The following is a 72089-nucleotide window of genomic DNA, read 5'->3' on the forward strand; positions in this document are numbered from 1 at the left end:
TGTTGTGTGTACTTGCAAATACATCTTTGTTAGGACCAGAAAAATAATGAATTAAACCACAGAAGTGAGGACTTTTGTCCAAGTGAGGACATTATGGCAGGTCCTCACCACTGAAGACTTTAGGTTTAAGTGTCAGGTTTAGAACTGAGTTTAAGTTAATTTTGTAATGTTGTACAACAATATATAACTGGCTTGTGGCGGCCAAGCGTTCATAGCAACATCGCTTTTTGATCCTTTGATGTCGGCTCTTCCTATCATTGTGAAGCAGAATTCACCAAGCGCTGGATTGTTCACCCAGGGAACGTGAGCTGGGTTTAGACCGTCGTAAGACAGGTTAGTTTTACCCTACTGATGATGTTGTTGCAATAGTAATCTATTGTATTTACACAGTCACATTACACAGCAGTGATTGTGACTTGGTTTTGAAACATTGTAAATGGGCTGTATTTGTATAAAGATGCTTTACATCTCTATGTGCATTGATGCTACTCATTTTTGCAGCACAGTTCCATTGACAGCATCTCATCTGAAATACATTTGAACCTCCGCTACTGTCACTTACAGTTACAGTTCATTACAGCCACAACATTAAAACACATGTTTTATGTCATGATAGACCACTATTGGGGTGCACACCCCCGTCCCTTTCGCCTGGAGCCCTCAATCTCCATTGCAACGCCTCTGCAAGTAGATCATCGACTCTGTGTGTGTGTGTGAGTGTGTGTGTGTGTGTGTGTGTGTGTGTGAGCACTCGCTGGAAATCAGTCCCTCTCCCTTTAAGTGGGAGGTGATCAGCAGCTGCAGCAGATAGAAAGTCACCGGGAATGAATAAGTGAGTAGGTGAGAGTAGAGTTCCGCTCCCAAAACATTCACGCACCGCAGCAGCGCTCGTTCCGCCTCTCTCTCTCTCTCTCTCCCTCTCTCTGTCCCTCTCTCCCTCTCTGTGTGTGTGTGTGTGTGTGTGTGTGTGTGTGTGAAGCAGCAGCAGCAGCAGGATCAGAAGAGAACAGTCGCGCGCGCAGAGCAGCACTTACCCTTATCCCACCGCGTTTTGGTTGCGGTGAGAAATCAAAGTGGGACAGGAAGAGAACGAGAGGACACAAGTTTGTGTTCGTTTATTTTTTTCTTTTCTTTTTCTTTTTCCCCCCACCACAAATACCTTTATTTCATTTATTGCTTGACTCGTGGAGAGCGCAGAGCGCACGAGGACTGGTGAGTGCAGACTTGATTACTCTTTCACTGTCTTGACGCTCAGAAAGTCCCTGACATTCACTGTGGATCAGAGCAGCTTTTGTCTTTTCAAACAAACAACAAAACAAAACAACTTTGTAAAGTGTGGTATGACGGGAGGAGGAGGAGGAGGAGGAGTGGAGGTGCCGTGTGTGACTCAAACTGTCAAAGTAAATGGGACAGAACAGCATGAACTTCCATGTTGTTTCCCTGATCCACATGAGTCCACTCAACATCTCGCCTTCTTCTCCACCAACACCTCCATTTCTTCTGACAACTTCATTTTCACTCTTGTTGCTCTGAATGTAGCTGCTGTTGTTCTGTATGTGAGGGTGATGATGATGATGGTGGTGGTGAGGAGGAGGAGGAGGATGATGATGATGATGTCAGCTCTGTTGGCAGGTGCAAATGAGCAGCTATCAGCAGGTTCACTGAGAATAGGTACAGATGTCAACAGCTTCAGTGATGTGAGGTTGTCCTGTGGTTGTCAGACTTCAGAAATGAAGTAACTTCCCTGTGGTGTCGATCATATTTATACATGTCCAAGACTGAAGAAAGTGGCATTTATTCTGAAGGAGTTGTGTACTGTACCATTCTTCATCGATGCGATCCTCATCAGCTGTCACTAAGTTACTACAGCTGCTCTCTGTGGTGTCTACACACTCACCCAACATCACCATCGTCACCACCAACACAAACATCACCAACATCACCACCAACATTACCAACACTAACACCACCAACAACACAAACATCACCAACATCACCACCAACATTACCAACACTAACACCACCAACAACACAAACATCACCAACATCACCACCAACAACACAACATCTACCAACATCACCACCAATTACCAACACTAACACCACCAACAACACAAACATCACCAACACTAACACCACCAACACTAACACCACCAACATCACCACCAACACTAACACCACCAACAACACAAACATCACCAACATTACCAGCACTAACACCACCACAACACAAACATCACCAACACTAACACCACCAACATCACCACCAACACTAAGCACCACCAACAACACAAACATCACCAACATCACCACCAACATTACCAACACTAACACCACCAACAACACAAACATCACCAACATCACCACCAACATTACCAACACTAACACCACCAACAACACAAACATCACCAACATCACCACCAACGTACCAACACTAACACCACCAACAACACAAACATCACCAACCAACATCACCAACACCACATCACCAACACCAACATCACCAACACCACCAGCATCACCAACACTACTACCAGCATCACCAACACTAACATCAACATCACCAACATCACCAACAACATCACCACCAACATCACCAACAACATCACCAACGCTACCAGCATCACCAACACTAACACCAACATCACCAACATCACCAACAACATCCAACAACATCACCAACACCAACAAGACCAACACCAACATCACCAACACTAACACCAACAACACCAACACTGAGTAGATCAATAACTCCTGTGTGCTGTGATGTAAAATCACTGATTTTCTCTCTGGACTTTGGTTCAGGGAGTGAGTGGTTTACTGTCTTCTCTTAGAGACTTTCATTAGATGACACTTTTAGCTGAAAGCTGTTGTAAGCGTCTGTGTCTCCTTGGACAGCAGCCACTCACAGTGCAGTCACTGACACCGAGTGTGTGTCAGTACCTCATACAAACACACACATCACAACTGTCCCTATAATGTAAGTCAACAGTGAGACAGTGTGTGTGGACGGACACAGACAGCAGGTCTGGGACCAGTTCTCAGGTGACATGTCTGCCTCAGAGCAGAGGACTGAGTGAAGCAACGCCTGTGGGCATTCTGCCACGGCGGGGGTCGTACGTGTGTGTGTGTGTGTGTGTGTGTCTTTACAGTGGCTGGCTGAACACAAAGCTGTTCATCAGTGGGGAGTCCCTGACCTTTCTCCACGTCAATCTCCTTTCTTTCCTTATTCCTTATTCTTCGCTCCCATCTTCACACCCCCTACCACTGCCACCACTCATGTTCGTTCTTTCTTTCTTTCTTTCTTTCTTTCTTTCTTTCATTCTTTCTTTCTTTCAGGCTCTATATCCAGCAACCACTGGTTATCTGACTCACACACACACACACACACCTTAACTATAACCTCATCCTAAACATGCAACATGTCTTCACCTTATGAAATAATTGACATTATGGAGACTTGACTTTTGTCCCCATAGGGAAGACAAGTCCCCCCCCCACACACACACGGAGGACAGTCTCAAGGAGTGGTTTGGCATTTCACCTTTCACCTCTACCCCCCCACCCATGCTTTGTTTCTCCAGGTGAATGGGTTCATTCAGGAAAGGTGACCTGGGGTGCTCTCTCTCTCCCTCTGTCACTCTCTCTCTCTCTCTCTCTCGCTCTCTCTCTGTCTCCCCCCACTCTCTCTGTCGGGTGGCTTCATTGTGACATCACTGGCTGCATACTGTATATATATACATATATATGTATATATAGAAGTTTTACATATATGTATATATAGAAGTTGTACATATATATGTGTATATATATACATATAAATGGTTTTATTATATTATATTATGTGGAGCAACCAGAAAATATTCATAATTAAGAAATGTAATGACTAAAAAAACACAGATTATGAATAGAGTTTATTAATAGTATGGATTAATTGTTGCTGCCCTAACTTTGTTATTCCAAAACATATATGTTATTATGACATCATATCATACATTGATATGATGCAACTGATTTTCTTTTTCAAACATGTTTCTTCAAACAACATTTCTTTCATGTGTTTTTTTTTTCTACTGCTGAAAACACTTTGAAATCAACTTACATGTTTTCATAAATATTAGTTTATGCTTTGGAAAAAGCATATTTATGCATATGTCGTCTCCAGTGACATGCACACTTTGTTGTTGTTTAGTTGATACTGGCTCGAGACTTTCCAGTGTGGTACATTTGTGTAGTCTCTGCTCGTGTACATGTGCATCAGTGGGCATGTGTGTGTGTGTGTGTGTGTGTGTGCGCGTTTGTGTGTACTATTTCCCACACGTTGAATGTCTCCATAAGAGCAACAGTGCAGACAAAGGTTTTTTTCCCCATCTCTCCTACTTGACCTCCTATATCCTCTGGACATTGTTCTCAGAATCCTATTGAACCCAGTATCCACAGAGAAACACTACAATGGAGAATAATGTGTGTGTGTGTGTGTGTGTGTGTGTGTGTGTGTGTGTGCACGTCCCTCAGCTTCTTCTTCACTGCAGTGTGAGGCCAGGCCAATCACACAGAACAATGCTGGAGGCAGGGAAGCCGTGTGATCTCTTTAAATAAAACCCTCTGGCTGCTTTGTGTCCTCAGGAAGAAAATCACAAGAACTGTGAAGCTGACTGACTGACGGATGGACTGACTGACTGACTGACTGACTGACGGACTGACTGACTGACTGACTGACTGACAGTGGCGCTTCTAGCTTGACTGACACCCTGGGCGAGAACAATATTTCTCAATCGCACAAGTCCTTCATCAGAACAATGGAAACACACTTAAGAGGAAGTAGTTACACTTTACATATTCCCACTAATAAGAGCGGAGAGCATCAATAACAACATAACACAAACACAATAGAGATGATTTCAGAGAAAGATTCTTAAAAACACACTGAAGATAATCTCATTATTATACAATCGCACACAGAAGAGAAAAATAAGAAAGTGGAGGTGTGGCTGAGTTTAGCCACACCTCCACATTAGAGCAGCTCATTATTTATCCCTCGTCCCCCTCTTGGCCTTTCCAGTGGGCAGACCACTAACTCTCATACTCGTCTGTCAGAAGCTGCTACTGCTGACTGATAGACACGCTGACACCTCACTGACTCTGACTGGACGGCAGTGGATTAGTGGTGGAATGGGTTGTCTTTTTGAAGAAAGGTTGTGGGTTCAATCCCTGGTTCTGCTAGTTTGGGTAACGTGTCGGCAGCGTGTGAATGGGTGAATGACCAGAACAATACTGTAAAAATACTCTTAGTTTTTTTTTAATTTATTTTCATTTTATAACACTAAAAAAGTTGATAAATGAGTTCAGAACAATAATTACAATAATAAAACTGTGTCAAGTTAAGCCATAGGCTACTATGGGGGGGTGTAACGTAATGTGCTATTAACTTGTGAAAACCCGGGTTCTCAGCGACAGGAAAAGGCTGGTCGTCGAGCGCTATGTCGTTAATGGCTTTAGCCTTTTCACTGTCTCCAGAAACGCCTTAGCCTTAGCACCGCTAACTGTTACCGCTAACTGCCGCTTCGTATTCTTTCAGTAGGTGAGCTATAAGATGTGTTGTGTTAAAACTGCAGTGACAGGTCAGGGTCCTGCTAGTAAGGCGCGATAGATGAAGTAACCAGCGCTTCAAAACAATTCCCCCAGTTTCATTAATATATCGGAAGTTTTTATCGGATAAAATGTACGTCATTTTCCCCCAAATTGGACGATATTTTATATTTAAATAATTTAATTTTACATTTATTATGAACAACAATACTAGTAATAATATTAAGAGTAGAAGTAACAAGACGTGTGAGAGACCAAGACAAGAGCAAAACCTTTAACCACAGACTCCAAGTCACAATTAGACTAAAGTGAATTAAAACCACAACCACAGTGAGCTAAGACCAAGACCACGTGTCATGATTAAGACCCCAAGACTAGACCAAGACCGAGTCAGTGTTTGTGCACTAAAGTGCATTTATAGTTTAGTATTTCATGTGTACGTGTGTATTTGAGTGTCTGAAATCAATATAAACTCTAGTAAAATAAAGTCTTATCTGTGTACAGTCGATCCACCTCTGCTGTTGTCTCTTCTTAGATGTTGTTCCACAAATAAACGGTGCGTTTTTTTAATAAGTTAAAAGTTAATTTTTAATAAGTTCCTCCGTGACCTTAAGTTCACTGTGAGTGAAGGCGACGGCGTCAGTGACAGAACATGGGTTCACATGGGAGCGCTTTAGTCCAGTCCTGTATGTGTGGGGTTCTAGCAGCACATCTGTCGAGTTGTAATTATTCTCCACGAATCCACGTGTCTCCTCGGGCTTGCTGTGCGCTTTGAGTGTCTCTCTTCTGTTCTGCACATAAAAGGGAATATAGTTTTATTCAGGCTAATTCTTCACTACTTTGCTGATAAGAGCCCGGGGTCACACACACTTTCTAAGCCTTTCAATGCCCTCTTTCACATTATGTAACAGCCCGTTGTCCCGGTGTAAAGCCGCTATGACCCCTGAACATGTAGTCAGTGCTTCTGTGCATCAATATCACAAAGATTCAAGCCAGTGCATTTACTGCTAAGTGCAAAGAAAGAAAGGAAGAAAGAAATCGTTAGGTGAGAAGATCTTGGTCATCTTTTTTTAAGTGTTGAAAATCTTTAGTGATTTCTTTTTCATCTCTCAGGTAAACAAAGGGAGAAAGAGAGCAATGATTGTGAGCACAGATGTTAAGAGTGCATGTGTCAGGAGAGGCCGTCGCTGTTCATCTCTTTATCAAGCAAACACAAAGGTGGATTCTGCGTCTCTGACGTTCCGCCGCTTCATCACAACACGTCCTCTCTGCATCAGGAGTTCACAGATAACACACAAATCAACACACAAGGACACACACCGTGGCTCACACTGGGCGTGTGATGAAGAGCGAGTGTTACACGGGTGATGTGCCATTCTCTCTCTGACACACACACACACACACACACACACACACACACACAAGGTAAGACTCTGCTTTCAGCACTTATTTCTTTTACAAGCCTGAATGAGACGAGTGACATATGTTTGACTCCATGCTGTGTGTGTGTGTGTGTGTGTGTGTTCACACAGTCGAAATTACGAGGACAAACATCAAGTCCCCACAAATGTGAAGGTGAAGACGTGTTGTGTGTTTGCGGTGAGGTTAGCGTTGGTGATGGTTCAGGTTCGAGGAAGTCTCCAGGACATGAATGTGATTCTGAAGTCAAGGAAACCAGAGAATAAATGAAAATTACAACGTGAAAACATTTAAGCAGCAAATGGCAAAGGCAAACTGTGCCTTTAGTGAATAACACTATTCCAGTGTCATAGTTTATTTTATTATTATTATTATTATTATTATTATTATTCTTGTATCTGTTCTGTAATAGTTTTGAAAGTGTAGTCCATACAAGTACGAAGCGTTTCGTTTCTGTAAGTATTTTACTTTACTATGTTGTGGTGCGAGCTTTGGTACCGTGAGGCTGCACCACTGAATAACCAAAGATACACATCATAGAAAACAAGCCCAAAGTTGCTGATAATAACCTGAGCCGGCAACTATGACAACGACATGTTTATATTTATGTCAGCAGCGTGGTCACTTCTCCACATTATGGACCGCCGTGATTTTCTTTTACAATAGCCATCATTGAACAAACTACACTCAGCAAAAGCTAAGCGTCTTTGGAGCTTTGGTGACTGAAGGTTACACACAGAGAATTCGACTTCTAAAATAGTGATGTTTTCATGACAGGTGGTGGAAAAACTGTTCGGTTCTGCAGGTGAGGGACATTCAGCTGTAACATGCAACCTCACCATTGAGTGACGCAAACTTTTACACACTGTACCTTTAACTGGGGATCCGGCTGATACTGTGAAAAACGTAAAATCGCCTTAATATCACACACCTCACACAGAAACATGTGAATAAAAATCAGCAACCACATTTTAGACGAGAGAGGAAATTCACATTGACGCATAAGATAAATAAGAATAACATAATATAGAATACAAATAAAGACACATTGCTTTTGTGAATACGCTTGCAGAGTTTGTTACCTTTGAGAAAAAGACGCATTTAGACGTTTATAAGTCAACAGTAGTCTGTGTCCTGCGCTCTGGAATGCCGTCATAAGCTCATAATAACGTGTTAATGGCGCAGGAGTGAAGTCTGTGGCAGGCGGATTTATCTGCAGCTGTAAATCAGTCAGAGCAAAGAAAGAGCGGAAGCATCGCGGAACCTTGTGTTTCTCATGCTGTTCTTTAATGGTTTTTAATCCCCGTGTGTTCGCGGAGCACGCAACGCCAGAGAGCAAGCTCCTACAAGACTGAGGTGTGTTACGTTCAGTGAAGGGATGAGAGGGTTAGGCCTTTGTTGGGAAGTATGCATGTGTTTCAACTTTTCTTTTGTCTCTGTGTGTCAGCCCTGTATTGTTCGGCGCACAGGACAGGAATCAGCAAGTCTGCGTGCAAACAATGACATGCTGTAAAGTCTGCCGCATGATTTAGAGAGGGAAAACAATAAAACTACAATGTCAAATCATTTCAATAAATGATATCCAGTTTGATGCTGCAATGATTACATTTAAAACACCGTACGATATCGATTTATGTCACAATATAGATCAAATCAGTATTTCTGTAATTTCACTGCAATACACTGAAAATAAAATAGAATCCACTGTTTATGATCTGTATTACTTGATCTTAAAACACACTTATTATTATTACCTTTCATTTCACATGAAACCTGCTTTATTTCTGTGTTTAAACAATGACATTTACTATCAATATGCTCAAATTCTGTTATTAAAGAGGAACTAAACCCCTGGTCTGAGGCTAACTCCGCCCAGTGCCTGATTTTGAAAATCTACAAAAAGTGGGCGTTATCAGTGAGTGTGTGTGTGTGTGTGTGTGACTGCGCACCGCAGGGGGCGTGATGATCGAGTTGCAGCGGCAACTAGCTGTGGCATTTCCGGTGGCAGCTAATTGCTGATGATCTGTGATGTTCGGCGTGTGCCTCTGGTCGTCATTCAGCGCCATGTTGAGTTAAGTTGAGTGAGCAGAGCTCTCACGTCTCACGCATTCAATGAGCTCACGCGCTCACACGTGACATCTCTCACGCTGATGAGTGATAAAAGTCACCGCACATAAGTGAGTAATCTATGAATCGATGAATCGCTCTGTGTAGTTGAGTTTAGCGACCTATCAGCCAATCAGAAAATCGTATTTATTGTTGTGTCTCACGTCCGTCCACGCAGCTGCACAGCTGGAGTCAAAAGTGTGAGCAGTGTTTCTACTGAGCAAATAAACAGGTAAAGTGATGTACCATGTGGTGTCAACACGGGATCTGCGCGCCCACTCTGACCCCCGCCCCATATTGGGGGTGTGGCCAGAGGAGGACAGCTGGTGACGAAAGCCCGGTAATTCATATGTAATGGGAGGTGTTTATCCAGAGGAGGCAGCACATACACACATTTTAACACAAAACATGTCATTCAAATACTTTTCAAATACACAAAACTACCAACTAACACTCGTTTTAACCTGAAAAAAGTGGTTTAGTTACTCTTTAAGTGACTTTTTTAAATATGTTTTGTGGATTTTATGTATTCTTGTAATCAATATCTGTGATATTTATATTATGTTATTATTATCATGGTATTATTTATTTATGTACATATATATATATATGTACATATATATATATATTATATTTATATATATCATCAAACCTTTTTTTTACCTTTATCGTTCCTCGCTCAGACGGAGCGTTGAGGTGCACAATCGGCTCGTTCTCTCGTGTTCTTTTTTTCTTTTTTTTATTCCCGTGTCGATCGAGAGAATCCACAAACGCTATATTGATAGTGTAGCTGAGCGCTGCACAAACAAATACAGCCACGCACCAGCTTCCTGGTTCATTTACATGACCTCCTCATGGACTGGACAGTGCTGCTCTGTTGTTGTTGCGAAACTTTAACTTTATCTCTTTAAAGCGCACAACTGCTGCTCGACACCTGTCCGTTACTGTTTGTGTGTTTGTGCTCATTTGCAAATCGCCCGAGTCAGTTTCTCTGTGCTCTTTATTTCACCTGTCACAGATTAAAATCTGAACTATCGCACACAACAACTTAATCCTTTTAACGGACATTTTTTTGCTTCATTTAACCATGAAAGGACCAGAGAATGTTAATGTAACTAAGAATACCAGAATAACTTCCAATATCTGGCAATTCTTTACAATTTACTGCATGTTAAATGGTTTATTTAGAAAAACACTGTTGTTAAATATGTAATTGAAACAACTAGAAAACATATTTTTAAAATAGCATTTGTTTGACATGCAGCTTCTCCGCTGGAATCGTTGTGATCGCACACACTTACGACTCGTGATGTTTTTGACCAATTTCCTTTTTTTTTTCTCGGTCTGATGAAAATCGAAGCGTTTCATAATAACAAATGTTGCACAGACACACAAACAGTCATCTGTGTGTTGTGCACTTACACATTTGCAATACGACAAACCTTTGGACGAACAATTGTCTCTGAAACGATTGTCTCTGTCAGCGAAGACAGAAGTAAAACATTAATTGCCACTTGCCTTGAGCTCGGTGACACTCATGACTTCAGTATGTGCAGAATGCTCATGCAAAGGTTTTTTTCCTTGCAGCAGAAACCTGACCTGCTTTTTAGAACTTGATGGCTTGTCTTCACAATTTGACCTTTTTCATTCAATCAGTATCACCTGTGATCAAGTCTCTGTCAGAGGTGCACACACACACACACACATACATGGAGCCGACGCTGTCTGAGCTGTGTTGGTCCTCGAAGCCGAGAAGCACTTTGAGTCACTGACGCTCATTTTGAGTGAAAACGTGGCCGTCAGCCAGGAAAAACAGGTTATAGCCACTTAACAAAAGGCTCACATGATAAAATAAACACCTGCTTAAGTCTCTGAAGGACACGGTCACAGCGAAAGACGGAGCCCGAGGTTTGTCAACCACTCACTCTCCTGCACCAAAGCTCAGAGCCGACGGGGACACAGGAGCTGCTGCTCCTCTGCTGCCTCGTGTGGTCACTTTGAGGTCAATCTGAGCAACAACTCCTGTGTGTGTGATGTTAAAGTCACTGGTTTTCTCTATGGACTTTGGTGCAGAAGGAAATAAATGTCGGGTAACTTCTCTTTTTCATCGTATCACTTCTTTATTATATATGATTATGATTTCATGCTCTCTTTCCTTCTTTCACCTCTTGTTTGGAATATGTTTTAGTCTCCAGTGTTTTCCTTCGCGGCTGTTTGTGAGTTTCGTGACAGCGTTTCCCTCACTTCCTTTCCTCACTTCCTTTCCTCACTTCCGTTCTTCACTTCCCCCGTCACCGTTTTCATCCTCGCTGAGTTGCGTAGCCTCGTATGAAAAGTGTCGTATAAACGAGGCTTGACTGATGTTTGCTTGTGTTCAGTGAAGTCAAACGTCGTTGCTCTGGGACCTGAGAGAGGATGCAGCGGCGTCTTCACGTGAACAGCGATAACCTTCACACTTTCACATCCTGCGCAGGGAGATAACTTATCTCTGTCCCCACTCTTCAATTTACAGAAGTAGAAGTGTTAGTCACGTTAGTACGAGCGCAGCGTGCCGTGCTTTTGTTCTTTAACCTGCTCCTCTGTGGCTCCTCCTCCTCCACATTTCATCATGTGGTATTGGACCACTTTAGCATGTTCATGAGAAGACGGGCGGTTTTTATAGACAGGAGAGAGCGGCGTACAAGTCGGGGAAGAACGTCAGCTTTGACTTCATCCACCATCTGTTTCTGACAGATGTCGCAGTTTGATTTTCAGTATAATTTGAAATAAGTGAAGCTTCACAGTTCAACACTCACAGGTTTGCATTCAATGACGAGTATTACCACGTGACGCGCCGTCAAAGATAAAGATATGAACAAATTACTTGACATAGTGGATAGATACAAATACATTGCAGTGCTTTTAATTCAATAACTACATTGTTCCAAATTAAAATATTCAGCCAGATGATATATAATGGAAAATAGATGGAGGAGACACCAGTAGGTCTTTTCATAATCCATTAATATCTGGATCATTTTCTTGAGTTTCCCAAACCTGTAAATGACGATGTTCTCAAACGTTTTTGAAACCAGAAAATATTCACATTTAAGAAAAAAACACTCAACATCCCATAATCAAAAGAGTTGACGATTAATATAGCAATCGATGAATAATTGACAGCTGCTACCGTCGGGTTATGGCGAATATCGAAGCTTCAAAGCGTGTTTTTGGATTGTTATGTGTGACATCACAACCTAAAAACCAGGGTATTTGTGTCAAAGGAGGATTTTGTACAAAAATACGCACGTTCTATAGCTATGGTAGAAAATATAGAACATGTTCAAATTCATAGAGTCTGTCCCGAACACTTTGTTGGTGTGTTTTTGTTGATATTTGTTTACAAAATCAGAGTTTTCATCTGTAAGATGCTCAGACGGTTCTATTCACAGGCCGTTTCCTCCTCTTGTGTATGGAAGTCAGGTGTTAATTGAACATGATGGTACAAGTACACAAACAATGTAACACGCTTAAGACGAGGCTCTGTCAAGCAAAACTATCAGCCCTGACGGAGGGCGCGTTTGTGTGTATACAGCAGCAGTGCAGGGGTGGACCGGGCAGACTTTTGCAATAGTCTGTGTCCAATAGATGTTGCAGCTGAACGTCTCTGACCTCACTTTTCTCTTCCACGTGTGTTGGAACCCAAACTCTCTCCCTCTCTCTCTCTCTCTCATTGGCTAATGTTTAATGAAGCATTTCTTGACTGAAATGATTTATTCTGCGATCTGTGTTGTACATTGTCAGGGCGTCAGTGTCTGTGGTCGGGGACTCGCTCCGTCTGCAGATTCAAACATGTTCTCCAGCTTATTGGAGCTGGTTAAGACCTTTGATGCTGACTTGTTTGCAACAACAACAACAACACACACACACACACACACACACACACACACGGAGGGACCTCCTGCAGCGTCTCAATGCTAAGACGAAAAGACCCTCAGCAGAATCACCTGTTGTGTTTCCTACTGCTCAAAGCCGTTTCCATAGTAACGCCTCACAGCCATGGCCCTTTGGTCTGCAAGACCCTCAGCAAACACAGACCCACCACCAACACACACACACACACACACACTGTGGACACGTGGGTGCTCTCAAGAAGCAGAAGTGAATGGAGAGAGGATAGAAAGTGTGCCGGACTAAAGGGGAGAGAGTGAGAGAGAGGGAGAGGGAGGGTCGCTCCTCCTTTTGTCTGAGCTCGCCTGAAGGAGCAGGGGGTGGAAAGGGTTGTGGGGTTTGCTTTTTGAAGAAAAAGAAAAAAAAGTGGCCTTCATACACATCCTTTCTTCCCTTTCTCTTGTTCTATCTCTTTATTGAGAGTGTGTTTTGTCTTCACCCTCCTCCTCCTCCTCCTCTCTGATAAATGCCACAGTAACCCTTCACTAGCTGCCACAATAGACGACCTCTTTCAGTAAAAGCTGGAAGGGGGAGTAAGACAGAGAGAGAGAGAGGGGGAGAGAGAGAAAGGGATGAGAGGGAGAGAAGCATGAAAAGAGAAAAATGGCAGCTTTTTAACCTGTGCTTGTGAAAAAAAGTGGCCATGACTAAAGCCAGAGTGTTGTTCTCCTCTCTCGTCAGGCCACAGACTATTTATACGTCTTATTTAGAGAAGCTTTGAGGCAGAGAGAGAGACAGAGAGAGAGAGAGAGAGAGAGAGGATGGAAACACGGCAGACTTTTCTTTAACTTCTGACCATTGACAGGACATGAGCTGCTCACTGAACCGAGCATTGTTAGCTGTCACCTCAACTTTCTCTCTATAGCGTGTCACATAATCATCAAGGACAGGAAAACCATCATATTTACAGGAAATCATGTATTTTTCAGGTTGTTGTTTTTTTTTTTAACTCTGTCGTTGAGCCAGTTTTAAATAAAGTTGCTCATCCAGGACTAACAACTCACCCTGTCCTACTAAACAAGCACCACCAGCTCTCTAATGGGAGTCTGTAAGAGTTATATTTGGTTTGTCCATGAGTGTCTGAGTGCAACTTTGAGAAACACAATTTAATACCACTACTACTACTAATACTACTACTACTACTACTACTACTAATAATAATAAAATAACACAATTAAATCTATGATATGTTTGCTGTTAAACTGAAATAGAGGTGTTTCCATCATAGTACAGTTCAGTACAGAATGGTACAGTCCTGGGTGCCAAAGAACTGCCAAAGAATAGAAAGGGCTGGTTATTTTAAAACAATACGCTCTGTTCTGTGCGGAACCAAACGTTTTTGGATTTTTGTCATCAAATGAATCCACAAGCAGCATGTGTGGAAACACAAGACCTGGCTGAATATAATATGTTATCACTACTATTATCACGTTTATTGAAAGGACAGATCAGCAAACACATCAGGAGATTTTATACGTCAGCACACAACAGTTGTTCACTGTGAAAGTCTAAGTGTGTCATTCCAGCTTTTCCAGATTTACTGAAGTGACAACAACCCTTACAAGTGACCAGCAGCTGGTTATTCTTAACATATCGTCGACTTGAGCATGAGAAGATTTTATTAGCTGAGCCTTAAGTCTTTCATCAGCTGTGGGTTTATGGTGTGAACCGGTGTCTGTTAGTTCTGCAGAAAGTCGACCACAGAGAGAGAAAACAAACAGCGTAACCATTGGCTTTGTCAGTCAGTAGCACACAGGTGTGACGACTGAGTCACAAACAAACACAATCAGGCATGGCAGACGCTTCTCTGGGCTCTTCCACGCTACACAATTATTCTAATGGCAGAAAACATAATAAAAGTTCAATATTTAAAACAAACTGAGATGTAAAATAGAATGCTTTTGTGTAATTTATTTTTACTGATCTTTAAAGATCTGATTTCATGAAGATAAAGATTGTTTCTGCACTGTTGGAAAAGTCTTCATCACTTCTCGTACAGCCTCCTTTTTATTTAAACAGATTTATTTACATCTGTGAACATCACTTTTACAAGCTGAAAGCTTTATTTTTAATGATCCAAGCCTTAAATGGTCACTAACGGTCTAATTCACCATGTAACAGATTACTTGTTGAATATTTGAATATTCTAAACTCCAGAGCTAGTGAAAGCTAGTGGGAGCAGCTAAAGAGATGCATTCAAGAAACCTCGTGAATTTCATCACTTCTCCAAACACATATTTAGTCCACTGACTAAGCTCTTGCTGTCACAGATGAGCATGCGGCGGACACTGGAGTACAAAGACGTGTTGTTGCCCGTCGCTCGTGTGCGTCCGGTCTCTTAAAAGTTCAGGATATACTGTAAGGACGAGCTCTGAGTCATTTTGGAGACCTTTTGCAGCGAATAGAGCTTTTTTTTTTATACTTAAATGCCAAACCAATATCAACCCTGGTTCTTTCTCTCGTCCCACCTGAAGCCCTTTTAGCCAAAAACAAGCTTTTGTGGGAGTAAATCCAGAGAGTCACCTTCAGCTGGATTATTTGAGCTACTTTATGCCACTGCTGTCTCTCTATGTGACTATGGCTCTTGTACATTACAACGTGAACGCTGATCTTTATAGAAAACAGCAGAATTTGTGCATGTGCACTTTCAGAGTCGTGTTTTGAAATGATGCCGCGTTTATGGAAACCTTTTTAAAAATGACGGGTGAAGTTCTTATACAGCGGGTCTGGCATGTCCTTTGGTATATTAACTATTTACATACTGTAGGTAACATAACCGGAATGTTTCATACTGCACCTTTAACCACTGATAGTGACGAATTTAAGAGTTTGAAATCAGTCAATAACACGTTGTTATTAATGTTATTATATCATACACTCACTTGTGCTTCCTCTGGCATTAATCTAACATGTATTGCATCAGTATGAGGGAGTGAAATGTGAGATAAAAACGCGTGTGTGTGTGTGTGTGTGGGGGATGTGGTGCGCGGGTGGCTCTGGGGCAGCCCCTGCAGTCCAAGAGGAAAGAGGGAGTAAAATGTAGTCTTTGTGATGTCTCTATCACTCTATCAGAGCAGCAGTGGAGTTCTCAACACTGCTCTTTGTGTGACAAACTGACCAGTGACCGCACAACAGCACCTTTCTACACACACACACACACACACACACGCACACACACGCACACGCATGCTCAGCACTTGTATGTAAGAAGGCTGAAAGCAAAAAACACTGAAGAAACCGAGTGTGCGTTCTTGATGAGTTCATTCTTTGGACTGTGGTTCAGTACGCTTGACATCAAAAGGCCAAGAGAACAGAGGAAGAGAGAGGAAGGAAGAGAGGAGAGAGAGAGAGAGAGAGACAGAGAGACACAGAGAGAGAGAGACATGCTTTTGTGTGTCCAGTCCTGAGAGCTCATTCTCTAATGAGGCCCAGTCAGCAATGCAAGGAGGCTTTGTTCAAGAGCAGTGTGTGTGTGTCTTTATTGGGCCGTGAAGACAACATGTCCCACTGTTGTGAGGACATGTTGTCAGGTCCTCACTAAGGCTGAACACTGCAGAGGCACAATATTTAAAACCAACAGGTGTTTTTTTTTCTCATGGATCTGCACAAATATCACACGTTCCTTCATTTAAATATGTTATTCAGATGAAAATGAGAACAATTTTCACGTTCAGCCCTAGTCCTCACATTTTATTTAGAGGGTTTAGACCTGGACTGTTGGTTAAAGGAATTCATTAAATTAATGTGAATGTATTCTCAACACATAATATCAATATTTATTTGGGATTTCCACGAAAACAATGTCGAATTTGAGACAATGTTTCAGGAAAACAGCTGTCGTTTTCTTTAAATGTGAGCATTCAAGTCAAAAGCCAAAGACTTAGAAACATTGAACTCCGGGTAAACAGTCACATGGTCAGCGGAGGCTACCTGCAGGTCATGTGACACTGAGCTTGTACTGTGTGAAGTTTCTTGGAACGATGTATGAAACCTATGGCGTGAGGACGTTTGAATGTGTGTGTGATCATGTGATCGTCAGTGCGTTTTTGAACGTCACCTGAAGCTCATCCGGTCGTGGAAAAAAAAGTGTTGGAAAAGCAAATATGATGTTGCATAAATGCCGCATCAGTGAGGTGTGAAGGCTTGTGTGGTTTTGAAGATCACCCGAGGACTCATATTCCTCTTTATCCTCTTCGTTTTCTGATCATATCAGACCAATCATTTACAAACCAGAGCTCGTAACACGACCCGCGTCTGCGACTCGTCGCGGCCTGGAACAGACTAATGCAGCTACTACACCGGAGAGTGGAGGTCTCACTCATTCACTCACATGAGTACACGCTGCAGTCATTAGGACCCGACTTATAACAGGGTGTAGTCTTCGCCAGGTCCAGCGTTTCGATTTGTCCCTGTTTTAAACTTTACAGCATGTCATTTAAAGGTACAGTTTGGAGAACCTTCAGTTCAGAACTCATCATTAAAAGTGGACGCCATCATGGACGGAGACGCTCTGACCAGTTGTCCTCTCATCTTAAGCTGTGTCAGCACATTTGGTCCTTGAATTTGAGAGAATTGGTTCCTGGAAAGTCCTTGAATTTGATGTCGACCAAGCTTTGGGGGCATGTGTTTTCCATGTTTGGTGTATTTCTGCGGTGGTACTGCGCCACATACTGGCCTGGCTTATGTACTACGCCGTTTAGAGACATGTTTGGCGGGGTTTGTGTGCATGAAGACACATTTTGAATTAATATTATGTGTAAAGTCTTAACAGAAAGTCCAAAAAGGTGAAATGACTCACATTATTAACGTCTAATCCTAATGTCATTATTATTATTAATATAAGTAGCACTTAGTTGAAGGTTTATTCTACAGTAAAGTTTTAGCGATGTTCCTCAGTCTCAGATAAATGAGCAACTGTAACAACGTGAGTTTTTGTCAAATTTGTTTCCTAAAGGACATCATTCAGACGTGACATGTCCAGGAAATCATAGCGAGAAATAAAGCCGACATTGTTAGAAAGTGTCTCAATCTGATGAATGATGTTATCTCACCTGTTGGTTGGTTGACGCTCGATGTGTATCACACATGTTTGGACAGGAAGGATCACCTGCGACAGCATGTACATTATGCAAATGAAGAAGAGGCCGTGTCTACTTCCTTCATGAGCAGATCGATGGATGCAGGAGAAGGGTGTGGGGTGGGTGGTACTGAGGTGGGCAGGGTGGTGCTGGTGGGGGGTGGGGGGGGTGCAGAAGCGTATAAAAGATGTGTGTCAGTGGTGAAGAGGAGTCACTATGACATTTGTCAGCAGCTCTTTGTCAGTCAGGAAGCGCCGTTGGTTCTCACATCTGCTCAGCTGCACCAGGTGAGGACTCAAACACTTAAGAACTTCTACACGCTTTGTAACTTTCTAACTTTCTTACTTTGTAGGTGTGAGAGTTTAACAAATAACAAACATACTTTCCAAAGTGTATAATTGCTGAAAAATACAAATATTTTCAAAAATAAACAAAACTTTACTTTAGGCAAAAGACCTGGCTTTTTTTTTTGCAGTTTTGTTCGCAGATTTGTTTGCAGAGTTGTTCGCAGAGTTGTTCGCAGATTTGTTCGCAGAGTTATTCGCATAGTTGTTCGCAGATTTGTTCACAGAGTTGTTAGTTGTTCGCAGAGTTGTTCAGTTGAGTTGTTGCATAGTTGTTCGCTGCAGAGTTGTTCGCATAGTTGTTTGTTGTTGAGTTGTTGCAGATTTGTTCGCAGAGTTGTTACTTAGAGTTGTTTGCAGAGTTGTTTGCAGATTTGTTTTAGTTGTTCAGCATAGCTCGCAGAGTTGTTTCGCAGATTTGTTTGCAGAGTTGTTTGCAGATTTGTTTGCAGAGTTGTTAGATTTGTTGCGCACGCAGAGTTGTTCGCAGAGTTGTTCGCAGAGTTGTTCGCAGAGTTGTTCGCAGAGTTGTTAGCATCGTCGTCTTCTTTTGGCGACGACTCGGTGATTACTTCACACGTCTGCAGTGAAAACATGTTTTTGAGGTTGAAGTGGTAACTTTAGCTCAGGCCGCTGTTTTCTGACATGCTTGTAACTCTGCTCACAGGTTTTTCTCTCATGTGCTGAAGTGAACGATGTCGTGCACTGTAAGTGTCTGTCCTCAATCGGGACGTCTACAAAATAATCTGCACTAAAAGATAAAAAGAATGCCTTATACAGCAGGAAATATTTCAGCCTTCTTGTCCCTGTTAGGACTAAATGGTTAAATATCTTATTGCCACAGTTATTGTGATTTGTCATCAAGTCGAGCTTCAATTCAATGATGTACTAAGCTAGTGAAAGATTTAAATGATGGAGCATTACCACATCATATTTGAACTGTATGTATTGCATTTTTTTTTTTGGAATTTGCCAATTGTGTGATTTGAAATTGTGATTTTTGAGGTGGAAATGATTTTTCAGCCCAAAGAGGTTTGAAATCACCTTCTTTACAGAGTAGCGCTCAAACTGCTGATTGATTAAACCAGAAAAACAAATCAAACACGTATAATCTGGGCTACATTGTCTTTCAGCAATGTTTCAGTTCACTGGAAGCTCTTGGTGGAAGAGCGGCCCATGCCAGGCCCTGTGGGCGAGCAGGTACGAGCTGGCACAGGACGCTGCATTGTTTTATCATCGCTAAACAAACACTGCTAACAGTTCAACATTTCCCCAAACATTCATTTATACATGACTTTGCACTTGTTTTAACACGACCGCCGAGTAGCTTTGAAAGTCTGTGCTGGAGCTTTGTTACAAAACACTGTCAACAATAGAAACAACGTCTATTGTTTCAACATCAGACTGTGGAAATATGAAAAGATCTCGAGGTGTGATTTTGGGAGCTCAGGTCGGCTGACCTCTGTCTCTGTCTCTCTCTCTCTCTCTCTCTCTCTCTGGGACTGTCTGTCATCACACCTGTCAGATGAGAACCAGAAAGTCTTTATTTGCTTATCATTAAGTCAAACTTGTTGGATATCAAACATATCATCCCGCAGCTCGTCTCTCACTCGTGGAGAGTGATGTGGACGATATGAAGTCAACAAGCTGCACCTGTTGGGCAGTGGGACAACAATAACAATAATAACAACAATAAAAATAATAATAATAATAATAAAACATGTTGTGAGAGAATAAGGAAACAAACAGAGTCAAATAAAAGAGAATTTGCGTGGCCAGTCCCCTGAGGGAGGAAATGTTAACTCACGTGTTACGACTTGTTGAGTAACTGAAGGTTTTGTGTGAAGTGATTATTGTGTGTGGGAAGTGTAAGGTTTCAATGTTGTGAGTGTTCAGGAGAGAAAGAGCTGATTTGAATTTCCTCTGTCCACTGTCTTCCTGTCTCTTAGTCCACCGCGGACGTCGGTCAGGACACAAAGTTTAAAGCGGTTTATCGGCAGAAAGTGAAAAACCACCCAACTACTCATGGGTAGTTTTTCCGCATTTCATGTGTGACGTAAATGAAGAAGCACTTTTACTTTATTTAGCAAAGTTTAGATAAGAGTGCAGACCTGTAATCTAAGTTTTTGAACTTTAAAGTACCATTTGTAATTATTAACCCTGTATATTTTATCAGGCTCAGGAAGAATAAAAGAAAATCGGCCACATGATCTTTTATGGTGTATGTAGGCCACCGTAGTTCCCTGAAGAGATGCTGCAGTCTGCAGTCTCACCATTAGAAGCCGCTCACTCTTACACACTGAACCTTTCATTTCACAGACACACACACCACCAAAAACAGTTTGTACGGAGAGCGTTTTATTTGTTCCTTTATCTTCACTGATGTAAATTTGTTCTTCATTGATGTTAATTTGTTCCCACGTTTTAATTCTAAGTTTTCCAGTGTTTTGATTGCTCTGTGTGCACAAGGCAAATGCAAATAAAGTACAACAGAGCAGCCTCTCCCACAGCACGCTGACATGACATTCACTCTGTCATCTTGCTCATCCTCATAATGAAAGGTCAAAAAAAATCCCGCTAACACTTGGCTAACGTCTGCAGTGGGAAGATGATACAATAGATCCACGAGTGATGGAAACATTATTACAGTAACATCTTATTTTAGCAGCCCTGTGTGACATGCTCAACGATATGTAAACCACAACATTCAAGGTGGTTAGAAACAATGATTTATAACCACTTTGTTGCCTTTGAATGTGAAAAAGGAAGTAAAAGATAAAAAAACCAAAAACCTGTAACCATTGTTTGATGTTTCATTGTCACTGTGACAGAGAGTATGAGTCACCAGAGGCAAAACAACAACCAACACAACGGTGGCTCCTCTCAGAGAGAGTTTGGATGAACTTTAGTGCAGCTTAGGTCCAAACTGAGCCCGACCTGAACCATGTGTCCAGGTGTTAGCATTCTCACTGCTCACCTTCTACTTTTCCTCTGACTACAAACGTCAACAGCAGAATGTTGTGTTTCCACCAAATGGAACAGATTTTTTTGCGTTTCCATTAGTAAAAATAAAACCAAAATCCAAAAATAACCAACCCAAACTGTTCCAGTTTTCTGTACCAGAGTAAAGCTACGGCACGGGAGGAGCTACATCCACGACGTCAGCTGATTGGGTGATAGAAACGTGTCGTTAACACACTGTTCTCACACAAAGACACACAAAACAGCCACAACCGAGCGGCTGGATGTCCTTCAATGTTGTCTGGTACTTTGCTGTCTGTTGTGTTGTCTTCTGTGTTGTCTGTTGTGTTGTATGGTACTTTGCTGTCTGTTGTGTTGTTCGTTGTGTTGTCTGTCTTGTTCGTTGTGTTGTCTGGTACTGTTGTGTTTGTTGTCTGTTGTTGTCTGTTGTGTTGTTCTGGTACTTTGCTGTGTTGTGTTGTCTGTTGTTCGGTACTTTGCTGTTGTGTTGTTCGCTGTGTTGTCAGTTGTGTTGTCTGCTGTGTTGTCTGTCTGTCTTGTCTGTTGTGTTGTTCGGTACTTTGCTGTCTGTTGTGTTGCCTGTTGTGTTGTCGGTACGTTGTTTGTCTGTCTTTGTGCTGTGTTGTGTTGTTGTGTTGTCAGTTGTGTTGTCAGTTGTGTTGTCTGCTGTGTTGTCTGTGTTGTTGTTGTCTTGTCTGTTGTGTTGTCTGGTACTTTGCTGTCTGGTGTGTTGTGTTGTGTTGTTGTGTTGTTCGCTGTGTTGTTCTACATTGCTGTCTGTTGTGTTGTCTGTTGTGCTGTCAGTTGTGTCAGTTGTGTGCTGTTGTTGTCTGTTGTGTTGTCTGTTGTTGTTCGGTACTTTGTTGTCTGCTGTGTTGTTGTTTTGTTGTTTGCTGTTGTATTGTCTGCTGTGTTGTCTGTTGTGTTGTCTGTTTTGTTTTTGCTGTTGTATTGTCTGCTGTGTTGTCTGTTGTGATGTCTGTTGTGATGTCTATTGTGTTGTCTGTTGTGTTGTCTGGTACTTTGCTGTCAGTTGTGTTGTCAGTTGTGCTGTCTGTGTGTGTTGTGTTGTCTGTTGCTGTCAGTTGTGTTGTCAGTTGTGCTGTCTGTTGTGACGCCTGTTGTGTTGTCGTTGTGTTGTCTGGTACTTTGTTGTTGCTGTGTTGTCTGTTGTGTTGTTTGCTGTTGTATTGTCTGCTGTGTTGTCTGTTGTGTTGTTTGCTGTTGTATTGTCTGCTGTGTTGTCTTCTGTGTTGTCTGTTGTGTTGTCAGTTGTGCTGTCTGGTACTTTGCTGTCTGTTTTGTTGTCAGTTGTGTTGTCAGTTGTGCTGTCTGTTGTGTTGTCTGTTGTGTTGTGTGTCTTGCACAGTGATCAGACACAGCACACACACACTGCCTCACAACTAAAGCCACGTCTCAGTCCAAACACAAACCTGATCCAGGACTTTACTGGTGACAGAGTGACGTGAATAGAAAAGTGAGAAAAGCCACACAGTCCAAATGTATTGTAAAGAATCATGTCGACTACAGTGCAGACACATGTGTGTCACCTTGTTTCTTATGACAGACAGAGTACTCTGCCCTAGAGTCTTCACAAAGACGATGAAATTGGAATAATACTCACAGACATTCTCGGGCCTAATTGGTGGTCAGTGTTGTGCTTTGTTTAGCGCAGCAGCTGCTCTGAGGTCTGCTTTTCACTCTGATTTCTAAGCAGCATGTGGTGAACACTTATAAATGCTCATCAGCACTGTGGGTGCTTGGAAAACAGGCCTCAATCAGATAACCTAGTGAGAAGGCAATGCTATTTAAATCATGCAACACACACACAAACACACAAGGTCAGGTTATATGGGTGCAGTCGGCAGCGGTGTTTATTTAACTAGATGAGAGCGATGTGGAGGGAAGAAATAACCTTGACTGGTTTGCATTGTTCAAGCTAAGATGCTAACGGCATTGTTTGAAAAAACAAAACAAAAAGACAGACACACACACACACCTTGACACATTCCTTGCTGTCAACACTTGTGTGGGTCACTTAGATTCTGTGCATACCTCTGCATTGGGTGACACACACACACACACACACACACAAAAGCCACCTGTGGCAGCTCTACACTGAGCCTCTGTGGAACGTAGAGGGGAGACCCAGGAATAACTTCTAGCGTGGGACAAAACTCAGTGTGCCGCCGCTGCCGGCCCAACCCCCTGCAGTCACACAATCAGACCCTCGCTGAGGCCGACAGCGCTCGCTGCCATGTTGGCTAAACAGTTTGTCGCCTCTCACTCTCAGGAGTGCACGTCTTATTCCATTTCTAAAGCTCAACTAAACACACACAAACCTGAAAACAGCAATGAGACGCGACGGAAACTGACAGCTCGGGTCTTACTGAGGACAGTGTCAGTGTTGGTGGAACGTCTGTTGGCCTTATACAGTGATACACAGTGTATAGCCTCATATCATGTTCCAAAATGTTGCATAATATTTGACTTTTTCACTTTTATCCAACAGTTTTTATATATATATATATATATACATATATTTATATATATATATGTATATATATATATACATACATACATATGTATATATATATTTTTTATATATATACACATTTATATACATATATAAATACATATGTACATATATGTATATATATATGTAGTGTTATATATACACATTTATATACATGTATAAATACATATGTACATATATGTAGTTTTATATATATATATACATACACACATTTATATACACATATAAATACATATATATACATACATATGTATATATGTATGTATATATATGTATAAATACATATGTACATATATGTAGTTTTATATATATATATATATACATACACACATTTATATACACATATAAATGCATGTATACATACATATGTATATATGTATGTATATATATACATACATATGTACATATATGTATATATATGTCGTTTTATATAGAGGGAGAGAGATACGCTGGGTCAGAATTACCTCGGCAACTCCTGCAGTTTACGAAGCACAATAAACTTCAGATTGTAGTTTGCAGCAAAGTGTCAAATATGAGGTATGATCGACTTACAAAGTGCTGTATATTATAGAGTGTAAGATGAATCTGCTGCAAAAGCCAATGTATGGACAAAGAGGTGGAGAACACCTGCCTGTCTTGTTCCCATTGTAGCGAATAATATAACGTGAGCACATAGTGTATGAGGAATAATTGTTTGTGTAGACACACCTCTGTGGCAGTCTGTCACCACGAGTAGTGCTGTGGGGCTACGAATGAGCATTACATACATCAGTATGTGGATGATGTCATGACTGTTTCATAAAAACAACACTTAAAAGAACCAGTTTACCAAAGAGTTGTTGCACGTACTGCATCAACTAATGCGAAAATGCAGCTGTTTCCAGTGTGACGGTTAATAACTCTGCAGTGCATGTGTCGATTCAGCACATTCAGTTTGATCCTCTGTAAAAACCATCGTCAGTATCTCGTTAATAGCACCGCTGTACATGTCTACAGTTAAATATTGAGCATTTGTGTGTCTGATTCACTGTGAGTGTAGTAGTGTGTGTGTGTGTGTGTGGTGGAATCCTGTGTTGGTGTTGTCGGTTTTGTTTGCCCCAAGTTGTCGAGTTGGAGATCTGACTTAATCTCAGTTCCTCATGACCTCGGAAATTCTGAGTTCCGACTGCAAATGGAATGCACTTTAACACCAAGGATTTACAGTTACGCTAACAGCTATGCTAATGCCTGCACCTCAGAGCAGAGCAAGAACAAAAAAGAAGAAGAAATGATTACACTTTTTTTGTTGTCAGTTTGGACGAGAGATGGATTTAAAAAAGTCACATGTGTAACCTGAGCTCCGTTGTGTTGTTGTTTTCTTCTTCTTCTGGCTTATGTTTGATGCATCTATGACATCACCTTTCAAAAGACAACACAGGACAAGCCAAACCACGGCAATGGAAATGATGGACCTAAATTTATTCTCCTATAATTTCAGTCTGCAACTGTTTTCCCTTCAGTCATAGCTGCCGTTTACTGTGCAGGTTAACACACACACACACACACACACACACACGGCATTAGACCCTGGCAGACAGGTGGCTTTGTTCATGAGCACAGTGTGCAGGCTGGGTGAGGAGGAGGAGGAGGAGGAGGAGGAGGAGGGTCTAATCATTATTATGCTTTCCACAGAATGGTGGCGCTCTGCTTTTTTTTTTCTTGCCGTGTTCCCGAGTTGGTCGGCACATTCCGCTGGCATTGTTATCCGGCCTGTTTCCTGCGGCCGGCGGCTTTTGTCAGCCTCTCCCCATTGTCCCGGCTTCCTTTGTTCCCCGGCTCCAACAATGGCCTTTTTTCTGCCTCTTTATATATATGTGCACTTTTTGCCCTTGTGTGTTCTGTTTGTTTTGTTCTGCTGTCTGCTGTGTTTTTCTTTCCTCCTGCTGCTGCAGAGCTGGGAAATAACACACACACACACACACACACACACGCACAGACACGCAGGTTGATTTGTTCAAGTTCATTGTGGTACAAACCTTTGTCACTCAACCCGTTCTCTCCTCCTTTCACTCTTTTTCTCCCTCCCTGCTCTACAGCATCCTAATATTTACTATCTCACACACACACACACAGACAATAAGAGTCAGTGACTTACGGTGGTGCTAACACACCAGCAGCTAATCCTTGACCTCTGACCCTAACACAGCGTCTCCTCACTGTCATGACGGCTCAGACTTACCCCCTCTATCATGAAAAATTACACTAAACACACAATGTATATGTTGGCTTTCCATTGAGGCCTATTTTTATATCTAATGTATTTCTGATTTTTAATCTGCACTAAATTACAAACTGTCATGTTATGACGTACGGAGGTACATCATGACAATAAAGGTATTCTTGATCTTGATCTACAGCATTTATACCAATACCAAGATCAGTCTGTAATCTTTTAAACACGTCTGGTGGTTTCAGCCAGTATCAGACCTCACTCTTGTCTGCAGCAGCAGCAGCAGCAGCAGCAGCAGCAGCAGCTACTACTTTGTTAAGCAGCAACACAATCTTCAGAAAGAATTTGGGAATTTTGTGTTTAAATAATACACAATATATATATATATGTATATATATATATATATATACATATATATATACATACACACATATATATATATATACATATTTTTTTACATTACAAAAGAACTATGTATATATATATATATATACATATACACATATATATATAATATTATATATACTGTATATGTATCTATACTTCTTGTTAGTTCTTTTGTAATGTAAAAAAAAAAAGGTATTTGTTGTTTCCTTAACAATAAAGATGTTTATTATTCAAATGTGGATTTCCATAACCTCTCCATAACCAAACAACACTTAATATTGTGTGTTTGTTGTTTGTCTTTGGACAGAATGGTTGATCCCAGCCCTCCAGTGCTGCACCTCCTCTCTGGTGGGAATGTCAGCATGGCAGGAGTTGGTGTCAAACTAGAACAGGAGGAGTTCGGCGAGGGAGGCGGAGTCATTGCGACCAACGCCGATCCTCCTAAAACATCTCCTTCACGTGACTGGGCAGGAAATCAGCCGGTGGAGGCTCGACAGCTGACGCCGCCACTGTCCCGCTCTCCCTCGGTAAGAAGAACGCTGGCTTCTGAAGGAAGACGGCCGGGTTCTGAAGGAAGGTTTGGGTCTGATGCTTTGTCCTGTCTGTGTGTCCTGACAGGAGGGCTCTCCAGGGAAGGACCTGACACACGGGCAGAGCCCCATGGGACTGAATCAGATCAGGACACATGACCATCCACAGGGGCAGTCCAGCTTCAAAGAAGGTAGGTCTGTCTGTCTGTCTGTCTGTCTGTCTGTCTGTCATCCTAACTCACTGTTTCAGCTTCACCACAGAGACAGTCAATTGAAAGTCCTTGTTCTACTTTTCACCAGTGTTGTTTCTCGTTAGTTACTCACTAAAACAAAGCAAACAACGAGAATCCACTTCCTGTTTAAAGCAGCAAGTGTGTGCTCAGTGTGAATGGGACGTGTGTGTGTGTGTGTGTTTCGACGTGTTCAAATGAAAACAGAGTCGCGCGGATGAAACGCAGCCGTGTTTTCAAGCCTCTCCATATTAAGGGATTTAAAATGTGAGTAGTGTGGATGAAAGTGTGACCTCCCCGCAGACAGAGCTTGGGAAACGCCGAAACCCAACATCACACATGACATTTTCACCCACTCATTGTCACGCAGCTGGTATGTGCTTCAATATCATGCCAGTGAATTCCACAAAGATGAAGAACGTGACACTTTAGACAAAGGCTAACAATGGACAACAGCCAGCGTTTGATGTTCTTTCCTAAACTTAAGAGATAATCACTCGCACACATAGAACTCTTTCATTGTTTTTTTGCCCCACTCTTTATCAACTTTTAATGTAGAGTCTTGGATATGAGGAGACGCTGGTTGTTTTTGTGGAAGAGAGTTTTTACAAAACTGCATAGTGGGAGAGACATGACGTCTATTACAAACTGCATTACCTGAGTACATTACTTTATTGTTGCCAATTCTAGTACAAATACACACATCAAATACTCTACTGTGAGCAGATGTGGCTGTAGGCATGGAAAGAGTAGAATGTAATGTTGATGTTGAATAAACACTGACAAAATCATGCAGTTCGGTTGTTCGACGCAGTGAAGGCACGTCTCCGATAGATCAGTGTAGACTCTGGTCTGATATCGGGTGATATGACGTGTTCTTGGTTTTACAGAATTGAATTCAGACATCATTCATTCATCTTTTGTGTCATGGCGACACACATCTAACGTGTTTCGATACTCACAGGCCTTTGTTGACTCTAAAGGAGAGAGGACACGCAGAGTTTTTTTTTGTTTTTTTTATCAGTTTAATGTGTTGATAAATTCAGTGACCCTGCAGCAACGTCACTCACCTACACTGCTTAGTATCTCTACGTTACTACGCAATAAAATCAAAGAAGAAGAGTTGGTATTATGGTCTGTATTTATGTCGATCTTTTCTAGTCTCGATGAGCTGCTTTACGTTAGAGTTTTCACCCATTCACACATTCACACATTCAGTGTGTTTGCTCAAGGACACATGTGGACCAGCAGAGCCAGGAATTGAACCCACAACCTTCCCGTTGAAAGACAATCCTTACTTTTTTAATACTTTTACTTTTAAAACTTCAGTACATTTTATATATAGTAATTATTTACTTGTACTTAAGGTACTTTATATAAGACTGAGTCTCCTGGAGAAGAAGAGAAGCTGTGGCGAATTAGAGTGTTGAGTGAACTTTGCAGTGACTGAGAAATAAAAGTGGACTTTTGATCATAAATTAGAGCCTGAACAATATCATATTGTGCAGCATGTGTTTTGGTTAAAGTACTCTGTTCTGTCCTAACTCAGCATATGTGGTGGCGCTCCGAGTTTCCAAGTTTGAAACCTGTGACGAGCAGAGCCAGGGATTAAAACATCCCACCTTATTAGAGCTGCAACTAATCTGCGATTATTGTCTCGATTAATCGTTTGGAAAACCTTGTTCGTCAGACCTGGAAATGATGATGTTCTCAAACCAAAATGATTCACTTTGAATGATTTCGTTGTTCTCCCGAGCAAAGAAATGAAGAAAATATTCAGAAGCTTTAACAATCGGAAATGTTGTTTTAATCATGAAAAAAGCGATTATTCGATTATCAAAATAGTTGTCGATTAATAATCGATGAATCGTTTCAGCTCTAAACCTTATTACACCACTGATATTTGGTTTAATGTGACGCTGCCGTGAATGAATGTAAATATGTATAAATAACTGGTTGACGACTCGTAGTGATTACTCAGAAACTACCGCAGCTGTTTCCAGTGTTAAACATGACGTGAACAGTATTAGCTTCAAAATAAATATTGTGTAAAACGGATGAATTGTACCGCTGTATGGGAAGTTGCTCGACGTGGCTTCTCTGTCATCCTTGTGTGATTGATTCTGTGGATCAGTGGGTTCAGTATTCACATTTAAAGGTGCCCCTGTTTGCTTCTTCTCTGAACCGCTCGCCCTGAGTCTTTCTCTCCTGCACTGTAAAAAAATTTAAAAAGAAGTCCGTACAGTCTGTGCGTGTTTCGGTGCTCGACCTCCTGCTGCCATTCAGCGTTAAACAAAGCAGTCTGCAGCACATTGATGTGTAGAAGTGACGCGTTTCCAGCAGAGCGAGGACGTTGTTTGGGTGTTGAATGGGCTTCAGGGGGATTGAGGTGCTTTTTATTTTTATTATTTCTTTTTTGTGTTGTTTTGTTGTCCGGTTTTGTTCAGTCCATCACATGTGGAGTAGAGCGCTGCTCCTGAGACGCTCGGTGCCCTCCAGTCTTTCTCCAGCCTGCTCTCCTCGCCCTCAGATTTCTCTTAAACTCTCCTCACCAGCTGACCTCGAATTTGTTCGCCCGTCCAAATATTGATCCACTCAAACACTTAAAACTTCTCGCAGACACACAAACAACCTCTGCTCTTCTGCACCTCAGATGTCTTCTTCAATAGATGCCATTAGGGAGGCGGGGGAGAGGCTGAGAAAGAAGTTTGTTGTCTGATGGATTTTTATTTGGCAGAATATACTTTTTCACGTCATCTAATGCAACCTGTTGTGTGCTGTTAATAGTGATGCCGACCATTGAGAAGCTGCTGAATACGGACTGGAAGGAGAAACTCTTGGATAAAAGCACAGTGGGGGCAGGACAACTCAAAGGTCAGCACTCAGGCTCCATCAACACCTTTATTCCCTTTATATAATATTTTTCAAACCTGCCACAAACAGAATTCGCTGCTTTATTTAAAGACCACGCTGACAGATCATTAATAAGGTGTTCTCAACTCATTACATAAAAAGGGCACTGGTGATGTGCTGCTTGCCAAATAGTGAGCCCATATACTGTGAAGCCTTTTTGTTTCCTGCCATTCACACCTGTCAGCTTCATTAGTTAATGAATAAGTTATTAGCATTTAGCCGCAGAGTACAAACCAAGACATTCGAGAACATGTTCAGAAACACTGATGTACATTTTTCAGCATGTTCTGACATTTAATGCACCAAATCATCATCATCCATTTATCTGTTGATTATCGATGATGAAAATAATATAAGTCATTAAAACTCATACACTGGATCAAATGTATAGTTTGGATTTTTTGAAGCTGGTGTGTACAACAGAGATATGTTATATTTATGACATGAATAGACTAAATATTATATAGTATAAATATTGAATATTATATTATAGAATATTTTTGAATTAATTATTATTAAAAGGTTTTGTTTTATTAATATTAATCTAAAAAAAAATATATATATATATATATATATACATATATACATATATATATACATATATATATATAATTAAATTGAAGATAACGGAGAATATAATCCGTGGGTGATATCATGATATAAATCTTACCATGATATTATTTTATAGAATTTGGTATCGATATCTATCACAATATGAATCAAATCAATAATGTATCATTTAGAAACGGTACTTCACAAATGTATTCACTATAATAAATATGATGATGCTCCTTTAAAACCAGGAAAAGTCATCACAGATACTTTATCACGATATGATGATCTTCTTGTCTCATGCAGCTATAATATCCATACATTGTGTAGTCCTGTGTGAAAACTGATAAACTATAATAACAAATGAATAACCTAATCATGGAGTATGTATGTATCTTGTATAAATGTAGTGGGACCTGGCTGAGTGCTGGTTTTATTTCATTGACTGAGAGACACATGTTAAAATAACAAAGATGCCCGTGTGACACGACGTTAGGAACCCCGGAGTCTCTGGCAGAGAAGGAGCTGCAGCTGCTGATGATGATCAACCAGCTGAGCGGTCTCAGGGAGCAGCTCCTGGGAGCCCACTCTGAGCAGAGGAACATGGCCGCGCTGCTGCTGGAGAAGCAGCAGCAGCAGATGGAACTGGCTCGACAGCAGCAAGAACAGGTAGCACTCACGATCCGGACATCAAGATCAAAACATGCAAACAACACACAGGCACAAGCTGGTGTCCACAGCCAGGAACGGGAGGGAATGGAGGACCGAAACAAAGTCCGCTCTGTGCATTTGTGACTGTGTTTTGACTCCATGTGCAGAAGCGTTAAGATTAGGGAAATTAGATGGATTCAGTCTAAGAACAAGCTTTGTTTGGGAGGTTTAATTTGAACAGAATAAACAAAAGGACACAGAAGCATGAGGCTTTTGAATGAACGTTAACAAATGAGGCTGTTTTTATGAATGCACGTAATACACAAATACTGATCGACTTTTTATAATCAAATACACAATGGAATTCTTGAATACTCGTGTCCATCCCTAGACTGTTGTAATAAGACTTGTACTATTCAAATGGTGACCCTGATAAAAGAGCCAGTACAGTAGATTCTTCCTCTGTTTCCTGTGAAGTGTTGAGTCCAGAATGTTCATCGCCCACAACTAAACTATAAGGGATGACATTATATACAACGTTACAGGAAAAATAAGCAAAGCAACGGTACGGGAAGTATGTTATAATGTGCTCTAAATGCTCACTCTCTGTGATACAGCGGAAGTTCATTTCAGGCTTTATTACTTTAGCAATGAAGTGTAAATACAACAGCACATGTTTGACCATTTATTCTCAGAGGAGGCGGAGCTTCCCTTGCTGTGTACCATGGGAATTCACGATGTTTGTGAAAACAAAACATGTCTTGTGTCACAGATTGCCAAACAGCAGCAGCAGCTGATCCAGCAGCAGCACAAGATAAACCTGCTCCAGCAGCAGATCCAGGTCAGCGCCTCACACACACACACACGCGCACACACACACACACACACACACACACACACACAGTGATACAGACAGCGCGGATGACTCTAGAACTTATATGTAAAGTGCAATTGTCCTGCTTTGTCCCAGCAGGTGAACATGCCCTACGTGATGATCCCGGCCTTCCACCACAGCACACAGCCTCTCCCCGTCACCTCTGACCCCCAGATGACCCTGCCACTGCAACCAATCCCCTGCAAGCCAGGTCAGTCATCACGTTAGCGGAGAGGTTTCACCAAATAACTGAAAATACCATATTTTATTACATGATTACATTAAATCAATCATGACAGCATCACAAGAACTGATGAAGCAAGTCTTTAGAGAAGATCTGTGATTTTAGCTTGTGGGGACACAAGAGCTGCTGGTCTACTGCTGCCCCGTGTGGTCACTTTGTGTCACTGAGGTGGATCTGAACAAAGGGGGCGTGGTCTGGCAGCGAGTCTCAACTTCTCAGTGAGACAAGACTGTCAGTCACTCACACTGTGTCTGGTGGTGCAGAGAGAAAGACACTGTGTCACTCTGATCTATCTCTGTGCTCTATCACTGTCACTGTGATCTATCTCTGTGATCTTTCACTGTCACTGTGATCTATCTCTGTCATCTCTGTGATCTATCTGTCACTGTGATCTATCTGTCTGTGATCTATCACTGTCACTGTGATCTATCACTGTCACTGTGATCTATCACTGTCACTTGATCTCACTGTCACTCTATGACTCTGATCTATCTGTGATCTTTCCTGTCGCTGTGCTTCATCTATCACTGTGATCTATCTCTGTGATCTATCTCTGTCACTGTGATCTATCTCTGTGATCTATCTCTGTCACTGTGATCTATCTCTATGATCTCTCTGTCACTGTGATCTATCTCTGTCACTGTGATCCTATATCCTGTCTATCTCTGTGATCTATCTCTGTCATCTCTGTGATCTCTATCTCTGTCACTGTGAGTCACTATCTCTGTCACTGTGAGCTATCTCTGTCACTCTGATCTATCACTGTCATCTATCACTGTCACTGTCATCTATCACTGTGATCTATCTTTGTTATTGTGTTCTTTTACTGTGATCTGACACTGTGATCTATCACTATCAGTGTGATCTATCACTATCAGTGTGATCTATCACTGTCACTGTGATCTATCACTGTCACTGTGATCTATCACTGTCACTGTGATCTTTCACTGTGATCTATCACTATGATCTTTCACTGTGATCTATCACTTTGATCTTTCACTGTGAACTGAGAACCTTAATTTTTTCAGATCACAGTGACAGTTCACTGTGATCTTAAAAAATTAAGGTTCTCCGTTTGTTGTGGAAAAGTTGTCACCATCACTACATGTGCACGAGTTTTCAAGGAGTTCCTGTAGATCTTCACCCTCAAGTGCTTTTCAGCACAAACGTCACTTCAGCTCGAGGCGTGTTTAATAGAAAAATGAAAAGGCATCAGTGAGATACAAACGTAGCCTTCAGCTGAACAATGTGGTTGACAGTACCTTTCATACACCCGTGCTTGTACAGTTAGCCGGCTATACATGGCACGGCTCAGACAGCCGCGCCTTTGTTCACTCTTGCTTTCACTCGTCTTAAAAGCTGCGCTCCGAGCGACGTTTTCAAAACAAAGTGGCACAGAGTAAGTCTTTAAAGCGGCACTGGTGGAATTCATGGCACACCATTCATTTTCTTTATATAAAGAAATGTGTGCAGCTGCGTGCGAGTGTGTTTAGATGTTTTGATTCATGAATGTGTGCAGAGGCAGATGCACAACATTAGGGCTGCAACTAATCCTTATTTTCATCATCGATTCATCTGTCGGTTATTTTCTCCATCAACTGATCAACTGTTTGGTCCAGAAAATGTCAGAGAATGTCCATAAGACTATTCCCAAACCTGGAAATGTTGATGTTCTCAAATGTCTGGTTTTGTCCACAAACCAAAATGATTAATTAAAATAAAAATCTCAATATTTACTCATTTAAGAAGGGAGCTCCAAAATCAGAGAGCTTGATAATAATATAATAATACGTTTGCGATGTCACAAAATCAGTGTGATATTATGAATTAGGCACAATTTTCCAACAGTGTTGATAAGAAACCCGTGTGACCCACCATCTACTTTCTTAAAGGTATATGAAAAACAGCCTGATTCCAGTTTCTATGTCAAATCAGAAATGTAGGAGCAGGGGACATTTTCATAATTACCTCTCCTCTTTATTTATGAATTCACTTTCTGTGGTGTCTCAAATTTAAAATGCTTCCACCCTTGTGTTTGTGAAGAAAATGAGAGCAGCTTAAGTTACAGAACAGGCAAGTTACAACCTGTACGTCTGTGGATTTGGGTTGGGCAATAGGATTAATATACCATGAGGTGATTTATGTTTCATGTTAAGAAGCAAAACTGTATTGTATACGTATATAAAGGGTATAAAGATGCATTTAAAATATATATATATATATATATAAAATATATATATATATATATATATATATATATATATATATATATATATATATATATATATATATTATATGTGTGTGTGTATATACCTACTGTATATTTATGTGTACATAACATGATTTATATGTGTTTGTTTGATTTGTGTCCCCATACTTTTTGCAGTAGCTTGTGTGTTGAACACACACAGAGAGAGACGAGTGTTTTTCATGCTGAAAATGTTTCATCCTCCACAGCAGTGGACTATCCCATGCAGCTGCTCCCAAGCCCTCATCCCACCCCCGTCAAGAGGAGCGGTGGTTCCTTCCGGCAGGTACAGTCTCACTACAGTGCCAATGTTGCCACCATATTGGAACAAACCAGAATAAAATCCAATAGAAATTAAAAAAAAAAAAAAAACTGTGTAAACACACACTCCAGTTACAGTTATAATTTATAATCTATATAAATATAATGTATACTATACCTGTAATTGTATACTGCTGCTGTAGGCTCTGCATATTCGGAGCACTACTGTATGTCACAGTAATACTATACACTTCTATTCCATACTATTTATACCGTCGCTCACATTATTTGTACCATGCCATCTCAATATGGTTTACTGCTGTATCTGGATCTGAGTTTTCATCCTTTCACTGCTGTTAAAAAAAAAGAAAAACTTGGAAACTACTTGATTAAATCCACTGGATTTTGTCACTTGGCTTTGAAAATGCTTACAGGTGATCACAAATCCATGAATACGAAACAATATACAGAAACAATACGGCAGCAACACTGACAGCCAGTGTAGCATCTCTGTGTTTACACTATGAACTCAATGCAAATCTCATTGTACGAAACTCAAGTGCCAACACAAACATAACCTTCTTTGAATGCATCCACCCTGTGAACAGTGACACAGACAGAGGATTATTTTATTACTGATTGTGTATTGTGCAGTCTTGTGTTTGTGTGTAGTGGATGGTGGTAAAGAAAAGCTCTCCAGATTAAACAGATAATAAACTGTCTTGGCATTTAGAGGCTGAGAAGCCTGTTTGATTCACCACACCCTCTCTCTTATGTTTGGTGTGTGTGTGTGTGTGTGTGTGCGCGCACAAACTGTTGGATTTGCATGACTTTTTCTTAACGGAAACAAACCAACAAGGTTTAGGAGAGAGAGAGAGAGAGAGAGAGAGAGAAGGTGAAGTGAACATGAAGACAAAAGAGCAGAAATGCTACAAAGGCGTGACAGATGCGCTGCGACACGTCAAATCTGCGGCGGATAACCGGAATACACGCACACCCTCGCCTTTCGCAGCTACGCCCGAATGTGCCTAAGTGGCCCCTCCCTTGCTAATCTGTTCTCACTGTGTGTGTGTTTAGGAAGCGAGTCAACCCTTGAACCTGACCTCGAAGCCAAAGGGGCTGGAGCTGGGGAAAACACCCAGTCCACAGAGTCTGGAGATGGGGACCCTGGCACTGCAGGGAGCCTACAGACCCAGAGACCTGCAGAGGGACGTGTCCCACAGTCCACCACGATCGGCCCTCAGTGAGTGACAACACCTGACTCTCACTTGCAAAACAGATGCCCCGTTTGAAACCTCAAACAAAGGGCTGGGCAATATGGAAACAATCTTATATTATTCAAATATCTGTCTATATGAATAATATCTGGATATTTTTATATAGGAGATATATGTGGATATAAAGCTTACTGCTATAGCACGTGTTATTAAGTGACTTTTGTATATATTTCTTTAATCCATCTTTACATACATCATTTATAATATTCAGTGTCATTGGGGGAGAGAAAGTGAAAGAGGGAGGTGAGGTCGAGACCAGGAGCAGAACAGTTGTATCAAGTTTGACAGTGAGACATGTTTATAGAACTACGATGTCATTTATATAAGCAGCAGCAGAGATTGTTGATAGAAATGATACTGATATCAACTTTAATTATAGCATAATAATAATAATACTATTATACTACTGCTAGTGATAATAATAATAATAATAATAATAATAATAATAATAGCCTCAAAACTGGATCTGGATCCTGCAGCCTGCATGATGAGGAGAAAAGGTGGTTCAGGTTTCCCTGAGCCAGCTCTAACAAAAAGGAAAGTTTTAAGTTTTAAAGAGAGAGCGGCTCCGCCTCCAGAACTGTCGCTGGGAGCTGGTTCCACAGGAGGGGAGGAGCCTGGTAACTGAAGGCTCTGCCCCCCATTCTGCTCTTACAGACTAAGTGGTCTGTTAGGGTGATAAGGTAAGACTAGGTCTTTCAGGTATGAAGGGGCCTGATCATTAAGGCTCATTAAGGATCATTAAGGATCATTAAGTGCTTTGTACGTGAGGAGGAGGATTTTAGATTGAATTTGAAACTGTAGGAGGAGCCAGTGTAGAGAAGCTCACACTGGAGTGATATGGTTCCTGTCAGAACTTGTGCTGCAGCATTTTGAATGAACTGAAGGGTTTTAACAGACTTGTTGGAACATCCTCATAATAAAGAGTTACAGTAATCTCATCTAGACGTCTTTTATGGACAGAATGTTTCTAATTTTCATCATGCTCCACAGGTGGAAATGAGTTTTATGTGTGAATCAAATGACATTTCCTGGTCAAAAATAACTCATCGAGAGGGACAATGCGATCAGAAAGTTTTTCTCTGAGAGAATCTCCCCGTTGCACACGTGTTGTGTGATTCACATGTGTTGTTGCTCATCCTTTCACACTGCCGCACTAACAAATCAACAAACGTGCCAACCAAGGTATCAAGGAAGGTGATTGTGAAGTGGCAAACATCGATGGAAGCAATACAAACATTCTTCTCAGTCTTTGAATTCTATGAGGGAGGAAAAAAGCTTTCAGCAAGTTAACGCGGCTTCAAGGACAAACTGCATACACAACCCCTTATGAAAGAGAAACAGCACAACACAGTGCACCTTTAAAGTCACTGTGTGCAGCCTGTTCTTCAGGCTATTCACTTCATTATTGTGAGTGAATATTAAGTGTGTAGAACACAAATATAAGTTAAGTATGGTCAAAGTCAAGCATTTAAGCAGCAGCTTTACCTTTGAAGGAGTGAACGAGTGATTAAATTCCATTTTCCTACATTTCTTTCATCGCTGATTCAACCAGACGCTTTTATTTCACTTACACTCTTTATACAGTTTATCATAAAAGGCAACAAAATCATTTCATATGTCTGAGGTGCACATGAACTAACAGGAAGTCAGCACTGGAATCATAAGACGCTGGGTCTCCACTGAAATGAATTTTCAAACATTCAGTCAAAGAAAATGTGCATTAATGTGTTTAACATGAACATCCTGATAATAAAGAGTGACAGTAGACAGTGAACAGACACTGCACATGTGCAGAACAAAGCCAGTGACCTTCTTTCTGTGAGGCAACAATGCTAGCCACTTGACCACAGTGTGGCAGGACTCAACTTGGTGATCGGTAACTAAAGAGCATCAGTAACTGTTGACACGTGCTTCCCTCTTTATCCACACACACAGCCGTTGCATCCCAGTCCTCACCGCCTCCACACCATTTTGCTCTTCCTCTCGTCTCATCCCGTGGGTTTTTGTCTGCAGGTTTCCTCGGCGACGGCGATGTGGTCAGCCAGGCCATCCATGATGCCCAACAACTCCTGAAGAACCACAGCAGCGGAGGGCGGGAGAGGGAGAGAGGGCGGGAGAGAGACAGCGCTGGAAAGATGGTGAGTTTATTTCCACACAGTCAAGTCACAGCACCTGTCAGACATACACGTTATCATTCCTGACATTCAAATATAGAAGCAAAGTAAATTGTGTATGTATCCAAAATGAGTTGTTCATATAATCTTAGTCACTGCCCTGTGTAAAAAAACGGTAACATGTGGCCGCCTCCTGCTCCGTGGTGGAGCAGCGGATTCATTTCATTTATTTATTTATTATTCATGTTTTTTATAAAAATAAATAAATAAATAAAATATATATATATATTATATATATTGTATATATATATTATATATATATATATATATATATATATATATATATATTATTATAATTATTATATATATTAAAATAATTATATTATGAATATAATTTTATTATTATTTAATATAATTTAATAATAATAACAATAATAATTTAATATAATATATTATATAAATATAATTTATATATAATAATATATAATATAATATATAAATATACACTATATATAAATATATAATATATAAATATAATTTAATAATAATAATAAAATAATTATTGTATATATTAAAATATATTATAATATATATATAAATATATCATATATATTTATATATAATATATAAATAATATATATATTTTATATAATTATTATATATTTTATATATATATAAATATATATATAAAATATATATAAAAATAAATATATATTATATCATTATTATATATTATATATATATATATATTATATATGTTTTATATATATATATATATATATATATAATATATATTTTATATATATAATATATTAAACACACACACAGGAGACAGAGTGGAACGACTGAGTGGGTGAAGTGGAATTAAATCTGTAATGAAGGGAATGTATGCTAAAGGTGATGCTCGCTCACAGTTCAATGCTAAAAGTGACTCACTCGCGTGTGATTTGTTGGAACATATTTATTGACTCTATTTAGTTAGTTACGGTAGCAGTTGTCAGCTGAAGTCCGCAGCATCAGTGGATCATCTCCTAGTCAAAGATTGTCTCTGTGGACTTCGAAAACCTGAACCCTGACTGAAGTCTTCTCAGCGTCTGAACGCTTAACGAACGTCTGCTGACCTTACACAGTGTCCTCGATGTAAAGGAAACACTCTGTGCACGTCTAATGAGCGGTCAGAATGTGGTTTAGGGTTACAGGGAGTCTTCTTTCTCCTCCTGAGGATTTCACTGACAGAAGAATATCCCACCAGCTGCAGTGTAACCACACACACACACTCACACACACAGTATTTTAGGTGTGCATAACTAATCACTGTTGTTTGTTTTTTATCTTACTGATGTGACATTTAGTGAGCAGCTGTCTCCATCCAGCTGTTGCTTCATTTTCAGTGACTTTCTCCGCGGGAAAAAGTCGTTCAGACAATCATCGCTCCTTTAAAACACGTTTTACGTCACTCTGCATATGTCGTCCTGATCACTGGGTCACGGGTTGGGGTATTTTATCCACGGCTGTTGGTTGCGCCTCTTGAAAGTGGGTGGAGCCTACATTTTAAAGAAAGCAGAGCTGTCGTACTGCCGTACTGAAAAAAACCCAGAGATTTCATCTTTCTTTGATTCAACTTTTATTTGATTTGAACTTCAAGCTTTTGAAAGGCACACGTTTCAGCCAGCAGCTGATTGTTGTGTTGTTTTTTTGTTGTCATTGCCCTTTATTCTGGTCTTGACTCTGTGTGGTGGCTGCAGCTCTGTGGTCTCTGCCTCATCCTGGAGCAACAGCTGTTGCCGCCTCACAAAGACCTCAGTGTGGCATTGACGGAGCCACCTGCCCTCTTCTCTTTGTCCCTCATCATACTGGACTCAGTGGCTCTTTTCCTCCACTCCATTATCCTGCTTCATCATCAGGCCTCCACTGTTACTGCTGCTGCTGCTGCTGCTGCTGCACCAGTCTTGACTGACCTATTTTGGCCTTCCACTCCAGCACATGGAGATAAATAAAGTTTTACAGCTTGACAATGAATGAAAGATAATCCGCCGATGGTGTCATTGATAGCTTTGCAAATCCAGAACTTGATACAGTCCCATCTCTGCTGTTTCTCCTTCACCTTAAACAATGAACATCATTCCTCCTCCTCCGTGGTATCATCGCTTCCTTTCTTTGCATTTAAACAGCAGCTGATATGTGTCCTTGTCTTTACCTTAAACAGCTCACTGTGTGTTTCCAAATTCAAATAGTGCCTTTGTGCTCAAGTGTTAATATCTGTGGGTGTCGGCTTACGCCCTCTGCTTCACCCGTCTCTGTCTTCTGTTGTCCACAGGAATATAAAGGCTCTCCTCACAGCGAGAGAATCTCTCACTCTGAGCGGGGTGAAGACAGACATGAGGACCATCTCAGCAGTGACTCTGAGGGTAAGTGTCCACACATCAGCCTGTGAAGTAAATACTCCAACAGATGAGAGATACTTAGATAGAAACATAGATACTTTATTGATCTATCTAAGTTGTGTAAGCAAGTGATCCAAGATTACAAAATAAGCAATACAACTCTCACTGAAAGGCACAGAACTGTACTGTAATCATAACAAATGTCTATAATATTTATTATATATCCTCAGAATATCACACTGACACTGACTGAAAACGAGCACCACACACATCGCCACATAGAAATGTCCTCTTTGACAAGTAAAGTTTAATAAGAAGGTGAAAATATTCAGAGAATGTTCAGAGAAAACAAGAATGATGCCGTAGAACATACTGCAGCAGCAGCAGCAGCAGTAACAGCAGCAATTACAGTAGCAGCAGCAGCAGTTACAGCAGCAGCAGTTACAGTAGCAGCAGTTACAGCAGCAGCAGCAGCAGCAGCAGTTAGCAGCAGCAGCAGCAGCAGCAGCAGCACAGCAGCAGCAGCAGACAGCAGCAGCAGCAGTTAGCAGCAGCAGTTACAGCAGCACAGCAGCAGCAGCAGCAGCAGCAGCAGTTACAGCAGCAGTTATAGCAGCAACAGCAGCAGCAGCAGTTACAGCAGCAGCGCAGTTATATTAAGCAGCAGGCAGCAGGTTTGCAGCAGCAGTTACAGTAGCAGCAGCAGTTACAGCGCAGCAGCAGTGTTTACAGCAGCAGCAGCAGAGCGGCAGCAGTTACAGCAGCAGCAGCAGTTACAGCAGCAGCAGTTACAGCAGCAGCAGCAGTTACAGCAGCAGTTATAGCAGCAGCAGCAGCAGCAGCAGCAGCAGCAGTTAGCAGCAGCAGCACAGCAGCAGTTACACAGCAGCAGCAGTTACAGCACAGTAGCAGCAGCAGTGTTTACAGCAGCAGCAGCAGAAGCAGCAGCAGTTACAGCAGCAGCAGCAGCAGTTACAGCAGCAGCAGTTACAGCAGCAGCAAAGCAGCAGCAGCAGCAGCAGCAGCAGTTACAGCAGCAGCAGCAGTTATATTAGCAGCAGCAGCAGCATTACATTAGCAGCAGCAGCAGTTACATTAGCAGCAGCAGCATCATTAGCAGCAGCAGCAGTTACATTAGCAGCAGCAGTGTGGAGAGTCCCCCTGACAGGAGTCCTGGTGTGTGTTGTAGGTGCTCTCCCCGTCACCGTGCCAGGCAGCTACTCAGAGGCTCGGCCCCCTCCCTCCTCGGGCCACATTAAGAGGCCGATGAATGCCTTCATGGTTTGGGCCAAGGACGAGCGCAGGAGGATCCTGCAGGCTTTCCCTGACATGCACAACTCCTCCATCAGCAAGATCCTGGGTGAGTCCAGCGCTTTCACACTGTGTCGCTATTCTAAGACACTGGCTCGCACAAGTGAGGACACGACTATGCACCTGCTCGCCCCTCACACACACACACACACACACACACACACACACACACACACACAGTCTCTCTTTCTCTATTTCTGTACACCATGATGGTTTAACACTCCATGTAAATGGAGTTACAGACATTGTGTTCCATTACTTTTGTCGAGTATAACGCTGCTGAATCTAGACCTGAGCAACTGAAGCATCCCCACATCATCATCATCATCATCATCATCATCATGGTCCCCCCAAATTCTCTCATTTTCACTATGAAACACATGAACCACGTGTTCTAATAATGAGTTTGTGTTTCCTTCAAGATGTCTCTGATGTTGGTTCGATCATTTGAGTTATTCTCTTTCATTGTTGAGAGTGTATCTTTACCACACACACGCACGACGCGCCGCGCGCACACACACACACACACACACACACCAGTTAGTGACAGTGACTCATGAACACAGACAGAGGTGCAGGAGCAGTGGGCGGCACGCATCTGCTCTCAGGGAGCAAAAGGGTCTTGGGCACCCGGGATTTGAACCAGCATCACTCTGACAAGCCCAAATTCCACTTTTGACCCTGACGTGATTTGACCCTTCTGACAGTGGCGGTTCTAGCTTGAATGACAACCTGGGTGAGACTCTCCCCTCGAGTGCCCCCCACAACAGGGTTTAGCAAACTGTGACGTTTTCTTCTTCTTCTTCCTGTTATTATTATTATTATTATTATTATTATTGTTATCATTATTAACAACAATAATAATAATAATAATCATAATATTATTATTGCTATCATTATTGTTATTATTATTATTATTGTTGTTATTACAATAATTATTATGTCCACAAGGACATTTTAATTTATATATGTTAAATATAACAAATGTAACAAGATCTGGGGAATTATGTAATAATAATTAAAATTAGAAATTAAATAGAGAAAAAAATATTTCTCAATTGCACAAAAACACACTGAAGAGAAACCAGTTCTACTTTACATGTGCCAGAAATATACACACTAATAAGAGCAGAGAGCATCAACAACAACATAATACAAATACAATAGAGAATAGAGATTCTTAAAAACACACAGAACAGGAAACACAACATTTAAACTACTGAAACTTGACTGGAACCCAAGCTGTGACTGGAATCCCGGGTTTATCGCACGTTGAATATTAAAACTGCCGCGTGACACATCTTTGATTATTAATGGAGACGAGAAAGGTTCTGTAGAAACACAAAAACCTATTTAAGGCAGCGTGCTGCTGCTGCAGGAACGTCTGCTACATCACGTGTCAGGGTAACATCTGAAAATAAAAACTTAAAACTTATCAGTTATTTAATAAATTGCAGGACCTTCTGAATATACTGTGACCCTGTTACATGTGTCAGTAAAGAACTTCCTGTGCCAACAGGTTCCAGGTGGAAGTCTATGTCCAACCAGGAGAAGCAGCCGTACTATGAGGAGCAGGCGAGGCTGAGCCGGCAGCACCTGGAGCGTTACCCCGACTACAAGTACAAACCGCGACCCAAGCGGACCTGCATTGTGGAGGGACGGAGGCTCAGGGTGGGCGAGTACAAGGCCATGATGAAGAGCCGCCGGCAGGAGCAGAGAGCCACATACACACACAGGTGTCTTTCTTACTATTGTTATTCATCCTGATGTTTTAACTGGTTCAAGTGGTTAGAACTGTTACCAGTGGTTGGTTTAGAGTGAGATTAAGCAGATGTTCAGGAGGTAAAGGATTGATGCAGATAAAGAAAAAGTGTTTCATGAAAAATGGAAAGGCGAAATATGTTTGTGCTTTGAGGAAAAAAAAGGGTATTTCTTTTGTGAGGCGGTGTCGGTAATCAAAGAGTACATTATTTTTAGACAATATTTTAATCAGAGATCATATCTTAAATATTAGATCCAGCCCAAAATGTTTCAAAGTCAAAGTAGAACAACATTTTTAATTTTTAAATAATAAACTTATAGCTATAAAATCTATTTATTTCAGAAATAATTGTAATACAAAACTATACGCTTTTTTCCTACCACACATTTCTAATGGAAAGACAAAAACAAGCCAAATGGTGTTTAGTTACTTGACGGCTTCATGTGTTCATGTGTTCATGTGTTCATTGTCCTCAGTGTGAGGAAAGCCCTGTTTGGTTCAGTTGGTGTCATATTTTTAGTTTAAAAAGACGAACTCCTGAGATGACAGACACTGTTGTCATGACGACGGAGTGTGGACTCACCTGTTATTCACGATAATAGAGTGATTTCAAAAGAGATGTTCAAACATGTTCTTAACATGTGATCAACTTAACTTAAGCTGATGTATATTTTCTTAGACGCATGTTAACTGTGTTAAATAATAATAATAATAATAATAATAATAATCATCATCATCTCTGCTTTCAGTCAGTCAGAACCTCAGCAGATCCACTACTCCCACAGCGAGGGCCAGTACCCCGGCGCCGCTGGCTCGGTCTCCATGGCAACCATGCCCTTTCACCCCGCGCTGCTGGAGCATTACCTGCCGCAGGTGCCGCCCGCCCCACATCGAGTGGAGAGCCACGCCACGCCCACCGCCCTGCCCAGGGAGCGAGAGAGGGAGCGAGAGAGGGAGCGGGAGAGGGAGCGAGAGAGGGAGCGCGAGAGGGAGCGAGAGAGGGAGCGCGAGAGGGAGCGGCCTCTGTACAGTGAAGGAGAGGAAAGTGACGGAGGAGAGAGGAGTGAGGGAGAACTGGTGCTCCTGACAGACTGAAGGGGGCGGGCTTGCTTTTGTTTGTTTGTTTGTTTGTAAAAAAAAAGAGGCAGGAAGAGACGCTGTTTCTTAAACGACTCAGAGGATGATGATGATGATGATGATGATGATGAACCATGGCCACACACACACACACACACGCACACACACTGCTCTTAGCTAGATAAAGTTTAAACGCAGTTCTATCATTTTATTTACAGGTGTCACAGTCACTTCCTTCTCTCTGGTTTCATGTGGTTGTCAGTGTGTCACTACCGCCTCCTGCTGGTACTTATGGGTTATTGTAGCACACAGACAGAAAGCATGAGGATGATGATGATGTGAGCTGTTCCATGGGACTTTAACCTTTAAAGTCAAATTACTGATTACTGCACCTTTAATCCTCAACGTTTCCACGGCAAATAGACGACTATTTAAATAATGCAGTCTGAATACCAGAGAAATACCAGTTTTCAGTCTCATCCAAACAGTGTACAGTGATTCTGTATAACATAGTGTGTTGTTTTATACATCACTCTTTTGCTGTTTATATTGTCTTTTTTTTGCACTTCCTGTCTATGTATGAAACAGTTTTTTTTGTGTTTTTTTCTCCTCCATTACGGCAGAAAATACAGAAACATTTCGTTTTGATGTCATTTTCTTGGCCCTCTTGCATCAGGTCTTGTTCCTGAAGATATTTATTTAATTTTCCATATTTTTATTTCTAATTTTCCCTGAAGCTGCACTGGAATTGGTGTCATACTCGTGACGGTCATTGTGTTTCACCGCTGTCTCCTCGTTCCCATTTCATCAAACCACCTCATTCATTCATTTTACATCACAGCACATGGGCGCGTAGTGGTGTTTAAAATCCGCAGTGACACAAACTGACCACACGAGGCAGCAGCAGACCAGCAGCTCCTGTGACCCTGTGGTTTCCAGTCAGAAGAGGCGTTTTTTTTGTGGCTAAAATCAGTTTTTCCGCAGCTGTGTTGCTACTGACAACCATGTTGTTAGTGAGAGTGAGTAGCTGTGTGTCAGTACCTCATACAACCACACACGTCAAACAGCAGTTCAAACAGAAACATACTGTTACCTCATTCCTGTCCCCTCCTCGGTATGTTTAGCTAATAGCATGTCGCTATTAGCATGTGCTAATGTGTGGCTAAAACGTCTGGACACATTTGGTGTCTCGGTTTCCTTCAATCAATGAGTATAGGGACAGTTTAGCCTCAAGGCCCATTTATACTCCACTTTCTTCAGTTTTACGTCCGTCCCAAACATTTTCTCTGTCTCTCCCCGACATACTGTACGTCTGTATGGCTGTTAGCCGAGTTGCATGGCGATGGCCATTAAAGAGGTTATTTTATTGTGCGGAATCTCAAAATAGACAGAAACGCAAGCGGAGTCTGCGACAGTGGACAGAGGCTTCACAACTGTAAAATGCCCCTCTAAACTCTTCTTTGTTGTTCTCCTGACTCGACTCTCGTCTCTATACTGCCCCCACTGTTTCCGCTGGCATTGCTCCGTGCGTTTAGTCCGTGATCGTAAGCTCTTTAGCGACAAAAGACTCCGTCTGTCCCCGTCTTCTGTGTGGAGTATAAATGAGCCTTTAAACAACGCTGGGCTCAATCCACCTTTGCTAAGGTTGACTAATCAAAATATGAAGTCAAGATGCTGGCCGTTGTGTACAGAGATGTTATTTTGGTGGAGACGTGCTGTGGCGCCTCCTGCTGTTGGACCTGCTGTTGTACATATAGAAAAAGACTATTTTGTTAATAAGAGCTTGTGTAATTTAAAGGTGTACATTTCTCTATGTTTTCAAAGTTGTGTGTGTTTTTCTTGAAAGATAATAAATTGGTTGTGTTACTTCTGCCTGTGTGTGATTTCATTATATTTTTTATCCATTAAATATAGCTTTAACTCTTCCCACAGCCCTGGTTGTTATGCTATTAGTTAACATAGGACATATAGTGCATGCATGTATATCAGATTTTGGACAATATATTCCACACAGAAATATCTCAGACCTGGGATTGAACCCAGCACATTCTTGCAACAGTAGCATAGTTAAGACCTACTAACCACTATGCCACCATGCCACTCTGGTCTTACAGTAAAATGTCATAGTTTAGTATGTCGTCTAAAATGACACAAAAATGTCATAGTTTAGTATTTCGTCCAAAATGTGACGAAAATGTCATAGTTTAGTATGTCGTCCAAAATGTGACCAAAATGTCATAGTTTAGTATGTAAAATGTGACAGAAATGTCCAATATGTCAAAATGTGACAAAATGTCATAGTTTAGTATGTCAGTCCAAAATGTGACTAAAATGTTATAGTTTAGTATGTCGTCCAAAATGTGACAGAAATATCATAGTTTAGTATGTCGTCCCGTGACAAAATGTCATAGTTTAGTATGTCGTCAAAATGCGACAAAAATGTCATAGTTTAGTATGTATGTCCAATCAAAATGTACAAAATGTCATAGTTTAATATGTCGTCAAAATGTTAATGTATCCAAATCAAAATGTCATAGTTTTAGTCCAAAATGTGACAAAAATGTCATAGTTTAGTATGTCAAAATGTGACTAAAATGTCATAGTTTAGTATGTCGTCCAAAATGTGACAAAATGTCTATTTAATATGTAAAAATGTGACAAAAATGTTAGTTAGTATGTGACAGAAATGTCATAGTTTAGTATGTCAAAATCAAAAAAATATTAGTATGTCCAAAATGTGACAGAAATGTCATAGTTTAGTATGTCGTCCAAAATTCAAAATGTCATAGTTTGTACAAAATGTGAAAATGTCATAGTTTAGTATGTCGTCAAAATGTGACAAAAATGTCATAGTTTAGTATGTTCAAATGTGACAAAATGTCATAGTTTAATATGTGTCCAAAAATGTGACAAAATGTCATAGTTAGTATGTCGTCCAAAATGTGACAAAAAGTCATAGTTTAGTATGTCGTCCAAAATGTGACAAAATGTCATAGTTTAGTATGTGCCCAAAATGCTAAAATGTCATAGTTTAATATGTCCAAAATGTGACTAAAATGTCATAGTTTAGTATGTCAAATGTGACATAAATGTCATAGTTTAATATGTCAAAATGAAAAATGTCATAGTATGTCGAAAAATGTATGTCATAGTTTAATATGTCAAAATGTTAAAATGTTATAGTTTAGTATGTCAAAATGTGACAAAATATTTAGTTTAGTATGTCGTCCAAAATGTGATAAAATGTCATAGTTTAGTATGTCGTCCAAAACGTGACAGAAATGTCATAGTTTAGTATGTCGTTCAAAATGTCATAGTTTAGTATGTCGTCCAAAATGTGACAAAATGTCATAGTTTAGTATGTATCAAAAATGTGACAAAAATGTCATAGTTTAGTATGTTGATAAATGTCATAGTTTAGTACAAAATGTCAAAATGTCATAGTTTAATATGTCGTCCAAAATGTGACAAAAATGTCATAGTTTAGTATGGTCAAAATGTGACAGAAATGTCATAGTTTAGTATGTAGATCCAAAATTGACAAAATGTAGTTTAGTATGTCCAAAATGTGACAAAATATCATAGTTTAGTATGTCAAAATGTGACAGAAATGTCATAGTTTAGTATGTCAAAATGTAAATGTCATAGTTTAGTATGTCGTCCAAAATGTGACAAAATGTCATAGATGTCAAAATGACAAAATATCATAGTTTAGTATGTCCAAAATGTGACAAAATGTCATAGTTATATGTCGTCAAAATTTGAAAAAATGTCATAGTTTAGTATGTAGTCAAAATTGAAATGCCATAGTTTAGTATGTCGTCCAAAAAGTCACAAAAATGTCATAGTTTAGTATGTCTTCCAAAATGTGACAGAAATGTCATAGTTTAGTATGTCGTCCAAAATGTGACAGAAATATCATAGTTTAATAAAGGGTTAGACGACAACCATAGCAACGTTTTGATGTAAACTTTGTTTGTGTCGGTTGGAAATTGTGCACAGGCGAAGAGTTTGTTTAGATATTTTTGTTGATTATTTTTCTGGATCTCAGCAGAGTATGTCACTGTAGGTCAACGCCCACGCACGCAATACACACTCATTATAAAATCTGAAAATGTCAAAAAAAGTACAAAACTTAAACTGTGATTGTATAAGAACTGTAATATGTATCAAAACATTGACTTAGGTGGGTAAAGTCCCAAGTCTTGTGACCTGTTTAAATTTACAATCACATTTCCATTCATGTGTATGTGGAATTATTATTATTTTTTTAACTCTAGGTTCTCCCCAGTATGCCTTGCAGCAGCAACATTTTAATTATTTGGTATTGATATAGTTTAGCAGTTTGGTTATAACATTTAATAGTTTACAAATTGAGTTTAATTATTCACAAACTGCATCAACAAAGTGCATTTCTGTTTTCATGAATGTCAACACAAGTGTTATTTTCTTCTCTATTATTAGGCATGGATGTAGCTCCGCCCCTTTGCTCACCCAGCACATTATGCCAAAACAGTTTCTGACTTCTGGGTTTATTTGCGGGTTGTGTGGCCCATAGAGCATGTGCAGTGCATGATGGGAATACACTACTGATGTGCACTTCATGAATATCGATTGCATGCTATTAAACAACTGGACATTATAATAATGTTGGATACTTATACATATATAAGTATAAAGTGTTTAAGTATAAAGTGATGAGATTTACAGCAGTTGTGAAGTAGAGAAACCACAGGACACGTTTTATACATTTTTATGGAAATATTTACTTGACAACTGTTAAATAATTCTTCTAGCCACTCCCACAGAGAGGTGAAGGGTCACTGTAGTGTACAGTAAGCTTTTCACAGTATTTCTTACAGTATTTACATCCTCACTCTCCACACGTTGATGCAGTGGATGAGTATGTGACAAACGCTGGTCACCTTCACGTCTACATGTACAAGTCAAAAGCATTTACAAAAAAGTCAATATCAGCGTAACAAGGAAACAAAATAATAATAATAATAATCAGGTATCTGTACAGTGTTCCCACACAAAAATAGTTAATTTCACGTTAACTGCAATGCAAACTCTCTCAAGCCAGCCATTTTGGTATGATTATAAAGCAAAAACAGACAATAATTATGTGAAATATTATGTTACTCAAGAGTCACTCAATAAATACATCATTGTTTTAAAAATCTGCTTCATCTTAAGAGGGAAAAATCTTTCCTGGCCACAGAGGAACAGGAAAGACAGCGTTTACCACAGAAACACAAGAACTTCCACAGAACTTCTCACTCACATCATGTTTGACTCAAACCTGATTTATACTCATAAAAGATGGATTTCATTTTTGAAGTGTTACTGAGATGACGAGGAGGTGATGTTCATGACTCACAATCACACTGTGCGACAATATGAATCCGCTCACCACAGCAGACATGGACAGTAGAAACAAGCATTTTACCGGTTATTTCTTCTCACAGTCAAACTGGTTTATTAACCCATTCTAAGTGAACAGTGTTTGTGTCTTTTTTTTGATTATTAAAACTAGGGCCGGGCACGTGTAGCAAAAATGCTGTTTGACCATGTGACAGTAATATTTGTTGAATATTCTAAACTGCAGCACATGAGAGTGCTGAGCTGAGCTAATGGGAGGAGCTAACACGATGCATTCAAAGACCCTGGTCATTTTCATCACTTCTGCAGGGCCTATAGCATGTTGAGCTTAAAGGGGCGGCTTCAAGATGCATTCAAGAAACCTCGTAAATTGAAAAACTATAATAACACTATAACACACAGAGTGCACTAAATAAATGCCTGCTGCTGCTGCCACCTTGTGGTAACAGATGCACCACAATGAGGCAGTCAGTGGAGTAGAAAGTTTTGTTTTTATAAACGCAATCATTTATAAAACATTTGTTTTGTATCTTTTCAATATATAACAAGTAGTTATATATTATCTGATTAATAGTAACTGATCAAGTTTTTTTTTCCTTCCCTAATTCATTAAATAAGCTCTTTGATTTGTCATCTTCTCACACAGGAATTGATCGATTAATGGAAAAAAAAAGTGGACGGTCTGTGTCGACTATTTCAGGATTATTTCCTAATCCTAATTGGTTGTCACTGCAGCACTCGTCACATGATCTAAACTCTTCCAGCTTGCAGGTTTGTCAAAATGACTTTTTGGTGGTGCAACAGATTTGAACTCAGTGTGAACGTGAACGTTGTGCGATGGAGCATAAATCAGGTTTTGCCCAGCGTGTCTGTGTCTGTTTAAAACCATAAAAATGACACTGGCCCGACGTACGGCCTGAAAATCTGCTGAGCAAAAATCAAACTTTCCCCATCGAATCACTGACCTTGTCGCCACAATCTTTATTATCTGTATCGATGAATAATATCACTGTAGTCTAACCAGCACATGTTTAGCAGCGGGTAAGTGTGACATATGTAATGGACAATTGATGAATCATTTATGCAATGCTTCGTTTTAAACTCTCATACATGTGGAATGATTCAACCAGCGCTCAGTGTCGCCCCCTGCAGGGTCAATGTATTTGGGTGGAGCCCGGAGTGAGTCCAGTCTAACCATGAGATCAGTGATGGAGGAATATGCGAGACGTGTCGGTGTCCAAGTGCCTGCAGCCTTCACAAGCCATACGTGACATTTCATTTTAGGCCATTATGCATAAAAGAAGAACACATGCTGCCAATGTCATGACTTACAGGAGGAGGTTTAAGTCTCGCTCAACAGTTGCCATGGTTTGCTTTTATGGAAACAAGAGAAGAGTAATGGAAGAGGAAGAGGGAGATCAATAATTGCAAATAAAATCTTTGAATTGTTTTCCTTTCTCAGGTTGTCTTTGATTATGCACTTTAGTGTTATTCTTTTTTGTTATTTCATTTATCTATTATATCTATTGTTTGCATGTTCAAAATAAACTCTGACTAATTACCCATGAATCATTGCAGCCCTACTTTGTTTTCATTTGAGTGTCATTTTTAAAGATGACAGCATGAGCTTGCTCATCAAAGATTTTCTTAATTTGAGTTTTTAGTCAACAACAATGTGATAAGTGATAAGTAAAGTTTTATACACTGAAAGTACACTGAAAGTCATGTTTGAAATGTGCTTGTTTTATCAATCGTTGTTTACATTTGCAACAGTACTCCCCAGGAAAGGTAGTCCAATTATTCAATTAAACAATAATTGTTTTTTTTTTGTCATTAAACTTCAAATAACTGATGAATACAATCAATTAAAAGTAAGTCATTCTCCTGCTCACCACCACAAAACAATACTCCTCAGTACTCTACTAAATACCATGAATATATTTCACAAGAAGTCTGAAAAGAGTGGTTTTACTTTGAAACAGGAAGTGGACGTGTGACAAATGGAGAAGATCACACATTTCACTGCATATTTTTGCATCTCCACGACTCGTGATTCAACCTACACCCAGTCCTTCAAAGAGCATTTTCATGTGCCGCTCCACACACACTGTGTCAAGTAATAGGTCCTTTCAGAATAAAAGCATATAGAAAAATGTATTTACACTTTATATTTTAGCAGCAGCAGCAGCAGCAGCGGTTTGCTGGGAATAGTTAGGGAAGAAACTAACAGAGGCTCAAAGTGCATCAATGTGAGGACAGAGGACGACATATGGCAGCTGCAAGCACTCGACACCAAAAATGGAGGAATAAGTGGGCGGATCTGTTCAGACAGGGGCGACCTGGCTGCACACTTTGGAGTTTAAATGAGTCTGTGGCATTGAGCTCAAGATGAAACAAGGCAAATTATCCGTCACCTCCTACAAGTCTCATCCCTAGATATCCCCATAAACTAGAAATGTACACAAGCATACACCGGCATACACACAGACCACTCATGGAAGTTGTATATATCTTGAGCTCGAGTTGTGACAGATGTGGAGCAAAGTCTGCAGGATTCAAAGATGACACGCGCACTGAAGAGAGCTCACACACAACAGTTCCCACAGTGGAGAGAAAGTCCCTTCTGCTACAGCCTCCATCCAGTTTGTCCTCTCACCTCATCCTGTCCTCCTGTCTGTGCTCATTCTGGGATCTGCATGGCCATCACCGCAGGTTTGGTCTTAAAGTAATGGTTGAAACGAAGCACAGCGTACCTGCAACAGACACGGAACATAACTCAAGTCCTATTTTCTTCTGCTCTGCTCATTTATCCATTATTCTTTTTTTAAATGGGCAAAAAAAAAAATTGATTTTAAAAACAAGATACCGACGACAAATGTTTGTTAATGTACTATTACGGACGTCTTTGTCCCATAATGATAAACATTTGAGTGGAAACACATTAATTATTATCCGTACAGAAATTAATTAGCCAGATTTACATTATTGCTCATATAGTTCTTGCTTAGAAAAACAATAGCTTACCACAGCTTAGATTAGCTTGCTAACATAAAGGTCCAGTGAGTAACTTTTAGGACGGTTGGTGGGAAGACGAACTTGAATATATATATATATATATATATATATATGTATATACAACACATATATATATATATATATATATGTATATATATATATATATATATATATATATATATATATATATATATATAATATACAACATATATATATATATATATATATATATATATATATATATGTATATACAACACATATATATATATATATATATATATATATATATATATGTATATACAACAATATATATATATATATGTATATATATATATATATGTATATACAACACATATATATATATATATAATATACAACATATATATATATATATATATATATACATATATAAGATTCTTTAGAGAAAAAGACCAACCTGTCACTGTTTCACTGGAACTCACATTCACTCACTGACACACTTACCCAAGGAAGTCAAAGTCGATGGTGGAGTATTTAGCCTGGATGAGTGCCCAAAAGCCCCAGAAGAAGTGAGAAGCCTTAAGAAAGTACAAAACAATTGGATTTCAAATGGTGTGAAATCAGGTGACATACTGTGTGTGTGTGTGTGTGTGTGTGTGTGTGTGTGAGACATATTGGTCCTCACCAGAGCAAACTTGTTGACCTGCACGTAGAGCGTCTCCAGCTCAGCTGGGCTGACCTCCTCTGTCTTCTTGGTGAAGAGTTTGTATGCCTGCAGGTAAACGGTGAGCCACTCCATTTGCATCTCTTGAGTGGGGTAAAGCCCATAGTCCGGATCACTCATACCTGATTATATACAGTGGCAGAATAAGCTCTATTCAACCACACTTCAACACACCTTAAATAGTACACGTCAGCTTCTCCCTCACTTTCAAATCACATTGTGATTCCACACACCTGCAAATTCATTGAAGTGGTTGCCGATGTCAAAGGCCTGGTAGTTGTAGCTGGAGTATTCGTAGTCGATGAACCGAACGTGACCTGAACAAAAACAACACATGTACAGTGAGTGAAGATTTAGCTGTGATTAAATGTAAAAGAATAAAAATTAGACAAGATCAGGGGCGTCAAACTCATTTTTGTTCAGGGGCCACATACAGCACAATTTGATCTCAAGTGGGCCGGACCCGTAAAAATAGTAAAATAATAGCATAATAACCTATGAACAACAAGAACTCCTTGATTTTTTTCTCCTTTGTTTTACATTTAATGAAGGATATTTTTTACAAATCATGAAGTTTCTTGAGAAATATAAGTGCAATTTCAACAATATCGTGCCTAAATGTGCTATTTACACATCACACTGGCTCTATAAAGGCACAAACATTTAGTCACAGGTATCTGGAAGAGATTTAGATTGTAATCGTAGTGTGAAATTTTAACAAATTCATCCTTTGGGCCGGATTGGACCCTCTGGGGTCCAATATTTTCAGACTTTACACAGCAACAACAAATAGTATTGGCTGATTCAAAAGAGCTGTATAAATGAACTTGGAAAGAAATTGGAATTCTAGGGTGTTTACTACATACTGTAAATGTATGTGCTGGCCCCCGGGCCGTATGTTTGACACCCCTGGACAAGATGCATCATCACATTATAATTAAATGGAATCTTAAGGAACATTCTCCAACTAAGTTGGACCATACCAGTGTTCTATCACTGTATTCTAGTGTTTACATATGCAGTCACACCTTGTTATATAAGGTCTCCTGTGTGATCACACAGATGAGTAAAGGCTATCACTTAGAGCAGATGATGCAACAGTAATTATATTAAAATAAACATTTTTAATTACACTGGGGTTCCTTCTCCTCGCCCCTGAAGTTGTCAGATTTCAAAATTTTAAGAAGAAGACAGATCAATGCAAATGATTCAGATTAGGTGACATAAGCCTGAGTCACACTTTCCTCTGTACTGTCGAGTTTCTATTTAATAATATGATATCAATTCATGACACTCATGATTCATCTTTTAATAGAGACCTCTTACTGCGGCGTGACAGCTTTAATCTCAATAATCTTGCGGTTTGGTCACGTGAAGAAGACGTTCGCGGAACTAGCGCTTGCAGCGGAAACCTATTTTCAGACTTTACACAGCAACAACAAATAGTATTGGCTGATTCAAAAGAGCTGTATAAATGAACTTGGAAAGAAATTGGAATTCTAGGGTGTTTACTACATACTGTAAATGTATGTGCTGGTTAATATGTTATTTATTTACATTTTCAGAATTCTACTGTCTTTCTCAGGGACTGGACAGATGTTAACCGCGGGTTTTGTTGATCGTTTCGTATCTAGTAAAGTCTGTAGTCAGACAAATGGGTGATACTTACCCTCTTTACTGTTGTGGATGATGTTTTTGCAGAGCAGGTCATTGTGACAGAGAACCACAGGGGAACCCAGCATAGAGAGATGCTCCTTCATCCACACCATCTCCTGCTCCAGCACCGCCTTGCTGGGAACCTCCTGCTGGATCCTAGACCAAACACAGACAGAGGACAAGGTCAGGTTCCTGACACACACACGTGTAAGGGAAAGCCTCCATGCATTAGTTTTGGTATCATCACTTAGGAGGAACATACTGCATGTCACGTGAACAGCTGAGACAAACATGTAGAGACAACACGCGGGCTCAGAGGGCCACTGCCAGGCTGAGCTCCTGGGATCAGAGCTGCAGAGAAATACGTGCTCGGTGTAAAATCATGGGGCTCCTGAGTCACTATGAAAACACTAGTGTGTAGAGGTGGGGGAACTGAAATGCATATCGTCTTTGGAACAAATATGAATTGATGCACAAAAATCAATTACATACATGTTAGCTGGTGCAAAAACAAAACACTAGCAGAGCAATAATACATTGAAAATGCATTACGTAATAACAAAAAATGTATGTACAAAAGTTTTAGAAGTTGGGGGATCCTGGTTTGTTTGCCAATAGCAATTGGTCAATAATATTGTGCATCCCTAATTCAAACGCCATTTGATCACACTTACATTTTCAACTTGTTTATATTTATAGAAATGATTCTAAACATTTTTTTAATAACGTGTTTTTTGTTTTTTGTTTTCTTTATGGGCAACCAAGGAGAAAAGGAACCCAATCCTCATTACTCAAACACTGTAAATTGTCCCCAGCTGCTAGTGCCAGCCACAAGCCCAGATAAATGGGGAGGTTGTGTCAGGACGTCCAGTGTAAACACTCGTAGAATGGGAGAAGCCAAATGAAAAAAAATAATAATAATAATGAGTACAAATTTGTATAATGTCAAAAAAAAGGACAAAAGGACAAAAAAAGTTGTAAATCGAGAAAATAAAACCAAAAAAAACCTAATATTTTATTTGTCCATGTCAGCTAGAGAGTGGTATTACTGGCTAGTGACAAAGGGTGAAGGACGCGTCTCAGCCAACAAGAGCAGTGCAGTGAGCACAGACCCTTGTGCTAATGAGCTTATGGTCCTTACAGTCAGCCTGAGAGCAGGAGACGAGAGAGAGAGAGAGTGTCCCGTCTCCATGACTTCAGCAGAAATGACAATCACTTACATTAGTTTCCTGGAGACCGCGCAAGCCCTTTTACACACTAGACCATGTTTATTTAATTATCCCTCAAAAACCTGTTTGCACTTTAATAATATTTGTCGACTCTGTATCCAATCAATGCCAGATTCCACGTCAGCAATGCTATTTCATCAAGGTCAACTTTACCTGCACCGCTCCCTGCGGCGCTCCCTCTCTTGATCAAACACTTGCTCAACACAAGCACACACACACACACACACACACAAACACACACACTCACCTGTGGCACTCACTGGAGCACTCACTCATGCTCATGCATAAAAAATACCATTGTATACCGTGAAAGCGTTGAAATATGATACACATTCTTGGTCATACCAAACGCAAATGTTTGTTTGTGTACATGACGGAACATTTGGCAACATCATCCTTTCAAGGTTTGGGAAACATTGATCCACATTTCTCAGGGAGAACATGCAAAGGTAGTTTCAATCTGTGATCCTGGTATTCTATATATGCAACTAATCATTTCAACTATTATGCACCCATCACTTCATCAATGGTAGTCGTCATCCATCCCACCCTTTTGTATTTGAAGTTTTTGTCTTTCTTTATTTCTGCTATCTAAATGAAGGAATTCATATTCAACGTCTCCACTCTTATCAGGGGTTATCCAAGTCCCACTGAAAGGGGACTTGGAAGTTTAAACTGGCCATTCAAAGTGTGCATATAAACTTCTACTATTAAAATGAACCACTGTGATGCTATTTTCTACATTTATCTACATGTTAAAAAGATCTTCCGTGTATTAAATGCAGTCATTTGTCAGATTCTTCAATAAGTTATTGTCTGGGTGAATGTTACTTTCATACTCCACTGTCCTGTGACCTCGATCTGTGTTGGTTGTATTGAAAACCTTACCTGCATTTTTCTTCATAAGACACAAACATTTGTTCCTTTCAGCGTTCACTCCCGTCTAAGCAGTACTTTTTTTTTTGTTTTCTGTTGAGAAAGCGGCTCATAATGGCAGGTTTCTCACCTTTTCTTGGGAGAGGTTTGACACTGAATGGACAAAGTGATGACAGATAAATCGATGATGATTAAAATAATCTAATTACACTACAATATCAAGACATCAAACAGGTCTAAACCAGAAAATGATGCCAGTAGGACAGTGGTGTAACAAGTGTCTGCTGTGCAGGACCAGAGCGATGGAGCTGTCTGTGTTACCAAGGAAGTAAGGGAAGTGACCTGATACACAGAGCTAAGCAAACATCTGCTTGCCCACTGCATGCCTCGGACTCCATAATCCTGCAGGGGGCTATTATTGTTACAGTTATATAAGCCACATACTGGACTTAATCTAATAGCCATCAGAGCAAAAGATACCAACTGTGACTTGGGCAGCTGGCCAGGTTATGAAATCCTCTCCCTTTGTCCAAAGGTCCTGTGTCAAGATGCAAAGTGAACCATCTTGAGCAGCATGAACTCTGGTCAACTGCTGTAAACCCTCTGGTTTTATAGTCTTTTGGATCAGAAGAGGTCTGATGATGATCACATCAGCAGACACAGAAGCAGAGGGTCAGTAACCTTGACTGTCAGAGGCTGTTTAAAGGCTGTGGTCTTAAACTTTTGCATGTTTTTAAACATTAGCATAATGTTAGCATTAGCCACGGGCAGTGTGATGTACATAATTGCTTCACATTGCTATGCAAATTAGCTCTTGGTAAATCTAGTATGAGTCCATGATTTACCAAGAACTACAAAATCTGAGCAGTGCAGGCTATGCTGCTGATCTCAACTTCTAACATACCAAATCGAGTCCAACATTCCGCTCACCATGGTGCTAATTTCCCGCTACTTTTCAGCTATTTCTACCTCTGCCGCTCGTGCTATCGCTCTCTCTCTCTCTCTCTCAATCGATCCGCTTGTAAAAATGAATATTATATGAAAACAATACATGCTCAGAATTCCAGTGTGCTTCATTAGTAAGAAGCAGTATTGTATGGCCCCATTAACAACCAAACACAGGCTAGACTATTTACACGATTTACACTGCTTTATACGATCAGGATTTCCGATCACGTGACGGAGCAGGAACAGAGTATCAACAAAAGCATTCTAAACATTTTTGGCCAATGTTTGACAGTTTCCACGCCACCTAATCTAATGATTCAAGATTCAAAACACTTTATTGTCCATCACATAGTGAAAGAGCTCACAAAGACAGTCAGTCAGTCATCATCTAACCGCTTTATCCTCCACCAGAGGGTCGCGGGGGGTGCTGTGCCAATCTCAGCTACATCGGGCGATAGGCGGGGTACACCCTGGACAGTTCGCCAGTCCATCGCAGGGCCACACACACAACTAGAGACAAACAACCATTCACTCTCACACTCACTCCTACGGTCAATTTAGAGTGTCCAATTCACCTAATCCCCACATTGCACGTTTTTGGACTGTGGGAGGAAGCCGGAGAACCCGGAGAGAACCCACGCACACACGGGGAGAACATGCAAACTCCATGCAGAAAGGCCCTTGTTCCAACCGGGGCTCGAACCCGGGTCTTCTCGCTGCAAGGCGAGAGTGCTAACCACTACACCACCGTGTGTCCCCTCACAAAGACATGAAACACATATTTAAACCAATGAGACATGTCTATTTTACTTTTTTTGTTTGTTTGTAGCAAAACAAACACGTCTCATTGGTTTAAATTAGAGTGCCTTCATAGAGCACAAGGCACTCTCGTCACCAACCAGCAACTTACATTACATTCAGTGGTCTCAAAATGCACTAAAGAGATACATCAGGCTTGAAAATGGACCCGAGTGAGACTCCTGGACTGACCTGATGTTGGAGGCTTGCTCGGTGAACTCTGTGGCCACAAGAGAGAAGTATTTCCTCATCTTGATCCAGAGGTTGGGTTTGGGGATGCAGCCATTGTGCGCGTGGATGGCATGGATACGAGCCATTTCCCTGGCTATCAGGCTGAAAGAAGATACAAACAAGAAGAAAAGTGGCATGGTTCTCAGTCTGCAGCATAAGACAGATTATATTGTTTTGTCTGTTATTATGAAAGACTTCCAAGAATCCAGTGAGATACTGTTTGCAAGGTTTTAGGAGCACAGACTCTCCAGAAATGAGTTCAACAAAAACATTACATCACACACAAAAGTCATTGATTATTAGTAATAGTAAGAGATGAGCTGCTTTGGGTACATTGCTGTTCTAATACATTGTCATCAGCAGGAATTTTATTTGCATGTATTTTACTTTGCATGCCTCACCTGCCTCAGTTTCAAGCAAGTGTTTAAAGGGATAGTTCAGCTTTTGTGTTGCTGATTCAGCGCTGACTGCACTGAGCATGAGACATGGACACTTTCTCTCACTGAAAACATGGCTGCCGGTAAGGACACAAGGAAAAGAACAGATTTATCTTCTTTAGCTACCATTTATTTTGTTGTTTGCCTTTTCTGACTAGAAACTGTAGTTTGTCATTCCCTACAACTAAGTCACTAGAAGAAGGGAATAAACACAACACAATCAATGCTGTCTAAACTTCCCTAGTGGTCTAGTGGTTAGGACTGGGTGCTTTCACCGCAGTGGCCCGGGTTCGATTCCCAGTCAGAACAAGTGTTTGGTCTCAGGTGGTCTCCCTTTGTGCGAAAGACATCATGGTCGGAAGTTCGACTCCACCCCTGGCTGATTGTACTAAATTTCATTGTAAGTAGCTTTGGATAAAAGCGTCTGCTAAATGACATGACATGTAATGTAAATTCAGGATTCTTTATTGTCATTTCCTCGTGCAACATGTCAAAACAAAATGCAGCACTCTGGGTATGCTTAAAAAAGAGAGACGGGAAAATAATAACACCTGTATGTCAGTATATCATACAAGCACTCAAAGCATTTTTGGATTGTGAGTGTGAGATTTTTCTGAGCGCTATTTGATAGCAGTCCCATCTCTAGGCTACATCAGTAAAAATCCCTTGTGCAGTATCATGACTCTGCCACGTTCACACCTGCGCAGGGAAGGATCCCTGACGTCCTGTGTCCCCAGAGCCTCTCCTTGAATGAACTCATAGCAGATGCCGTTCTGAAAGCTGCAGTAGAGGCGAGGCGCGCAGCCATTTGCATGGAGCACCTGAACATGACACACCAAAACAAAAAACACAAAAGGTGAGACACGTGTGTTGAACTAAGTGACCACACCTCTGTTAGACTCCCTTTCCAGTAATCATATTACCTGAAAGCTTTTGAGCTCATTGTCTCTGTCCACAATCAGCTCTGTCTTGTTTCCGTACACTCGCACCAGCACTACATCATCTGGACTGTCCTCTGTGTAGCAGCCCACCAGCTTGTTGGTGGTTCCATCAGTGAAGAGCTGGAAGGAGAAGAAAACAGGAAGGTTTTAATAAGATGGCAGCTAAAAATAACCATGGAGTCAGTTTCATTACAGCCATTAAAATATCTGCTGTTGAGTATTATTCAAGGCCTTAAATAATATTCAATATAACATATTTAATACCCAAATAAAGAGCATGGGTGATATTATAATTGTTTTTTCTTGTTGATTAAAAGGAGGATGTAATAAAGTTTATAGATGTGTATAGAAAGTGTATTGATGATGAAGAGACAACAAAGAAGGCAGTAAACATGGACACTGCTTGAAGTTATTCATGAGTAACCACCATTTAAAACCCATAACTTCAGGAGAACAGGGATATACAAATGAGCACAAACTCCGACAAAAACGTTTTATAATCAGGCTTCATTGTAAACAAAGATTATTTTCATCATCATCGATTAATCTGTTGACTATTTTCTTGTTTAATTGTTTGGTCAAATGTTGATTTGATCATTGTTTCCCAAACTTCGAAATGATCCTGTTTCTGAGGTGAGTGTGTGTGTGTGCAGTTTGGTGACAGGAGTTACACACTTGAAAGTGTTGGAGCAAGTGCAACATTTGACTCGTTGACTTATTTGGATTGTTTATTGCATGTAGAGCAGCCCATAGCTAATCTGGCATGCAAGCAGAGGGTTACAAGCCAAGGTACCCAATCCCCAATGCTCATTTTTAATTGGACCCAGGCCACAAGGGAGCCACATCCAGTGTACTCCTAGTGTCTGTCCAAAGCCGGGATAAAATGGGAGGGTTGGGACAGAAGGGCATTCGGCATGTGAACCTCTGTCAAATCAAATATGGAGATCATCTGCAGTGGCGACGCCAAGAGAGGGAGAAGCCAAAAGAAAAAAAGAAAAAATGTTTATTGCATGTCCTTTGATATGCTGTCTGCACTTTTACAATTTTATGTCTTATAATATGTTTGGTTTGAACAACGCTCACCACTGGAAATCAGGATACATACTGTAATTGTTGACAGAGATAGCACCAGTGGTTACCAGCATCCATTTGACTTCACACAGCTATCAGTGTTACACAGTTCAGGGTCAGCGCAGACACCACGCAGCTCGGACCAGCATGAGATAAATGTATCATAGAGCAACATTCTCAACTGAAACTCTATCACGTGAGCCTTCAGCCCACAGACCGTTGCATCAGTGTCTGTTAGTGAGTATAAAAATCCTCAAGTGTATGGGGAAAAGATACAGAACCATGCTTTTTACATTACACACAATAATTATCGCAATATTACTTTTATAGTAGCAATGCAACATAAGTTCAGTATATATTGATCAAATGTTAATACATTGATATAAATAACTGTAACACATGTCAAAATATGAGAATAAATCAAAGGCAAAAACAGTTGTGTGAGACCAGTTTTGCAAAAATAACCAATTTAAAAGTCCTTTACTTTAGTTTTTGTATTAATTGTGGAAAGCATTAGTCACACTGTCCATAATAGGCTTTTAATAGGAAATTGAAATAATTGAAAACAGTGCAATTTGCAAATTGTTTATTTGTTAGGGATGTACAGTATTGGACTTTTGCTGATATATCAGGAGTACTTGGACCGATAACGATATCGATATCAATACCAATACCCTCAGGACACCCCAACACTCTCACATCTCTCACAGATTCTACTCCTCCCACTTGCTAAATGTGCATTTTGTCAGGCAACACCTGGCTAATAATAACAATATTGACAATTGGAATATGATTGAGGGGCCCTATTAGCCATATCACACTACTTAACCTTTGTTAGCTGACTAAGGGCCACATGAAGACATTGTGTTGTTGAAACGACTACTCTGTTGTTCTCTGTTGTTTTGCATTCGATGTCATTGTTCGTTGTCGGTGCACAGGTACAACGTCACGCTATCACGCGGCCATCGGGAACGGCGCATAACCTGCCAAACAAGTACAAGTACGCGAGCCTGACCAAGGGCTTTACTGTACCAAGCTGTACCGTTCTGTACCAAACCGAACTCTACCATGATGGAAACACAACTGTAGGCCCATTCAGTAATCTATCCCAAAATTATTATTTCACAAATCAAATTGCCGCTGCAATACTGTATACATCAAACCATTCAGCTCTAAGTTTATCATGTGCAACTAAAAACTGGCAGTGATCTTAATAAATAAACTAAAAGTAATAAACAATAACTTCTATGCGAAGAGTGTCGTGTGTCTGAGGAAGGACCTCCCACTTCAGCAAACACAACAACAACATACACATCTGCCCCGGCCCAGACGCTCACTCATACATATCTGGCATTCCTCACGTGGTTGACCACAAAGATGGGCGCACAGGCATCCCTGTTATGGCCATACACGCCCCTGCTACCATATGACTGATCCTTTCTACCAGCACACAATACACCGCTAACACCAGTGATCAATACATCAACAGACAGAGATAAGCTGGGACCCAGACAGAGGTAAACATTCATACATAGCCTGTCTGACGTCCGTTTCCACCCGGTTTTCTTTGGTAGAAATGGTTGTGTCCATATGAGATTTGAAGAGGAGACTGTTGCTCTGTTGTTATTGGCACAATCTGCTGTTTTCAATAACTCATCGTGTGCAAGATGCTTGGAAATGAACAGAGTGTATTTACAGTAAAAGACTTCCTGTCCAGGTGGCCATGCCAAGCAGGTGTTTCTGTCAACAGTGCTGCCCTGCAGCTCCTCGCCCCATTTACTGCTTCCTGGTCTCATTAAAACAATGGTGCTGCTGTTTGAGAACACATTTTTTAAATATTCTTTTTATTTTGACTTATGGGGATAGTCTTGACATGTGGTTGACTGAACTTGCTGTTTGACAGTCTCTTCCAACTGGAAACTCAAGTATGGTTCGCCAAAATGATTCAGATTGAATGATTTCTTTATTAGATGGAGCAAAGAAATATATATATATATATATAAATTCAACTTGACTCAACTCTAAAAGTAGTGTGATTTTTGTCTAAAATTTGATTGAAACGGATGAGCAGAATTGGATATGGAACCCGAAACTGTTAAAATCCAAACAATATCCAACCCCAGTACTTGGCCTAGTGAGGAAAGTAAACAGCAACAAGTTGTGAGCTGAGGGTGTGTGATCAGATCCCAAAGATAAGCCAGCAGGATATAAACACACAGTTGCCAGAGCTAAGTTCAAACTCATGAGAGTAACAGCAGTAAATGGTGCCACTCCACTTACTTTGACCTGGCTATAATGACACATCAGTCACTTGATCCTTTAAAGAGGAATCAATTATGCATTTTCCTTTTCCCCGAGCAGCTCACTCTCTAAACTGGATGTTCCTACAACATGCATGTTTTTGTGAATCCAGTGAATCCAACTGATCTATCTGGTTTCTCTTAAAAGGACTGTGTCATGTTCAGGAGTCAGAACTTCAAAGAATAAGCTCTTAATCATATAATCAATAATAGGAGGTTGATCAACTTAATTGCTTAATCACTACCTTCAGGACCAAGTGGCTCATAAAACATTAAAACACTGTGGGCTACACCAGTTATTTCAGTCCATATCTTCTGATGATATGCAAATATCAGACGACCAAAGTCCATCATGAGGGCCTTAAAACATTGGTAAGGACAAGGGATGATAATAATTAACTATTAATAACAATGAATCTATTATTAAGGGACTACTAAATGATAGGTCGATTTTGTTTAGCACACAATATTAAGTGAACATTCAACTATTTGTGGATTAGTGTAAAAAAATGAGTGATCACTTGAAGCGATCACTCTCACTAGAGAATATGGCCGTATATGGTTTTGCAAATACTCAGTATTTTGCAATATTGTGATAATATCGTATTGTGACGTCTCGGGAGATTCCCACCACGAGTAAATTAAGTGCCAACTATTTTGATAATCAATTAAATCAGTTTGAGTGTTTTAATTAAAACAAGGCAAGTTCTCAACATTATTTTTTCAGCTTCTTAAATATAAAAAAGGGAAAACTGCTTTTTGCCACATAAGAATAGGCTCACCTTATGAAATACTTAACTATCTCAATTTCTCAACATTATTTTTTCAGCTTCTTAAATATAAAAAAGGGAAAACTGCTTTTTGCCACATAAGAATAGGCTCACCTTATGAAATACTTAACTATCTCAATTTCCCCTCACCAGAGTCCACAGATCAACAAGTCCCGTGTGCTGTGATGTAAAATGGCAAATTTTCTCCATGGACTTATGTTGTCCAAAAGTGAGATTATAAGTAGCAACAGCAGATTAAACTTTATCTCAAAAACAATTTTAGATTTGTCTACAAACTAGAAATCTGACACAACTTCAGAACATCAGGACTGTGAGTATATCTTTTCATTTTGCCATGTGAGAGCCAAGGCTGTCACCAATCTCTCTGACTTCGAGATAAAGTGCCATCCCACAGACGAGAGAGCTGGCAACATGAGGTAGTTTTATGGTTCACCTTGACTTCTGCACTGGTTTAATCCCAGAGCAACAGATGAGTTCCTGGCCTGACCTTTCAGGGCAAAGTGTTAGCCAGGAGTTTCAGATTATTCTTTTTCTTTACATCCTTTGCTTTCTGTCACTTCACTGAAAATTACTCTTTGCAGTTTGGAGAAGCTTAAACTTCTTCATGTGTTGCTTTGAGAAGATGTATGTTTTTTTTTTGCAGTCTTCCTGTAACTCAAATTGAGAAGTCGGAAAACAAACCATGGACATAAACGTAACTCAGGCTATAACAACACTCACCATGGTAGTTTGCTCACAGAAACAGCACAGCAACACATTTACAGTTAAAAAGCAAACCGTATTATGTGTACGACTGATTTACTACATTAATGCTGTTAATTGTAAAAGTAGCAGTGTCTGTAATGGTGGCATCAATCGTAGGGTGCGGGCGGTTAATCCGGGTTTCTGAGTTCAGGGGGGTGTTCCTGTGTGAGCTTTTTAACGAGGGCCAGATTTGAAAACGCAAAGACATTTTTAACAGTAAAATTTAAAAACAAACGAGGATGAATGTTTTCATGCATGAATAACTGTATTTTCATTGTCACAATTATCATTTTTAAACAACTCTGCCTTTCTTTCACATCTGGAGTCAGATAACATGCAAAACCCGGGAAGCTGGTGCTAAAGCACGACTCCATACCAGCTCAGCTAATGGGGATGACTTGTGACCAGGGCTGATTTTCTGTCTCAGTTCATAATACATCGTAAAACCGTGGCTGTGCGCCGTACAAAATCTGACTGCGGGCCGGACTTTGGACATGCCTGCCCTATGCGCTCGGAAAATCCGAGTTCTGAATACAAATGGGACACAGCATAAAATGCAGATTATAGACAGCAAGACTTTCTCCAGATTCCTCCCACGGATCAAAATCATGCAGATTTGTGGATTAGGCAAATTGGACACTCAAAATTAGTGGCAACTATTTTGATAATCAGTTAAATCAGTTTGAGTGTTTTAATTAAAACAAGGCAAGTTCTCAACATTATTTTTTCAGCTTCTTACATATAAAAAGGGAAAACTGTTTTTTGCCACTTAAGAATAGGTTCACCTTATAAAATCTACACCTACTTAACTATCTCAAGAGAGTGGATGGTTGTTTGTCTCTATTTTTGGACCTATGATGGACAGGTGACCTGTCCAGGGTGTACCCTCCCTTTCGCCATATGTTAGCTGGGATTGGCGATGATAGCTCAGCGGAAGAGTGAGTCATCCTTACTTGGGCAAGATACCAGTGGTGTAAAGCAGCTTTGAGTAGTCACCAAGACTAGAAAAACACGTTCACCGGCTAAAATACTTATGAGATTAACTGTTTTGAGAAAGAGACTCCCTTTGCTTATAAAACATTAAGTGGTTTGAACTCATTGTTTTGAGAAAGACACTCACAGCTCTGCAGATACTGGATATGAATCGAGAGATCAACGATAACATTGAGTCACGTGAGTTCAGAGTCATCACTGACCATCATGTCACCAGCAGCTGACCACTGACACCATCATGACAGCAGGGCTGGGCTTTCATGGAGTCCCCGTTGCTTCATGTGGTGTAACGTGGACATGAAAAGTTTTCTAAAGAGAAAATGGCGTTAGCCTAATGAAACATTATCCAGGGAGCTCATGTGGTATTAACTGGTACTAGCTTGCTAGCTTAGTTTATAATGCTTGCTTAGTTGACATTACAGCATTTCTTTCACTTTTCATTAAGCTAAATGGAGAAGGTGAAGTTGTTGGGTTTTTTTTTATCACAAATGAGTGAAATGTTGTGGACGCAGCCCTCCTCCTGTCTGCTGCTGATGTTGCAGCAGAGCTGTCACTCTTCTTTAGCCTAGCCACACACACACACTGAGTCCACAGCTAGCACAGCTAGCACGCTTTTACCTTAGTCCTGACGAGGCTGGGCTCCCACGTCGGTCTCAGTTCTTTAATGAGCTTCATTGCTCCCTCGGCTACGTTGTGTTCGTCCACGAAAACGGAGATTTTTCGAATGACCGGCGAGCCCACGGGCACATGTATCTGCGTCTCCATCCTGCAGCAGCAGCAGCCGCTTAGCTGACACGTTAATCTCCGAGCCCTTCAGTCACAGACTCTTCTAGAAAGCGCAGTACACAAGTGTTGCCTTTTTTGTACGAAGCGGAGTTGTTTTAATTGTTAAAGCGTGAGAGTTAAAATGACGGCAGCAGAAGTGATGACGAGGATGGATGGAGGATGAAACTGCCGGGTGAGGATGCTCGTCGCCGGTTTTCTTGGGAGCAGTCAGTGTAGCGTTTCCTCATACTTGGCTCCGCCCACTCACGATCATCCGATTGTACGGCGAAGCTGAGACTCACCACATACGAGCACGCCCACTTTTCCTCCGAACGTGGCCGAGTGGGACCCGAGTTGAATGAAAATACCAGTTGAAACCTCACGTTCCGCAGTCAAATTACAAATTGGAAATATTTGAAAAATAACAGTATCAAAGCAATAAAAGACAAGGGATGACGTCACATAAAAGGCACGTCCCAGTGTTGGGATAGTTACTCTGGAAATGTAATCTAATTACTGTGATGATTACTAAATTCAAACAAAACATATGTATACATATATATACATATATATATATGTATATATATATATATATATATATATATATATATATATATATATATATATATATATATATGCATGAGTATCAGTGGAAAAAAAAAGACTGGTACAGTCACAAGAAGTTACATATCATTTGTTGGTACTTTAAGAATGTTCATATTTTACCACCAATACAGAAATGCTGATGCTTTCACAGCCTATGATTTTATCTTCATTTTACCCGATAAAGAGCTAATTATGCACATATTATGTGGGCAATATTCAAACCCCTCCCCTCAAAATACAGTTGATGTTCGATGACTTCTGTGCAGCAGCTGCCTTATTTAAATCCCAAAGATTTTCAATCTGATTTAAATCTGGTGACGCCACTCCAGGACATTCCAGGATCTTTTTACTCAACAAAGCATTGGTTGACATACAGGTGCGCTTGCAAAGTCCAACTATACCCAAGTCGATAGAAGGCATCACGTTCCTCTTTAAAAAGGCCTGGTATTTGTGGGAATCCATGATGCCAGGTACACGATCAAGATTGCCAGTTCCTAAATCATCAATGACCCCCATGCTTGAGTATGGGGACTGTTCTGGTCATAAGTCCAGACATAGTCCTGGTCCTTATGTCCAAACAGTTCCAGTTTGGCTCCTTCAGTCCATAGAACTCTCCCGAAACTCTGTGGTCTTATCCAAATCCAAAAAAACGCCCAAGATAAGCCCAAGATCAGCTGTGCAGAGCCGTGCCGAATTGAGCCGTGCCAGAATTGTGTAGTGGAAAAGCATTATTAATCTTACATTTATTTGTAGTATTTGGGTGAAATAAACCCTTAAAAAGTACAGTAAATAGTAAATTAAAATGTAGTATTTGTCTGGAATAAACCTTTAGAATTAGTTTACCCTTTTGATCTGATTTTGTATTTACTTTTTCAGTGTTTGTAGTTTATCTATACTGTCTATAAGTTTGTATGTTAAAAATTATTTTAAAAAAGAAGATATATACAATAATGAAATGCGGGACCACCTGAAACTGCAGTCACTGGTACTGCAGACCAGTGGGGGCTGGTAATAAAAAATGCTAGGTGTATTTTAATGAAAAGAGAAAAAAAAGCACTGCACAAATCAAAAGAAGAAAGTGACATGATGCTCTGTTAGCAGCTGAGAGAGAATGAGAGAGTGTTGTCTCTGCTGTGTTTCAAACTAGTTTGACGTTCACAAAGGTTTATAAAGACATGATGGACTCAGTCATCATTTCTGCACCACGGAGTTTTCCGAGTCTATGGTAAAGATTTATGTCACTTGATTGAAACAAGCGAGAGAACATATTTAAACTACATTTAAATACAGATTACACGCGAGAGTGGTGGGGGGGACAAACATCTATAGTGTCCAATCAACCTCTGCATGTCTTTGGACGGTGGGAGGAAGCTGGAGAAAACCCACATACACACAGGCCGAACATTCAGACTCTATAGAAAGGACCTTGGTTTGACGCAAGGCAACAGTGCTCACCACTTCTCTACCGCCTGGCCTGCATATTAAAAAAATATATATATAAATATGAAGAAATAGACTAAACAAGTCCCTGTGGGGCTGCTGGTGCCAATCCCACCACAGGGCCAACAGTCAGTCACTCACACACTCATTCCGAGTGTCAAATGCAGAGGTGTAAAGTAATGAATTACATTTACTCGCGTTACAAGAAGAGTCGTTTGGGTCGAGTGACCTGCCTTAAAACCAGACTGATGACGATCGAGAAGGTCGTTCCGGTGAAGCTAGGAAGAGAATTGATCAAAGATAGCACGCTAGCATATTTACTTCAGACGGGTCGAGGGTGGGTTTTTTAAGGAGGTGGGGGGTCACTCTGGCCTCTTTAAGAGAGTCAGGAAAGCAACCAGATGATAGAGACGAGATGGGTGAGGAAAGGAAGAAGATCAGAAGCAATTGACTGAAGAAGGTGAGAGGCGATAGGGTCAAGGGGGCAGAGGTTGTAAGGGAGAGAACATGATCTTGAGATAGAAGGGTGAGAGAGGATAGAGAAGAAGATGAATTTGTGCTTGGTGGAAAGGGGTTAGAGAAAGAGGATTGAATTTTAGTCTGATAGAAAGAGTGTTTGGCTGCAGAGACAGAGGCAGTGAAGGTGGAGAGAAGAGAATGATAGGAAAGCAGGGTCGTCAGGGCGTTTTTTGATTTCCTCCATTTCCTTTCTGCTGCCCGTATCGTGGCTCTCTCAGCACAACCACAGAGCTGGGGAGGACGTACGAGCCCGCCATGAAGTAAGAGGACAGAGAGAGTCAAGAGAGGAGGACAGAGTAGAGAGGAAGAGTCGGGATGCATGAGGGAGAAGGAGTCAGCTGTTAGGACAGAGTGCTGATAGGACAGAGAGGAGGGAGAGAGAGAGCGAATGTAATATAATGTAAAAAGAACAAATGCCTCTATTCTATTCTTACTGTTTATCTGTTAATTGAGTAAATGAGAGAGTGGATGACCACATCTGGAATATTTTCCTCATGAAATGCTCATAGTTTGTATAGCACTATGACCTCTCAAAGCTGCTTTACTACAGTTTTACCGTTAACACATTCACACCCATTCACTCACACATTCACACATCTTTCATACCCATTCACATGCTGCCAGCGTGAAAAATGTTCTCACAATAACGCCTGAGGTTCATCTGTTTTACAATAATGAACAAACACAGTGTCTTTGTCATTGTTCGGTGTTTGTAGTCATCAAACCTAAAACCTAGTCAATGAAATGAGATGTAAAGCTTTGTAAAAAAATGATGCTTGATGAACATTAGACCACCGTTTATGAACAATTACTTCAGATTATCATTTTTATCACACTTGTTTCTCGTTAGTTTGTTTCCAGGTCTAACTGAGATCTCAAGAGGTTCAAATGATCGGCAACATTTTCAACAATGGCAGTTCCAGCCACTGCCAAATGATGGCAGTGCAGTGATACAAATGCAAGGGAAAGCAGAGCAGTTAATGCAGTTTAGTTTTAGTTTTTTAAGATGCCTAGCAAACAATATCACTATGTGAGGAAGTGAAGAGAAGGTGTTAAAAATGATTCAAAACTTTAAATAAATAAAAACATGAAGTATATTTACTTACAAATAAAATGATAAAAAGATAGGAAAAGCTGTTAAATATAATGCTGTGCTACATCAATTTGCTGTGTTTCCATATTTAATTCAATTCAATTTTATTTGTATAGCGCCAAATCATAACATACATTATCTCAAGGCACTGACCTTATCTCCAAAACATGTAACATGTGCTGTTCCTCTGATTGACTCATTCCTGATTCTGTCCGTCTTCGTCACTCCCAAAGAGAACCTCAACATCTTCAGCTCTGCTTCCTGTCTTTTCCTCAGTGCCACTGTCTCTAGACCATACAGTGTCGCTGGTCTCACCAGCTTGAACACGTTTCTTCACCTCCACAATCTCCACTGCTCTGGACTGTTGACCCTGAACACTTCAAATCCTCCACCTTCTTTATCTCCACTCCCTGTAGCCTCATGGTTCCACTTGGGTTCCTCTCATTCACACACATATATTCTGTCTTGCTGCGACCAACCTTCATTCCTCTCCTTTCTCGAGCATATCTCCACCTCTGGAGCTTTTCCTCCACCTGG

At 40.5% G+C, this 72089-nt stretch overlaps 2 protein-coding genes across 6 annotated transcripts; one reads left to right on the plus strand and one right to left on the minus strand.

Annotated features, from left to right (window-relative positions):
- Nucleotides 1–950: 950 nt before the first annotated feature.
- On the plus strand, nucleotides 951–46877 carry LOC122768601 (transcription factor SOX-13-like). 5 transcript variants are annotated; one of them, XM_044024702.1, is made up of 14 exons: nucleotides 951–1212; nucleotides 26888–27107; nucleotides 27199–27301; nucleotides 30128–30214; nucleotides 31302–31474; nucleotides 32229–32297; nucleotides 32427–32541; nucleotides 35032–35108; nucleotides 36161–36326; nucleotides 38377–38501; nucleotides 40795–40885; nucleotides 42051–42221; nucleotides 43692–43908; nucleotides 44684–46877. In XM_044024702.1, exons 2-14 carry the CDS (start codon nucleotides 26889–26891, stop codon nucleotides 45027–45029), a joined length of 1959 nt encoding a protein of 652 aa, XP_043880637.1. In that variant the 5' UTR covers nucleotides 951–1212; nucleotide 26888; the 3' UTR covers nucleotides 45030–46877. The 5 variants fall into 5 exon arrangements, with proteins under 5 accessions (XP_043880637.1, XP_043880635.1, XP_043880636.1 ...); XM_044024700.1 differs by lacking the exon at nucleotides 951–1212 and adding an exon at nucleotides 18305–18409 and having other exon boundaries at nucleotides 35035–35108; XM_044024701.1 differs by lacking the exon at nucleotides 951–1212 and adding an exon at nucleotides 18305–18409 and having other exon boundaries at nucleotides 32430–32541; nucleotides 35035–35108.
- Nucleotides 46878–52538: 5661 nt separating this feature from the next.
- Nucleotides 52539–68132, minus strand: etnk2 (ethanolamine kinase 2). Its single transcript, XM_044024583.1, has 9 exons — nucleotides 67748–68132; nucleotides 61213–61350; nucleotides 60989–61110; nucleotides 59814–59954; nucleotides 55784–55926; nucleotides 54348–54431; nucleotides 54076–54236; nucleotides 53895–53968; nucleotides 52539–53149 (listed from the first exon to the last, which is right to left on the minus strand). The coding sequence occupies exons 1-9, from the start codon at nucleotides 67892–67894 to the stop codon at nucleotides 53077–53079; spliced, it is 1083 nt and encodes a 360-aa protein (XP_043880518.1). The 5' UTR covers nucleotides 67895–68132; the 3' UTR covers nucleotides 52539–53076.
- Nucleotides 68133–72089: the final 3957 nt, after the last annotated feature.

This window comes from Solea senegalensis, linkage group LG4, assembly GCF_019176455.1.
Source record: "Solea senegalensis isolate Sse05_10M linkage group LG4, IFAPA_SoseM_1, whole genome shotgun sequence".
Lineage (NCBI taxonomy): Eukaryota > Metazoa > Chordata > Actinopteri > Pleuronectiformes > Soleidae > Solea > Solea senegalensis.

Bases quoted from the DNA above. Each gene is read 5' to 3' on its own strand.
- etnk2 (XM_044024583.1), bottom strand. From the start codon at position 67,894: ATGGAGACGCAGATACATGTGCCCGTGGGCTCGCCGGTCATTCGAAAA. The intron at 59,955-60,988 runs GTGTGAACGTGG...ATCTTCTTTCAG, and splicing joins AGGGATCCTTCCCTGCGCAG to CCTGATAGCCAGGGAAATGG. The intron at 54,432-55,783 runs GTAAGTATCACC...GTTTTTGTTCAG, and splicing joins CATCCACAACAGTAAAGAGG to GTCACGTTCGGTTCATCGAC.
- LOC122768601 (XM_044024698.1), top strand. From the start codon at position 18,339: ATGACATTTGTCAGCAGCTCTTTGTCAGTCAGGAAGCGCCGTTGGTTC. The intron at 27,302-30,127 runs GTAGGTCTGTCT...TGCTGTTAATAG, and splicing joins GCAGTCCAGCTTCAAAGAAG to TGATGCCGACCATTGAGAAG. The intron at 32,298-32,426 runs GTCAGCGCCTCA...GCTTTGTCCCAG, and splicing joins TGCTCCAGCAGCAGATCCAG to CAGGTGAACATGCCCTACGT.